A 72,089-nucleotide genomic window follows, 5' to 3' on the forward strand; every position below is an offset into this window, starting at 1 on the left:
CATGTGCATATGAGAAAGATGGTTAGAATTGTATGCCTGTATTGCAACTTGAGTTATAGGTGAAATGTGTTAAATAGAGAGCATATGATGTGGAAGGGGGGTGTATTGTTTTGTTTAATTAAAAAGTGGTTACGGAGTAAGATGTACATTGATAGTGTGGATGGTACAGTGACATTTGTGGGTGTGTGGGGGGGGGGGGCTGTGTGTGCATGTTGTTTAGGTGTGTGTGTGCAATAGTATAGTAGGGTGTTTCTGAGTCAGCGGCTCCCCACTGGCGGAGGTCACGACACAGGAAAACAGGAGGCTGGGTAGTGATAGGGGTGTGTGGGCATAAGGGGGACTAAAGAGGAGGGTGGGAGATACTGTGCAGCTTCTGCCAGTGGGTGAGGGTCCAGCGTGGCAGTACAGGAGTACAGGATGGTGGCCCTTAGTCAGTCTCTCCTCCTACTGGGTGGAGTTCGGGTGCATGAGAGCAGGAGGCTGGGCTATGAGGCATGAAAGGGGCATGTGGGCAAAACAGCGTCAGCGACTCCCCAGTGGTGGAAGTTACGGTTCAGGAGAGCAGGAAGCTGGGTAGTGATAGGGGTGTGTGAGTGTACAGGGGACTAAAGAGGGGCTTAGGAGTGCTGCCGTGGGTGGATGCCGTGAATTGCGGGAGGGGGGGTCGCGGGGGGGGGGTGTGGGTACCGCGAATTGTGGGAGGGGAGGGCGCGGGGGGTTGCAGTGAATCGCGGGAGGGTGAGTCGCGGGGGCGGGGGGTTGCCGCAATGACAGGAGGGGGGGTCAGGGGTGGGGAATCGCGGTTGGGGGGTCGTGGGGGGCACCGTGGACAGCGGGAGGGGGGGCCCGGGGGGTTGGCGCGAATCGTGGGAGGGGGGGTCGCGGGGTGCCACAATCGCAGGAGGGGGGTGTCACGGGGTGGGGCCGCGAATCGCGGGAGTCACCGGGGGTGCCGCGAATTGCGGGGGTGTGCTGCAAATCGCGGGAGGGGGGTCGCGGGGGGTGCCGCGAATCGCCACAAGAAAAATCAAACACACATGTAAATGTTGACATAAGTGTGGCACTTCATCGGTGTCCATGTCGACACATGAGAATGAATATGAAAACATAAAAAAAAAGAAAAATACATCTTCAAAAACTCATGTCAACCTTTTTCATTGTCGACCATAGCCGTGCCAGTTTTTTGCATGTGTCATTTAATCCTGGGGTTGCCGTGAATCGCGCGCGGGGGTGGGGGGGAGGAGGTGAGGGGTGTCCGCGAAGCACGGGAGGAGGGGTCGTGGGTGGATGCCGTGAATTGCGGGAGGGAGGGTCGCGGGGGGTGTGTGTGGGTGCCGCGAATTGTGGGAGGGGGGGGGCGCGGGGGGTTGCAGTGAATTGCGGGAGGGTGGGTCACGGGGCGGGGGGTTGCCGCAATGACAGGAGGGGGGGTCAGGGGTGGGGAATCGCGGTAGGGGGGTCGTGGGGGGCACCGTGAACCGCGGGAGGGGGGGCCCGGGGATTTGGCCGCGAATCGTGGGAGGGGGGGTGCGGGGTGCCGCGAATCGCAGGAGGGGGGTGTCACGGGGTGGGGCCGCGAATCGCGGGAGTCACCGGGGGTGCCGCAAATTGCGGGGGTGTGCTGCAAATCACGGGAGGGGGGTCGCGGGGGGTGCCGCGAATTGCCACAAGAAAAAAACAACACAGAAAGGTGTCAATGTTGACATAAGTGTGGCACTTCATTGGTGTCCATGTCGACACATGAGAATGAATATGAAAACATTGAAAAAGTGAAAAATAAATCTTGTCAACCTTTTTCATTGTCGACCATAGCCATGTCAGTGTTTTGCATGTGCCATTTAATCGTGGGGTTGCCGTGAATGGGGGGGGGAGGTGCATACCTCCCAACATGACCCTCTCCAGGAGGGACACATTGCTCTGTTTCTGGACTTTCTTCTTAATTTATGGATTACCATCACCTGTGCTTAAACACCTTTATTATCAATTACCCTGTTTAAAACAGGTGATGACAATCATAAATTAAGTCCACAACCCAGCGTTACAGCTCCAGACACACTTTGAGTGACAGATGTAGCCAAATATATAAGAGATTTAACAGCAGTGTAGACCCCTGGGCATAGCAATGTATTGGGGCCCCTACCGATCCTCCAGCCGTAGGGGTGGGGGAAGCTTTGATGTCCCGCGGGTGGTAGGGGGTATTGTATCAACCGCTCAGCATGTAGGGCCTGGATCAGTAATCTCCACTAATTACCCCTTTACTGCACAGATGGTGGGAGATGGGGTGGGAGAAGGGGGCATTGGGCTGAATGAAGGGGCCCTGATACATAACCTCCAGGGTGGTAGAGGATGTTTGATACGCAGAGGAGGGGTGTATAGTGGAGTGGGCTTATTATTCATAATTTTCTGGTGGGAGGACATCTTGTTTGACTGAAGATATCTCCAGTTCTTGGAAATAGATTTCTTAGCTTTTTCATGGAATTAAAAACTAGAGAATTCCACCTACCAAATGGTATTGGGGACTAGGGGATCAATGTTCAGGAGGCAGAGCAATCTGCCAATGAGTATATAAAACTACATACCAGGGGCGAAATGTAATAGGGTGCGATTTTTTAGACTAAAAAAAAATCGCACCAAATCGCACCTTTAAAAATCGCGTTTTTTGCCGCGAATTCGCATATGTAATGAGATGCGAATTAGCGGCAAAAAATGCGATTTGCCGCGATTTGCCGCGATTTTTAGTCATGAAAATGTGCGCATTTTCAGTCATGAAAATGTGCGCATTTTTATAAATGCGCTTTTGTGCAAAAAAAAAGTAAAAAAAAAAAACGGCGTGGGGTCCCCCCTCCTAAGCATAACCAGCCCCGGGCTCATTGAGCCGGACCTGGTTCCAAAAATACGGGGGAACAAAAAGCATAGGGGTCCCCCGTATTTCTGAAACCAGCCCCGGACTCTTGGACCGGTCCTGGTTCCAAAAATACGGGGGACAAAAAATCTGGGGTCCCCCGTATTTTGAAACCAGCACCGGGCTCCAACAGCCCGCGGTGTCATGCCACAGCCGGGGGACACTTTATAAAAAACACACACACAGAGAAGTACAAGTTTATTACACACACACACCTCAATTTTACACCAGCGCTACTTACCATTCCTGGATCCAGCGCTGGTCTGGCTGCTTTACAGCCGGCTCCCCCCGAACTGACAGGCAGCGGGGAGAAGCGGCTGTCTCCGTCGCTTCTAACAGCCTCTGTAGCGCTGTCCGAGTGCTACAGAGGCTGAGAGCGTGATTGGCTGAGCTACAGTATGCGTCTCCATGGAGACGCATAGCTCAGCCAATCAGGACTGAGCTATGCGTCTCCATGGAGACGCATACTGTAGCTCAGCCAATCACGCTCTCAGCCTCTGTAGCACTCGGACAGCGCTACAGAGGCTGTTAGAAGCGACGGAGACAGCCGCTTCTCCCCGCTGCCTGTCAGTGCGGGGGGAGCCGGCTGTAAAGCAGCCAGACCAGCGCTGGATCCAGGAATGGTAAGTAACGCTGTGTAAAATTGAGGTGTGTGTGTGTAATAAACTTGTACTTCTCTGTGTGTGTGTTTTTTATAAACATTCTTTTTACAGGTGGACTACAAGTCCCAGCGGGCCCATTAATGCCCTGCATGCTGGGACTTGTGGTTCTCCAAGTCCCAGCATGCGGGGGAGGTCTGCTGGCACTTGTAGTTCGCCGGTAAAAAGCAATGTAATGATATGTATGATGAATTTAACCCTATCAGGCCGGCGTCCACTGGCCACGGACGCCGGTGACAGCCCCGGGCTTCAGCCCTGGACGGGTGAAGCCTGGGGGGGGGGGGACCCCCTTTATTGGGGGGTCCCCACTCCTCCAGGTACCCCGTCCAAGGCTGACCAGCCACGGTGCTCATGTTTTGGCCGGGGGACCTTGTATAAAAAGTGTCCCCCGGCTGTGGCATAACACCGCGGGCTGTTGGAGCCCGGTGCTGGTTTCAAAATACGGGGGACCCCCAGATTTTTTGTCCCCCGTATTTTTGGAACCAGGACCGGTCCAAGAGTCCGGGGCTGGTTTCAGAAATACGGGGGACCCCTATGCTTTTTGTCCCCCCGTATTTTTGGAACCAGGTCCGGCTCAATGAGCCCGGGGCTGGTTATGCTTAGGAGGGGGGACCCCACGCCATTTTTTTTTTATAAAAACACTTTTACACATTTTTATTAACAGAACCATGCACAGATCTCAATGATCTGTGCATGGTTCTGTCAAAATCGCCTGTCAGAACCTGGTCTATTTTTTTTGCGATTTTTGGTAACATTGACCAAAAATCGCACCCTATTACATTTGCGAGTTGTATACTTTATAATGGGAAAACATCTGGATGCGAATTGAAATGTGACTAAAAATCGCACTTAGAAAAGTGCGATTTCGCGGTAAAAAGTGCGATTTTTTACCGCGATTTTCAACCTATTAAATGTGCGATTTTCGGAAAATGTGTGATTTCGGCCGTTTTTGACCAAAAATCGCACATGTCTAACAAATCACACCCTATTACATTTCGCCCCTGGTGTGTGGAGCTGGAGCAGTAACCAGCTGCTGGAAGGCTGATTTCTCTGGTTCTGGGAATAGTAGAGACAAGCTGCTAGTGTCCATCAAAGGGGGAGAGTCCCAGCTTTTGGAATATATCCTTTAAAAAACTTTAAGTCAGACAGAACCTGAAATATCTGACTGAGAAAAGCAATTAACAGGCTTAGATGGGGACCACTCCTTGAAGTCAGATATCTCCGGTTCCACAGGGCTGATTTTAAAAATTCTTTACCCATGGAAAGAGGGGATCCTCAGCTTTCAGACTAGGGCCCTTAGCTTCCTGGGGGGTTTCTGGGTACTCAGACCCCCCCCCCCCTGCGTGCGCTACTGCAGGGGCACAGGGGACAGCCTTGGGCTTCAGTCAGGTCCAGGGGTGCGCAGGGGTCCTATATCTGCAACAAGGACCGGCTCAATGAGCCCAGGGCTGGATATTGTTGGTTCCACAATTATTTATTAATTTATTTATTACATTATTTTACACAGAGAAGCATCACCCGGACTGATATGACGGATATGACGGACGTGACGGACATGACGGACGTGACGGACATGACGGACATGACGGACGTGGCGGATATGAGGGATATGACGGATATGACGGACATGACGGATCTGCGCAGGATTCAGACCAATACGCCCGGAAAATAAGTATTTTCCAGGTGTAATTTCTGCTGAATTTCCGGCCATATTCAGCACATGACCTGATAGTAAATTTGGATTCCCGATTGGATTGTATGGTGAAATACATTTGGGATCTGTCGATGGTGTATTTGTAAACAGAAATATGAATTAATATAACGGCCGCAAAAACAGAAAACACAAACGTATTTCAGGCTTAGTAAATTAGCAAAAGATCATTTGCGGCCGCTATTTGACCCATTGAATGAGTACAACCAAGTGTCTTCACTGCAGAACATTGCATCCCTTGTGTGTGGGATTGTCTTATAGGTAAATTCAACTTTATCACAGGCATACGTGCAGACTATCTCTCTCTGCTGTAACATCCACATGCTTTTGAACTCTACTGGGTACATTTGCAACCAAGTGTCTTCACTGCAGAACATTGCATCTCTTGTGTGTGGGATTGTCTTTTAGGTAAAAGCCAGCAAATATCTGATCTGTGTAAATAACAACAGTACCTTGCCTGTGTGTAGTGAGGCATGTATTTTTTTTATTCTAAATAAGATATAGTATCCTGGAATGCAAGAACTGTTTTTGTAAGCCACTTTTATTGCTCTGTATAGCAGTGGGTGGGGACTGAGGGTGTAGATTCTTCCAATTATTGGAAATTGGGAAGAAGGCATTGTTAGAGTATATTAGTTCTCATTGCATAAGGCTGTGGCCGGATAGGCTGTGGCCATAGTTTAGCTGTGGCCCTGTATTGAAGTGGGCCGTTTTAAAGTGGGAAAACAGAGTCATAACTATGAGCGTTATACCTGCGTTACACCGAAGGAAAACTAAAGGCAAACTACTACAAATCAACAAAAACACACATGGACTGCATTGATACCTCAAGAGTATGTAATTCATCTCCAATATGCTCTCTTTATTTCTGTGTTATGCAACTTCTTGTATGATTTGAAAAGTTCTGATTTAATGAATTGTTTGTAATTGTTATTACTTGTTTGGTGAAGTTGTTCAGTGAAGCATAGTTTAGTGTTGCATTCTGCCTGATGTCTACTCAAACACAGTGCAAATTATCTCCTTCACAGTGCAAATTATATCCTTTGACCATTTGGCCATTAGTGTTCAGGTATAGCCTGACCTGAACAGACTCACTATATTCTTAGAATTAGTGACCTGCAGCTTTTCTGAACAGTAAAAAACATAAAAACAGACATTGAACAACATCATCATACAGGTAATTTCAACTTTAGACTTCGATTTTGTACTGTATGAACATGGTTCGGAATAACAGATGCACAGGCAAAATTTTTAAAACTATGTGTGCAAACGCTAGAAGCCTAGGAGACAAAATTCCTGATCTAATCGCAATAATGACAAGGGATGACCTAGACATTGTGGCTATCACAGAGACATGGTGTAATGAGAACCATGGCTGGGACATAGCTATACCAGGATACAATTTATTTAGGAAGGACAGAATGGGAAGAAACGTAGGAGGGGTAGCAATGTATGTAAAGAAAAGCATAAATGCTACTTCAATACAAAACATTGAAGAAAAAAATTATGCCCTTTGGGTGACCATAGAAATGGGGGAGAAGAACATTATTCGTACTGGGGTCATCTATAGGCCACCAGGCCAGGGGCAGGATTTGGACAGGAGCCTATTGCTTGATGTCACTAAAATGGCTTTAAAGGGAGAAGTCATAATCATGGGAGACTTTAATCTACCTGATGTGAATTGGGAGGAGTCTTTTGCAAGATCATCTACAAGTGTCAAATTTCTAAATTTCCTACAGGGAGCCTCTCTCAAGCAATTGGTGAGGGAGCCTACTCGCAAAGACTCAATATTAGATTTAATACTCACAAATGGTGACAGGATATCAGACATATATGTGGGTGAGAACCTGGGATCCAGTAGTATGGTTTAGTATCAAGGCAGGGTCCAACTCCAGTCACACAAAAACTAAGGTGTTGGATTTTAGGAAGGCTGACTTTGCAAAAATGGGGAGATGTTTAATCGACTCATTAGCGGATTGGAGGAACTTGAAAGGAGTGCAGGAGAGGTGGAAAAAAATAAAAAGTGCAATACTAAAGGCAACGGACCTTTGTATCAAAAGGGTTTAGAAAAGTACCAGGAAAAGGAAGCCAGTGTGGTTTACTAAAGAGGTATCAACTAGTGTAAAAGCAAAAAAGATGGCCTTTAGGACATACAAGCAGACTCAAAATAATAATGACAAAGAAGTGTATCTTGCCAGACGCAAAGAGGCTAAGAAAGTGATCAGGCGTGCCAAGGCACAAGCTGAGGAGAAAATGGCTCAGTCGGTAGACAAAGGAAACAAAACTTTTTTTAAGTATATAAGTGAAAGGAGAAAATCAAATGGAGGAATAATAAGACTGCGGACAGACACTGAGAATTTGGTGGAGGGAGACAAGGCAATTGCAGATCATCTAAATAATTACTTTTGCTCTGTATTCACTATAGAAGGAGAAGGGAAGGGACCACAGTTAAGTTGCAAGGACCTTCATAAAAATAAGGTAGATGGAAGTACATTTACTAGGGAGAAAGTCCTAACAGAACTTTCAAGACTGAAAGTGGATAAATCAATGGGGCCAGACGGAGTGCATCCAAGGATACTAAAAGAACTAAAAGATGTGTTGGTAGCACCATTAACAGATTTATTCAACCAGTCACTAGATACAGGTGCAGTTCCAGAGGACTGGAGAAAAGCAAATGTAGTTCCACTGCACAAAAGCGGAAGCAAAGAAGAAGCAAGTAACTACAGACCAGTGAGCCTTACATCAGTAGTAGGGAAATTAATGGAAACACTATTAAAAGAAAGAATAGTGGAATATCTTAAATTAAAAAACTTACAGGATCCAAAACAGCATGGTTTTACTGCAGGGAGATCATCCCAAACAAGTCTCATTGACTTTTTTGACTCCGTGACCAAAATACTAGATGAAGGGGGGGCTGTAGATGTGGCATATCTAGACTTTAGTAAGGCATTTGACACTGTCCCACATCGCAGGCTGCTAAATACACTTGAAAGTGTGGGATTGGATTATAAAACAATTAAATGGATAAGAACCTGGTTGCAGGATAGGAAACAGACAGTTGTAGTAAATGGAGTGCATTCTATGGAGGGACATGTTACCAATGGAGTACCCCAGGGATCTGTACTTGGACCAGTGCTCTTTAATATCTTTGTTAGTGACATTGCAGATGGTATTGAAGGTATTTGCAGATGACACAAAGATATGCAACAGAGTAGACACACCATGAGGGGTAAATCAAATGACTGATGATCTAAGTAAACTTGAGAATTGGTCAAGAGAATGGCAACTACAGTTTAATGCTAAAAAATGCAAAATTATGCACTTGGGACTCAAAAACCCAAAGGCTCAATATAGTATCAAGGGTACTATAATGGTAACTACTGAGGAGGAAAGGGATCTAGGAGTCACTATTTCAAGTGACTTAAAGGCAGGGAGGCAATGTAACAAAGCAATGAGGAAGGCTAGTCAGATGCTTGGTTGCATAGGGAGAGGAATCAGTAGCAGAAAAAAAGACGTAATAATGCCACTTTATAGGTCATTGGTACGACCTCATCTGGAATACTGTGTCCAGTTCTGGAGACCATATCTTCAGAAGGATATAAATACATTGGAGAGTGTACAAAGAAGGGCAACTAAAATGGTTCATGGCCTACATCACAAAACTTACCTGGATAGACTAAAATATCTAAACATGTATAGTTTGGAGCAGAGAAGGGAAAGGGGGGACATGATAGAAATCTTCAAATATATCAAGGGTTTTAACATAGTACAGGAGGGAAATTTTCTTCAAAGGAAAAGAAGTAATAAAACACGAGGACATGCACTGACACTGGGGGGAGGTAGGTTCAGGGGAAATGTTAGAAATAATTACTTCACAGAAAGGGTAGTGGATAAGTGGAATAGCCTCCCATCAGAGGTGGTAGAGGCTAAGACAGTAGTACAATGTAAACATGCTTGGGATAGGCATATTGATATCCTTACAAAGAAATAAGGATTAAAAAGGGTTGAGTTTACCTGAAGGGTAAAAAAAGGGGCAGACTAGATGGGCCAAATGTTTCTTAACTGCCGTCACATTCTATGTTTCTATGTTTTTATGAATACCTGCATTTATACACATTCAATCTTAGTAAATGCCCCCCCTCCCCCCAAAAAAAATATACAAGTCTGTCTTGGAATCTGCACATGCCCAGGTGACCTCCCTGCTGTATATTGTATAACACGTACGATACAGGAAGCTGGTGTGAAGGGAAGGTTTCATGTCACTATACTACACCACCTCCTGTGTATAGTATGAGACTCCCCTCTCTCTGCCTCACAGCTACATAGGAGTCTCAGCCATATCCAATATGTGTCCGGGATGGGTCCTGTCTCTCCTGTGTCTTCTCGCTGTCCACGGTAAGTCGGACGGCTTTTTTCTACTTGTACACCGCCTCAGCTCCCAACGTCTATGTAAGATCTGTCCATGGGACGTGGGCCAGGATTCTCTATGCGAAAAATGTGGTAAAAACCCTGTAATCTGGTTTTAAATGCATTTTGATATGCACAGAATCTCATGTACCAAACAGAGATAAATATGAAACAACATTAAGAACCCACAGACAATGACTACTAAAGGGCATTGGGTAAAACTGGATTCCAATGTTAGCCACTGTGGATATAGTAGAGCTTTTCGCTGTCCGTCCCCGTCTGGAGGGTGTCCCTCTGAGGTGTGGATGTAGTAGAGCTCTTCGCTGCCCATCCCTGTCTGGAGAGTGTCCCTCCGAGGTGTGGATGTAGTAGAGCTCTTCACTGTCCGTTCCCGTCTGGAGGGTGTCCCTCCGAGGTGTGGATACAGTAGAGCTCTTCGCTGTCCATCTCCATCTGGAGGGTGTCCCTCCGAGGTGTGAATACAGTAGAGCTCTTCGCTGTCCGTCCCCGTCTGAGGGTGTCCCTCTGAGGTGTGGATACAGTAGAGCTCTTCGCTGTACATCCCTGTCTGGAGAGTGTCCCTCCGAGGTGTGGATGTAGTAGAGCTCTTCGCTGCCCATCCCTGTCTGGAGGGTGTCCCTCCGAGGTGTGGATGTAGTAGAGCTCTTCGCTGTCCATCCCCGTCTGGAGAGTGTCCCTCCGAGGTGTGGATGTAGTAGAGCTCTTCGCTGTCCGTCTCCATCTGGAGGATGTCCCTCTGAGGTGTGGATATAGTAGAGCTCTTTGCTGTCTGTCCCCGTCTGGAGGGTGTCCCTCCAAAGTGTGGATGAAATAGGGGTTACCAAGGTGAGGGGAAGAGAGAGACTCCAGCCTCACCGTATGGTCCTGACCAGTAAGTTATGATGTGTCAACCCTTTTTTCAATATCAACCCTGTGATTGTTGACCTTTTTGTGTTGGTCTATGGACTGTCGACACAGACATTGTCAACCAGCTAAAATGTGTGTACTGTGGGCATAAGCTTGGCATCTATCTGATTGGCAGACAGGGCCGGCGCCACCACTAGGCAAATCTAGGCATTTGCCTAGGGCGCCGGCCACTGGAGGGCGGCATTTCGCCCCCCCCCCCCCCCCGTGCCGCGGGGGCACCTGTCCTGCGGCTGTGTATATCAAGCTTGCGACGGCGGCAGCGGGGGGTCCCTGCAGTCAAGAAATAATGAGCGCTATCCGCCTGGCTACGCGGAAGCGCTTCTGTTGTGGAAACACTGGCCGCACGCTGATTGGCTGAGATTCAGCCAATCAGCGTGCGCCGTGCGGCCAGTGTTTTCACAACAGAAGCGCTTCCGCGTAGCCAGGCGGATAGCGCTCGTTATTTCTTGACTGCAGGGACCCCCCGCTGCCGCCGCCGCCGCAAGCTTTATATACACAGCCGCAGGACAGGTACACCCCCCCCGGCACCGGGGCGCCCCCACCCCGACTCGCCTGGGACGCTCCGGTGCCTTGCACCGGCCCTGTTGGCAGATAATGTATGGATCGGGCAGATAATTGCATATATACCCGGTTTACGAGGAATCTGTTCTAAAGGTAAAATGTAGGGGTAATTCAGACCTGCTTGATAGGCTGCTTATATTTGAAGCCTACAAACAAGTTAACGCCACCCCGCTGAACGCACACACACCCCCCCCCCCACTAGCCGGATCCCCTCGCTACGCTGTGTACACTTGCACAGAGGAGAAATCAATTCTGGTTGCTCAGCATCAAGTAACGTTTCTCTGTTCGCGGTCCAGGACTTGCTTTTCTGCTGGGGGCGGGGTCTGACATCATGTGACATCATCCGCCATCCCTGAGCAGGCAGGGGAATGCCAGCAGACCCTAGGGCCCGCCAATAAAATGCTGGGGGTCCACCCTGAAACACCCCCTGTTTGTCAATCAGGCAGCAAATGTCCCAGCCAATGAAAATATCAGCGAAGGTGCTCGCTGCACATGTGCATTGTCCCCCACCCTCAGGGACCAGGCTGAATTGGGTCCTGTGCAAGCCGATCTGAATCGGTCCCTTAGTGCGCAATGATAAATAAAATGCTAACTCTTGTCTCAATTGTGAAAAAGTGTTCTTGCGAATTGTTACATGTGTTTTGGTAGAATCTATGGCATTATATACAGCCATGCTGATATGGTTAGTGATATATGGAGAAGTACTGTATACTCATGGTTATGATTCATTTATAGCCAAATAAAGAAGTGAAACTCAAATAAAATAAAGAAATGAGATGTGATTTGCAAAACATGTGTCAAAATTGGTCCTCTGCCTTCATCTGTGCTCTACTGTGCTTCTCTGCATTCCCCTGTGCTCATATGTGCCCCTCTGCATTCCTCTGTGCTTCTCTGCATTCCCCTGTGCTCCTCTGCCTTCATTTGTGCTCCTATGTGCTCCTCTGCATTCCTCTGTGTGTCTCTGCATTGCACTGTGCTCATATGTGCTCCTCTGCATTGCTCTGCATACCTCTGTGCTTCTCTGCATTTCCCTGTGCTCCTCTGCCTTCATCTGTGCTCTTCTGTGCTTCTCTGCATTCACCTGTGCTCATATGTGCTCCTCTGCATTGGTCTGCATACCTCTGTGCTTCTCTGCATTCCCCTGTGCTCTTCTGTGCTTCTCTGCATTCCCCTGTGCTTATATGTGCTCCTCTGCATTCCTATGTGCTTCTCTGCATCCCCTTTGCTCCTCTGCCTTCATCTGTGCTGGTGTGCATTCCCTTGTGCTCATTTGTGCTCCTCTACATTCATCTGTGCTCCTCTGCCTTCATCTGTGCTCACGTGTGCTCCTCTGCATTCCTTAGTGCTCCTCTGCCTTCAACTGTGGCTCCTCTGCATTCGCCTGTGCTCATTTGTGCTCCTCTCATTCCTCTGTACTCCTCTGCCTTCATATGTGATACTACATGATTCTGTGCATTCTCCTGTGCTTATATGTGCTCCTCTGCATTCATCTGTGCTTCTCTGTGCTTCTCTGCATCCCCCTGTGCTCCTCTGCCTTCATCTGTGCTGGTGTGCATTCCCCTGTGCTTATCTGTGCTCCTCTACATTCTTCTGTGCTCCTGTGCCTTCATCTGTGCTCACATGTGCTCCTTTGCATTACCCTGTACTCCTCTGCCTTCATATGTGCTACTACATGGTTCTGTGTATTCTCCTGTGCTCATATGTGCTCCTCTGCATTCATCTGTGCTCCTCTGTGCTTCTCTGCATTCCCCTGTGCTCCTCTGCCTTCATCTGTGCTTCTCTGCATTCCCCTGTGCTCATATGTGCTCATCTGCATTCCTCAATGCTTCTCTGCATTCCCCAGTGCTTCTCTGCCTTAATCTGTGCTACTCTGTGCTTATCTGCATTCCATTGTGCTCATATGTGCTCATCTGCATTCCTCTGTGCTCCCCTGCCTTCATCTGTGCTTCTCTGCATTTCCCTGTGCTCCTCTGACTTCATATATGCTCCTCTGTGGTTCTCTGCATTCCCCTGTGCTTATCTGTGCTCCTCTGCATTCCTATGTGCTCCTCTGCCTTCTTTCCCTTGTGTACTCCTCTGCATTGATCTACATTCCACTGTGCTCCTCTGCAATTATCTGTGATCCTCTGTGCTTCACTGCATTCCCGTGCTCATCTGGGCAACTCTGTGCTCCTCTGCCTTCATCTGTGCTTCTCTGCATTCCCCTGTGCTTCTCTGTATTCCCCTGTGCTTCTCTGCATTCCCATGTGCTTCTCTGCATTCCTCTATGCTCCTCTGCATTCCACTGTACTCCTCTGCACACCTCTGTATTCCTCTGCATTCTTCTGTGCTCCTCTGCATTCTTCTGTGCTCCTCTGTACTCTGCTCCTCTGCATTCCTCTGTACTCCTCTGTGCTCCTCTGCATTCTGCATTCCTCTGTACTCCTCTGCATTCTTCTGTGCTCCTCTGTACTCTGCTCCTCTGCATTCCTCTGTACTCCTCTGTGCTCCTCTGCATTCTTCTGTGCTCCTCTGTACTCTGCTCCTCTGCATTCCTCTGTGCTCCTCTGCCTTTCTCTGTGCACCTCTACATTCCTCTGTGCTCCTCTGCATTCTTCTGTGCTCCTCTGTACTCTGCTCCTCTGCATTCCTCTGTACTCCTCTGTGCTCCTCTGCCTTTCTCTGTGCACCTCTACATTCCTCTGTGCACCTCTACATTCCTCTGTGCTCCTCTGCATTCCTCTGTGCTCCTCTGCATTCTTCTGTGCTCCTCTGTACTCTGCTCCTCTGCATTCCTCTGTACTCCTCTGTGCTCCTCTGCCTTTCTCTGTGCACCTCTACATTCCTCTGTGCTCCTCTGCATTCCTCTGTGCTCCTCTGCATTCCTCTGTGCTCCTCTGCATTCTTCTGTGCTCCTCTGTACTCCTCTGTGCTCCTCTGTATTCTTCTGTGCTCCTTTGCAATACTCTGTGTTCAAGTGGCCACAGGCCACGGGTAGCTGACATCCGCATTAAATGCTGGGCATTAACATGGGTGCAGCCCATCGCCACTGCCCCATGCCGCCCGCCCGCACTGCTAGGGTTGAACAGGATGGCGAACTAGCAGTTGCTGTGCTCGCTCGCACCAAGCGACTACACATGCGCATAAATGTATATGGTCATGTTCAGTCGCTCCCCATCGCTCCTCTGCATGAACACGCTGGGGAGTGGATGGACCTGAATAATATCCATAGTGCATTGATGTGAATTAGTCAGTGGAGCCTTTATTGAGGAGACTGGTGATATTGTGGTACCCAGGATAAGTCCACACAACGGTACATGAGACTCTTCTCTAGATTCCTAGTGTTACCGGACACCAGGACTTCAGCGTAGAGGAAGCTGATGAGATTTATGGAAGTGGAGTAAACGCTAAGTGATGCGTGTCAGGAACTTCCCAATAGTGACTTCCTTCTGTCAGTCTGATGTTACACGGAGCACTGGTAACACCCTGCTCAGTGGGTGAGATGCAATGCACTCACGGGGGTCACTGGTGTTAGTCGCCCCACCAATGTAACACCCTGCTCAGTGGGTGAGATGTAATGCACTCACCGGGGTCACTGGTGTTAGTCGCCCCACCATTGTAACACCCTGCTCAGTGGGTGAGATATAATGCACTCACCGGGGTCACTGCTGTTAGTCGCCCCACCAATGTAACACCCTGCTCAGTGGGTGAGATATAATGCACTCACCGGGGTCACTGCTGTTAGTCGCCCCACCAATGTAACACAATGCTCAGCGGGTGAGATGTAATGCACTCACCGGGGTCACTGGTGTTAGTCGCCCCACCAATGTAACACCCTGCTCAGTGGGTGAGATATAATACACTCACCGGGGTCACTGGTGTTAGTCGCCCCACCATTGTAACACCCTGCTCAGTGGGTGAGATGTAATGCACTCACCGGGGTCACTGGTGTTAGTCGCCCCACCATTGTAACACCCTGCTCAGTGGGTGAGATGTAATGCAGTCACCGGGGTCACTGGTGTTAGTCGCCCCACCATTGTAACACCCTGCTCAGTGGGTGAGATGTAATGCAGTCACCGGGGTCACTGCTGTTAGTCGCCCCACCATTGTAACACCCTGCTCAGTGGGTGAGATGTAATGCACTCACCGGGGTCACTGGTGTTAGTCGCCCCACCATTGTAACACCCTGCTCAGTGGGTGAGATGTAATGCAGTCACCGGGGTCACTGCTGTTAGTCGCCCCACCATTATAACACCCTGCTCAGTGGGTGAGATGTAATGCAGTCACCGGGGTCACTGGTGTTAGTCGCCCCACCAATGTAACACCCTGCTCAGTGGGTGAGATGTAATGCACTTACCGGGGTCACTGGTGTTAGTCGCCCCACCAATGTAACACCGGTACTCTTTACCTAGCACGGCGCCCGCGATTGTAATCGCGGGCGTCGGGGGTAAAAAATCGCGGGCATCGCGGGTAAATAAAAACGGGTGCGACGCGATGCCCGCGATGCCCGCGATTTTCCCATAGGGATCAATGTTAAAAGTCAGATTGGTCGCGATTTTAGCGTTAATTGGCTCAATGCCCGCGATTTTTACATAGGAAACAATGTTAAATGGGCCACAGAGCCCTAATAGTCCCCCTGAAGAGTGAAATGGCCCCCACAATTTTTAACGCCAACGATCAACGTGAACCCGAAGCGTGGCGAGCGCAGCGAGCCCGCGAGGGGCGGCGGTACGCGTCCTCCGACCTTTTCATACCCCCACTATCCACGTCGGCGTGGAGTTGAGAATAGAATAGTGTGGCGAGCGCAGCGAGCCACCGAGCCCGAAGCGTGGCGAGCGCAGCGCGCCCCGCGAGGGGACGCGGATACCTTCACAGTTATACGCGTCCCCTCACGGGCTTCACAGGTGTCCGTGGCGACGCGGACACCTGTGAAGCCCGCGAGGGGACGCGTTTACCTGTGAAGGTATCCGCGTCCCCTCGCGGGGCTCGCTGCGCTCGCCACGCTTCGGGCTCGGTGGCTCGCCACACTATTCTATTCTCAACTCCACGCCGACGTGGATAGTGGGGGTATGAAAAGGTCGGAGGACGCGTACCGCCGCCCCTCGCTGGCTCGCTGCGCTCGCCACGCTTCGGGTTCACGTTGATCGTGGGGTGGCGTTAAAAATTGTGGGGGCCATTTCACACTTCAGGGGGACTATTAGGGCTCTGTGGCCCATTTAACATTGTTTCCTATGTAAAAATCGCGGGCATTGAGCCAATTAACGCTAAAATCGCGACCAATCTGACTTTTAACATTGATCCCTATGGGAAAATCGCGGGCATCGCATCGCACCCGTTTTTTAGTGCATGCGATGGTCGCGATGGGCGCCGTGCTAGGTAAAGAGTACCGTAACACCCTGCTCAGTGGGTGAGATGTAATAAACTCACCGGGGTCACTGGTGTTAGTCGCCCCACCAATGTAACACTCTGGTCAGTTAGTCGCCCCACCAATGTAACACTCTGGTCAGCGGGTGAGATGTAATGCACTCAACAGGGTCACTGGTGTTAGTCGCCCCACCAATATAACACTCTGGTCAGCGGGTGAGATGTAATGCAGTCACCGGGGTCACTGGTGTTAGTCGCCCCACCAATGTAACACCCTGCTCAGTGGGTGAGATGTAATGCACTCACCAGGGTCGCTGGTGTTAGTCGCCCCACCAATGTAACACCCTGCTCAGTGGGTGAGATGTAATGCACTCACCGGGGTCGCTGGTGTTAGTCGCCCCACCAATGTAACACTCTGGTCAGCGGGTGAGATGTAATGCAGTCACCGGGGTCACTGGTGTTAGTCGCCCCACCAATGTAACACTCTGGTCAGCGGGTGAGATGTAATGCACTCAACGGGGTCACTGGTGTTAGTCGCCCCACCAATGTAACACTCTGGTCAGCGGGTGAGATGTAATGCACTCAACGGGGTCACTGGTGTTAGTCGCCCCACCAATATAACACTCTGGTCAGCGGGTGAGATGTAATGCACTCACCGGGGTCACTGGTGTTAGTCGCCCCACCAATGTAACACCCTGCTCAGCGGGTGAGATGTAATGCACTCACCAGGGTCGCTGGTGTTAGTCGCCCCACCAATGTAACACCCTGCTCAGTGGGTGAGATGTAATGCACTCACCGGGGTCGCTGGTGTTAGTCGCCCCACCAATGTAACACTCTGGTCAGCGGGTGAGATGTAATGCAGTCACCGGGGTCACTGGTGTTAGTCGCCCCACCAATGTAACACTCTGGTCAGTGGGTGAGATGTAATGCCCTCACCGGTGTCGCTGGTGTTAGTCGCCCCACCAATGTAACACCCTGCTCAGTGGGTGAGATGTAATGCACTCACCGGGGTCACTGGTGTTAGCCCCACCGCACAGGTGCTTCATTTTCCTTGGAGAGTTAGTGGAAGGAATAAAGGCTCACACGAGTGTTGTCCTTTTAAGGCCTCGCTTTGAGGTCATTTATTTTGTGTAAGAGGTCGGGTGAAAAGGAAGAAACACAGAGGCACATCACAGGCACATATCCACAATTCGCAGTGCAACATACTGTAGGTAAATATCAACAGTCTCCTTTATAACTGTACTGTGCAGTGTAACTTAAATGCTCAAATCCCAGGTGAATAGTCACGTGGTACTGACATTTGGGATATACATGCATGTTATCTTTGTGTAATGAAGGAGTGTATTCCTCAAAAGTTTAGATTAGTAATTTTGGACCTAGTGCAGTAAAGTCATTAAAATTCAGCACACTTGTTACATAGATGACTCATGAGTGTCCAGAATGTTCACAAGTATGATATGGCAAGAGCTCACCACTGCCACTGGATCCTCTCACTGCCACTGGGTCCTCTCACTGCCACTGGTCCTTCTCACTGCCACTGGGTCCTCTCACTGCCACTGGGTCCTCTCACTGCCACTGGTCCTTCTCACTGCCGCTGGGTCCTCTCACTGCCAGTGGATCCTCTCACTGCCACTGGATCCTCTCACTGCCACTGGGTCCTCTCACTGCCACTGGGTCCTCTCACTGCCACTGGTCCTTCTCACTGCCGCTGGGTCCTCTCACTGCCAGTGGATCCTCTCACTGCCACTGGATCCTCTCACTGCCACTGGGTCCTCTCACTGCCGCTGGGTCCTCTCACTGCCACTGGATCCTCTCACAGCCACTGGATCCTCTCACTGCCACTGGGTCCTCTCACTGCCACTGGGTCCTCTCACTGCCACAGTATCCTCTCACTGCCACTGGGTCCTCTCACTGCCACTGGTCCTTCTCACTGCCGCTGGGTCCTCTCACTGCCACTGGATCCTCTCACTGCCACTGGGTCCTCTCACTGCCACTGGGTCCTCTCACTGCCACTGGGTCCTCTCACTGGCACTGGATCCTCTCACTGCCACTGGATCCTGTCACTGCTAGGCTGACAGTGACTGTAAATACTCTATTGGGAAACGTGACTGTATGCTGGATATACACTGATGAAACACATGGTTGCGTGTTGTAGCAATGTTTAGAATATGGAAGGCTTATGCACCCTGTCACTAATAATGCAGAATAGTGGTAGAGTCAGGTGCTGACGTTGCATATGCAGAATAGTTCATATGCAGGACACTTCAGATGCAGAATAGTTCAGATGCTGAATAGTTCAGATGCAGAATAGTTCATATGCAGAGTACTTTAAATGCATAACACTTCAGTTGTAGGATACTTGCCAGGACCTCTGTTGGCCTTCTGCTGCTGGTACTCCTACTGGGTTCTCTCTCTCTCTCTGCCCAGGGCCACTCCCGATGCCTCAGCTCCAGGGACGCAGGCCCACTCTCCCTCTGACCTTTGCAGCTGCACTCTTGATGGTAGGGCTGACAGGCTGTCCTCACTGACCAGCGCTCTCTGCATGCTGCCAGTCTGTGCCCCCCATACACTTCAGGGCACGCTGCTTAATCTTCACCCAAGTCAGGCTGCTTTCCCCTGCCTTCAGCAGTGCCGAATTTCCCATTAGGCATGTGAGGCACGTGCCTAGGGGCGGCACATGTTTGGGGGCGGCACTTGGATGCATGTGATGGTACTATTGTGAGATGGGTGTAGGTGCCTGCTGCCGTGCAGGTGTCGTCGGACCACTTACCTGGCGCCGCACCCTCTCACCTTCAGGCAGTGCCAAATCACGGTCCTGGAATTCTCTGGCACCCGGACACGAACACCTAGTAGGAAGGAAGAGAGATAGGCAGGAACACACACACGGACAAACAAGATGACACTCACCGTCCTCACTCTTGTACTGCGTCCGCACTCTTGTACTCTAACTCTCGGTTCTCCTCCCTGTAAGGAGACAAACACCAGACCCGTGCAGAGCCTAACGAACCTAAACGTGGCACGACTACATAACTACAACACAAAGCCCTAGAACTGACTAAGTGTGTGTGGTACAACACAACTACGAAAATCTAAACAACTTTGCTCTGCATGGACAACAACATACAATACAGTACAAGACCTTACCAACCAACTGCTCCTTTAACCTCTGCCTGTATTCGGATGTACTCCCTTCCTGACTAGAGCTGGCCAGCGTATGCTCACTCTAAAACGGTACCAGTTAGCTACCTGGGGAACCACAAGGGGACTGCCGCGGAGCACGTCTACCTGTTAACCCCAACCACCCACCTGAAACCTCAATATGGGGTCTAGGGCCCTTTTACTAACCACTTACACCAGCGCCTTCACTGCACTCCTAACTGGCGGCTCAGGCCTAGTGCCTGTCTGTCCACAGGCCTAGTGCCTGACTGGGGGCACAGGCCTAGAAGCCTGATTCAATTAGCCCCCCGAGCTATGGGGGCCTCGGGCCTTACGCCCGGTGCTGTGCCACGGGCCTAGTGCCCGGCTAATTTGGGAAAAAGGGAATCCCTGGGGGCCAGGAGGGCCCAGTGAAGTACCAAGGGCCAGGAGGGCCCAACAATCAATTACCCACGGGCCAAGTGGGCCCGACTGTACCACCCACAGGCCGAGGGGGCCTGGTTATGCTCACGGGCCTAATGCCCGAACACCCGGTGGTCCAGTGGAGGAGGGTAAGTGGCACTGGGGCCACTTACCTGATGCTGCGAGGGGCCGCCATCTTCTTTCTTCTACCGCTGGCCTGTCCTGGCCAGCGGCGTCGCCTCTTCCTCTCTGCAGCCAGATGACGCCGGAGATCTTCTTGCTTGATCCCGGCGTCCTCCTGTGTCTGCAGCGGCCGACGGGGTCCTTCTCCTCTTCGCCGCCATCTTCTTGGTCCAGCGCCGTCTTCTTTCTTCACCCAGGGCACTCCTGTGCTCCGCCGACGTGGGCTCTCCCTCCTTCTTCGCCTCCCGGCGGCGTCTGACGTCAGACGCCGGGGGCGGGCTTGGGGACGGCGCGGCGAGCGCTGATTGGCTCGCCGCGGCCGTCTACCATTGGCCGCCGATTCGGGAGCCATGATTGGCTCCCGAACGGCGCCGGATCCAAAGCCTAACTCTGTCCACCGCCGCTTCGCCGCCCGCACTGTCAGCGCTGGGATCGGTGTCTTGATCCCAGCGCTGTCTGGAACCTGATCCCACTGGGGACTCCGCTCCCTCTCCCCCTCACACTGTTGCTCCGGCGCTGGGAGCAGGAGAGCGCTCCCAGCACCGGGGCACATCTTTACACTATCAACCTGAAATGTACCAGTAACTGCAAAATGCTTCCACTGTACTGCACCAGGTTCCATCTTGAATAGAGTGTAAATAGATAGGACATGCAGATACTACCCCTGTAAGTTGTCCTACTCAGCAAATCATCAAATGAGGGCTTATAACTAATCAATAAAAAATATTACAATTAGGCAGGGGTGCGGCCATTATTTTTGTGCCTACGGGCGCCCTCACCCCTAAATCCGCCCCTGGCCTTCAGGGCTCTGCCAGCTTCAGCATTCACCAGCCAACTCCACACTTCTCACTCTGCTTTCTCCAGCCTTCAGGGCTCTGCCAGCTTCAGCATTCACCAGCCAACACCACACTTCTCACTCTGCTGTCTCAGACTCCCAGGGAGAGATTCCATCCAGGATTTCCCACCTTTTTCTGCAAACTACTGAGTTCTGTACATTGTTGCTTTTTGCAAACTGACCTCCCTGCTGTGAGCTGGGCTGTTAACCCTTGTTGTGCTATATCAGCTCAGTTCTGTGCAACTCAAGTAACACTTTTTAACATACCCTCCAACATTTGAGGGGCAGAAATCGGTACATATTTAGGAAGGGGGCGTGGCCACAGGTAAATTAGGCATGGCCACGGGTAAAGTGGGCGTGGTCACGCCCCCTTTCCGAATGTGTACTGGGCAGTTTTTTCCCCCCATATTATTTTTTCTTGTGGCCCGAGACAGTGTTAGGTAACACAGTGGCCCAGTGAGGGGTGTGACTGTCACATGGTGGCTTGGTGGGCTGCTGGCATATTAAATCAGCATATTTAATATACTTATTTTTTAAATAAGTATATTAAATATACTGATTTAATATGCCAGCAGCCCACTACTAAGCCACCATGTGACATGAGCTCTGCAGAAACAGGTGCAACACGATGCTGGAGTGATAATTACAGTGCAGCCTACACCTACTTGCTGCAGACTCTGGAGGATGATCGATCAGCTGTGGCAGGCAGCAGCTCCGGACCGCAGGGGCGGATTGGACCACCGGGAAACCGGGCCATTTCCCGGTGGGCCGGCCCCTAATAGTCACTAAAAGGCCGCTCACCCCATTGGCGGGGCCGCAGACCGCCATCTCTGCGGTTAACGGGCGGCCGTGGCCGCAGCACTGTGCCCCAAACAAATATGGCTGCGGGCAGCCTCGGCTATTACAGAAATAAAAATGGCCGCGGGAGTGCTGGTGCGCATGTGCGACCGCACGCAGCTGCTCCCGCGGTTCTGTGTGTGGCAAGCACTCACTGTGAGGATGGTTGCGCAGGGAGGCTCTCTCCCTGCTGTACATCCCCGGCCGCTTCTGTCCTCAGACTCTGTAGCTGCCGGCTGCCAGCACACTGTCACACTACATTAGAGGCAGCAGCGCCGGCAGCACAGAGCTCTCTCCCTGGCTTCCTTCCAACCCACTTTCATATGTCATCAGTCATGACAGCAGGGACTGGAAAGGGGGCGGAGCAACACAGAGTTGAGGGGCGGGGCTACACGGGTGGAAGGGGGCGGAGCTACACGGGAGCACACATCTAATGAAAGGAAGAAGTAGGTGAAGTGCCAGCCAGCTTGATTTTAAGGTAACTAAAGTGTGAGAGAGAGGTTCATACTGTGAGGCATATGTATAATGGACATCACGGTGTGGGGCATATGTATAATGGGCATCACGGCGTGTGGCATATGTATAATGGACATCTCTGTGTGTGGCATATGTATAATGGACATCACGGTGTGGGCATATGTATAATGGACATCACGGTGTGGGCATATGTATAATGGGCATCAGGGTGTGCGGCATATGTATAATGGACATCACGGTGTGGGCATATGTATAATGGACATCACGGTGTGGGCATATGTATAATGGGCATCAGGGTGTGCGTCATATGTATAATGGGCATCACGGCGTGTGGCATATGTATAATGGAGCATCACGGTGTGGCATATGTATAATGGGCATCACAGTGTGCGGCATATGTATAATGGGCATCACGGCGTGTGGCATATGTATAATGGAGTATCACGGTGTGTGGCATATGTATAATGGACATCACGGTGTGGGCATATGTATAATGGGCATCACGGTGTGGGCATATGTATAATGGGCATCAGGGTGTGCGTCATATGTATAATGGGCATCACGGCGTGTGGCATATGTATAATGGAGCATCACGGTGTGGCATATGTATAATGGGCATCACAGTGTGCGGCATATGTATAATGGGCATCACGGCGTGTGGCATATGTATAATGGAGTATCACGGTGTGTGGCATATGTATAATGGACATCTCTGTGTGGGGCATATGTATAATGGACATCACGGTGTGGGGCATATGTATAATGGACATCACGGTGTGGGCATATGTATAATGGGCATCAGGGCGTGCGGCATATGTATAATGGGCATCACGGCGTGTGGCATATGTATAATGGAGCATCACGGTGTGGCATATGTATAATGGGCATCACAGTGTGCGGCATATGTATAATGGGCATCACGGCGTGTGGCATATGTATAATGGAGTATCACGGTGTGTGGCATATGTATAATGGACATCACGGTGTGAGGCATATGTATAATGGGCATCACGTGTGTGTGGCATATGTATAATGGGCATCACGGTGTGCGGCACAAGTATAATGGGCATCACGGTGTGCGGCATATGTATAATGGCATCAGGGTGTGCGGCATATGTATAATGGGCATCACGGTGTGCGACATATGTATAATGGCATCAGGGTGTGCGACATATGTATAATGGCATCAGGGTGTGCGGCATATGTATAATGGCATCAGGGTGTGCGGCATATGTATAATGGCATCAGGGTGTGCGGCATATGTATAATGGCATCAGGGTGTGCGGCATATGTATAATGGCATCAGGGTGTGTGGCATATGTATAATGGCATCAGGGTGTGTGGCATATGTATAATGGCATCAGGGTGTGCAGCATATGTATAATGGCATCAGGGTGTGCGGCATATATATAATGAGCATCACGGTGTGGGGCATATGTATAATGGGCATTACGATGTGCGGCATATGTATAATGGAGCATCACGGTGTGGGGCATATGTATAATGGCATCAGGGTGTGCGGCATATGTATAATGAGCATCACGGTGTGGGGCATATGTATAATGGGCATTACGATGTGCGGCATATGTATAATGAGCATCACGGTGTGCGGCATATGTATAATGGAGCATCACGATGTGCGGCATATGTATAATGGAGCATCACGGTGTGGGGCATATGTATAATGGAGCATCACGGTGTGGGGCATATGTATAATGGAGCATAACGGTGTGTGGCATATGTATAATGGGCATCACGGTGTGCGGCATATGTATAATGGGCATCAAGGTGTGGGGCATATGTATAATGGCATCACGGTGTGCGGCATATGTATAATGGAGCATCACGGTGTGCGGCATATGTATAATGGAGTATCACGGTGTGTGACATATGTATAATGGGCATCACGGTGTGCGGCACAAGTATAATGGGCATCACGGTGTGCAGCATATGTATAATGGCATCAGGGTGTGCGGCATATGTATAATGGGCATCACGGTGTGAGGCATATGTATAATGGCATCAGGGTGTGCGGCATATGTATAATGGGCATCACGGTGTGCGGCATATGTATAATGGGCATCACGATGTGCGGCATATGTATAATGGGCATCACGGTGTGTGACATATGTATAATGGCATCACGGTGTGTGGCATATGTATAATGGAGCATCACGGTGTGCGGCATATGTATAATGGAGTATCATGGTGTGTGGCACATGTATAATGGGCATCACGGTGTGCGGCACAAGTATAATGGGCATCACGGTGTGCGGCATATGTATAATGGCATCAGGGTGTGCGGCATATGTATAATGGGCATCACGGTGTGAGGCATATGTGTAATGGGCATCACGGTGTGTGGCATATGTATAATGGGCATCACGGTGTGTGGCATATGTATAATGGGCATCACGGTGTGGGACATATGTATAATGGGCATCACGGTGTGTGGCATATGTATAATGGAGCATCACGGTGTGTGGCATATGTATAATGGAGCATCACGGTGTGGGGCATATGTATAATGGAGCATCACGGTGTGGGGCATATGTATAATGGAGCATCACGGTGTGTGGCATATGTATAATGGGCATCACGGTGTGCGGCATATGTATAATGGGCATCAAGGTGTGGGGCATATGTATAATGGCATCAGGATGTGTGGCATATGTATAATGGGCATCACGGTGTGCGGCATATGTATAATGGGCATCAAGGTGTGGGGCATATGTATAATGGGCATCAAGGTGTGGGGCATATGTATAATGGGCATCACGGTGTGCGGCATATGTATAATGGAGCATCACGGTGTGCGGCATATGTATAATGGAGTATCACGGTGTGTGACATATGTATAATGGGCATCACGGTGTGCGGCACAAGTATAATGGGCATCACGGTGTGCAGCATATGTATAATGGCATCAGGGTGTGCGGCATATGTATAATGGGCATCACGGTGTGAGGCATATGTATAATGGCATCAGGGTGTGCGGCATATGTATAATGGGCATCACGGTGTGCGGCATATGTATAATGGGCATCACGGTGTGCGGCATATGTATAATGGGCATCACGGTGTGTGACATATGTATAATGGCATCACGGTGTGTGGCATATGTATAATGGAGCATCACGGTGTGCGGCATATGTATAATGGAGTATCATGGTGTGTGGCACATGTATAATGGGCATCACGGTGTGCGGCACAAGTATAATGGGCATCACGGTGTGCAGCATATGTATAATGGCATCAGGGTGTGTGGCATATGTATAATGGGCATCACGGTGTGTGGCATATGTATAATGGGCATCACGGTGTGAGGCATATGTATAATGGCATCACGGTGTGTGGCATATGTATAATGGGCATCACGGTGTGCGGCATATGTATAATGGCATCAGGGTGTGCGGCATATGTATAATGGGCATCACGGTGTGAGGCATATGTATAATGGGCATCACGGTGTGAGGCATATGTATAATGGGCATCACGGTGTGCGGCATATGTATAATGGGCATCACGGTGTGCGGCATATGTATAATGGGCATCACGGTGTGCGGCATATGTATAATGCCATCAGGGTGTGCGGCATATGTATAATGGCATCAGGGTGTGCGGCATATCTATAATGGGCATCAGGGTGTGCGGCATATGTATAATGGGCATCACGGTGTGCGGCATATGTATAATGGCATCAGGATGTGTGGCATATGTATAATGGGCATCACGGTGTATGGCATATCTATAATGGGCATCACTGTCTCCTCCACCACTTTGTGACTCCCCTCCCTGCATCCCCTGCCACTCTGCATCCCCCCTCCTACCCTGCATCCTGTGCCACCATGCCCCCTCACACTCTGCGTCCTGTGCCACCCTGTGTAAGTCCTCACTCCCTTCGTTCTCAGCCACTCTGCATCTCCCCTCCCAGCATTCTACGGCACCCTCCATCCCCCCCTCCCTCCCTGCATCCTCTTCCACCCTGCCACTCTACTGTGTTGGGAGACCCCCTGTCACCCCCCCCCCCCCATCTCTATCTCCCCAGCCCCACAGGCTGTAGAATAAACGCTGTACGCATGCGCCTATTCTGCAGCCTGAGGGGCTGGGGACATAGCCAGCAGCTAAGAGAGCCACTAGCCATGCCCTCCCAGCGGCAAAAATTGGGCGTGGCCTTGTTGGAATAGGCCACACCCCCATATTGATAGGCCACACCCCCTAAAAATTCGGACGCGCCTCCGGCGCGCAACAACACCCCCCCCCCCCCGCCTCTTAGGGCTGCTTCAAGATTTTTCCCGGGCTGGTTTTAATTCCCAATCCGCCCCTGCCGGACCGGGACGGTGACCCGGCTGCTTCGTCCTCCTGGAGAGATCCCCCCTCATGTTCACCCCGGCTGGCCACCGCACCCTCTCTGGCCTCACATGATTCGCGGCCTAACTTCTCATGCGCAGACCTTGAGGTCAGAGTTTCTCATCCTTCCCCTGCGTGCGCAGGGTGCGGTGCTGGCGGCATGTGACGTCATGCAATGGCCGCCGCAATGCACTCATGGGAACGGAGAGAGGGGAGAGCTGGCGAACCACACAGGGCAGCAAACATCGGGGCCAAGGAACTGCTGAGCCGAGCGGCAGCCAGGAGGAGGAGGAATGCACTTTTTCACGGGGCACTGGAAAAGCGGTACATTCGGTACAAAATGATTTTGCCGGTACAGACTGTTAAAAAACGGTACTGTACCGGTAAAATCGGTACAGTTGGAGGGTATGCTTTTTAATACACAGTCATGTTGGAGCCTGTAGTGTCACAGATACTTTGTGCCTGCAGGCCTTTACAGTGTTTCCATTACTTTATGCTGCTGGCACTTGTAGTGCCCCAGCTTGTGGGGTGCCACACACTTCTCTCCGGCCATATGCTGCGGTGAGGGAGAGGACACAATATCAGTCAGGACAACATCTGCAGTATACAAAGTATATCAGGGTTGCCGACCCTCCCGGAATTTCCGGGAGTCTCCCGAAAATCGGGTACCCCCTCCCGGCCCCCCGGAAGGGTGGGCAACCCTCCCGGATTCAGGGGGGACCCCCGCCGACCCCCGGATCGCGGCATTAAAATGCCGCAATCCTCAGGTCTCAGAGGAGGGGGCGGAGCTAAAACGGCACAATCGCGTCATTTTAGCCCCGCCCCCTCCACGGAGATATGTGAATTTGATGCTTTAACAGCATGGGGCGGGGCTTAGTGATGTCACTCGTAAGCCCCGCCCCCTGAGCGGCTTCTGAAACTCTCCTCTCCGAGCTTCTCCCGGAGACGAGAATCTTAAAGTCGGCAACCCTGAAGTATATACAACCTGGACATTATACAAGTATTTTATACTAACAGACACCAGTTACTGTAACTATTATAAGGTATTGTCAACTATGGAAAAACCTGAGGTGAGAATGGGAACCTGCCGGGACCGAGGGCCTGATTCAGAACTGAACGATTTCTCCCCTGTTTTATAAGTCATCCTGGACTGACTTATCCAGTGCCCACTATCCAAACTGGCAATAATGCACCTTTGTCCGCATGGGTACGCCCACAAAGCGATGAGCAATACTTTCTATTTAAAAAGCCACGTGATGGTACGGATTTCACTGTTTATTCAGGTTAATAATACGTAGGAGCAAAACATAAATAAAAACACCCAAATTCAGTGATTTTTAGCTGTTTTTTTTTTCTATTTTTAATACAGATCCAAAACCTAAAAGGGTAGTTTTGCCAAAACCAATCAAGAACCCATACACGACAGGAGATACAGATCCAAAACCAAAACAGGAAAAGTGCCCGGTGCACCCACTCATTACTAACTCTGCACCCACTCCGCACCCACTCATTACTAACTCTGCACCCACTATGTTGTGAGTGAAGCAGACGTGAGGCGGTTACTGAGCTGGGGTATAATGCATACCTCCCAACTTGTGGCCGGAGGAAATAGGGACACTCGTGCGCCGAAGCCGCGCGAGCGTCCGAAAAGGGGGCGGGGCGTATGCAAATGAGGGCGCGGCTTATACTAATTAGCCGCGACCTCATTTTCATACGAGAATAGACGCTGTGCGCATGCGCACCAGCGTCTATTCTACTAGATTGGGGGGTCTCCCAACTGCCACCCCCCACAGCGGGACAATGCCTCATACGAGAATAGACGCTGTGCGCATGCGCACCAGCGTCTATTCTACTAGATTGGGGGGTCTCCCAACTGCCACCCCCCACAGCGGGACAATGCCTGCCGCGGGTGGGACAGCGGGACAGTACCCGAAAATCGGGACTGTCCCTCTAAAATCGTGACAGTTGGGAGGTATGCAATGGCCTGGGCTAAGCCTCTCATGGCTTCCTGCCTCTGTTGCTTCTACAGTCACCACAGTCATTATTAGTTATATGCCGCGGAAACTTTGTGGTGCCCCACAGACAAAACAATACAAGCAAATGTAACGGGGGATTCAGACTGGTTCTGTCAGTTCCTTATTTGACCCTGTTTTGATATTCAGGGCAGCCGAGAGGGGGGGGAGAGGGTACAAATTACCCGGGCCCAGGAATGCTGGAGGGGCCCCGCAGGGGCCCTGGTGTGACCCCTCCCTTCCCCCTCCGTCCCTCCTGGGTAGCAACAGCAGCAGACACTTTTACAACATGTGCTGTGCTGACAGCAGGCTCAGCATGAGTGTCTCACTGACAGCGTCAGAGGTCATGCTGAGCCTGCTGTCAGCACAGCAGGTGTGTGCTGCTGCTGAGATTACAGTTTTTAGAGTTTTCTTTCACCCTCCTCTAAACATTTTGGGGGTGTGGCCTAAGTGCGTGAGGTGCCCACACCCCCACACTTAGGCCACGCCCCCAAAATGTTACCGGGGCCCGGCATTCCTCTTGGCTGCCCTGTTGATATTAGGGGGTCTGTGCATGCACATTTATGTGCAAACCCCCTGTGGAAACTCCTTCGGTGATAATGTGACACTCCAGCGTGACCCACTACAGATGTTCACCTTACCGGACCTTCGTCACCTTCTGTTATACAATGATTCTCTCAGAGAGGTTAGCGTCAGCGCGTCAGCGCGTCAGCAGGATTTGCGTCTTCTTCATGAATAAACAACAATGATGCTTATCAATATCAGGCAATAAGGGTTTGTACAAGCTTTATCCTCTGGTAGGCCGAACATAGAACACGTACAAATAGTAGGTAAATACACCTACAAGTACTAATGTCACAAATGCCATAAAATGTCATTTGTCACCTCTTCTCAATGTCAGTGTTATTAATGCCGTTGGGCAATGTCAGGCAACGCCCCGGATAATGAGGCACTAAATAACTCAGCAGAACAATAACGCTGGGACCGATTAGCCGATTAGGAATACTGTAAATAATGCACTTTCTTGTGAACAATTCTGAACCCTGTGATAGGAAATGATCCCACTGTAATGGCAGCTATAGGTGTTAGCGATGTTCACTAGATTCTCAGAGCGGGTAAGAATTATGTCCTTTCTGGTACCGCTGGATAACACTAGTAAGGGAGGTAGCTGATCGCATATTAAGGCCCTGATTCTGCTTGCTTCGGACCCCGGCGTGTTTAGTCCGGGGAATGATCTTTCTCCCTGCACACATGTGCGGGGCTTCTGTGTTTGTTTAGGGCTACATAGTACACCATGTCCCCTCATAATGGGCAATGGGTAATTATTATATACTGTATTATAAGACGCATGTGTTGTGCCCCCTCCCCCCATTCCTATTTGCAGCAAGGAGTTAATAATGTGTATAACACTAGGACACTTCTCTGAGCTGCTCCCTCCTTCCCTCTGTCTGGGAGCAGCAGCAGTAAGGTAATGTCAGGGGGCCGGGCTGTGACCTGTGGGACAGTATTGCTAGACCCCTACACTCTGCTGTCAGCCTGGAATGCTGCTGCTTGGTGTGAGGAGCCAGCTGTAATGTCACCCTTCCTGCCTCCCTGTGACAGCCCCAGACAGGCACGCACTTACACAGCTCCTCAGTAGCAGACAGGCACACACTTACACAGCTCCTCAGTAGCAGACAGGCACGCACTTACACAGCTCCTCAGTAGCAGACAGGCACGCACTTACACAGCTCCTCAGTAGCAGACAGGCATGCACTTACACAGCTCCTCAGCAGCAGACATGCACTTACACAGCTCCTCAGCAGCAGACATGCACTTACACAGCTCCTCAGCGGCAGACAGGCACGCTCTTACACAGCTCCTCAGCAGCAGACAGGCACGCACTTACACAGCTCCTCAGTAGCAGACAGGCACGCACTTACACAGCTCCTCAGTAGCAGACAGGCACGCACTTACACAGCTCCTCAGCAGTAGACAGGCACGCACTTACACAGCTCCTCAGTATCAGACAGGCACACACTTACGCAGCTCCTCAGCAGCAGACAGGCACGCACTTACACAGCTCCTCAGCAGCAGACAGGCACGCACTTACACAGCTCCTCAGCAGCAGACAGGCACGCACTTACACAGCTCCTCAGCAGCAGACAGGCATGCACTTACACAGCTCCTCAGCGGCAGACAGGCATGCACTAACACAGCTCCTCAGCCCCAGATAGGCATGCACTTACACAGCTCCTCAGCAGCAGACAGGCACGCACTTACACAGCTCCTCAGCAGCAGACAGGCACGCACTTACACAGCTCCTCAGCAGCAGACAGGCACGTACTTACACAGCTCCTCAGCAGCAGACAGGCACGCACTTACACAGCTCCTCAGCCCCAGACAGGCACGCACTTACACAGCTCCTCAGCCCCAGACAGGCACGCACGTACACAGCTCCTCAGCGGCAGACAGGCACGCACTTACACAGCTCCTCAGCGGCAGACAGGCACGCACTAACACTGCTCCTCAGCACCAGACAGGCACGCACTAACACAGCTCCTCAGCCCCAGACAGGCATGCACTTACACAGCTCCTCAGCAGCAGACAGGCACGCACTTACACAGCTCCTCAGCAGCAGACAGGCACGCACTAACACTGCTCCTCAGCACCAGACAGGCACGCACTTACACAGCTTCTCAGCAGCAGACAGGCACGCACTTACACAGCTCCTCAGCAGCAGACAGGCACGCACTAACACTGCTCCTCAGCACCAGACAGGCACGCACTTACACAGCTCCTCAGCACCAGACAGGCACGCACTTACACAGCTCCTCAGCACCAGACAGGCACGCACTTACACAGCTCCTCAGCCCCAGATAGGCACGCACGTACACAGCTCCTCAGCGGCAGACAGGCATGCACTTACACAGCTCCTCAGCAGTAGACAGGCACGCACTTACACAGCTCCTCAGTATCAGACAGGCACACACTTACGCAGCTCCTCAGCAGCAGACAGGCACGCACTTACACAGCTCCTCAGCAGCAGACAGGCACGCACTTACACAGCTCCTCAGCAGCAGACAGGCACGCACTTACACAGCTCCTCAGCAGCAGACAGGCATGCACTTACACAGCTCCTCAGCGGCAGACAGGCATGCACTAACACAGCTCCTCAGCCCCAGATAGGCATGCACTTACACAGCTCCTCAGCAGCAGACAGGCACGCACTTACACAGCTCCTCAGCAGCAGACAGGCACGCACTTACACAGCTCCTCAGCAGCAGACAGGCACGTACTTACACAGCTCCTCAGCAGCAGACAGGCACGCACTTACACAGCTCCTCAGCCCCAGACAGGCACGCATGTACACAGCTCCTCAGCGGCAGACAGGCACGCACTTACACAGCTCCTCAGCGGCAGACAGGCACGCACTAACACTGCTCCTCAGCACCAGACAGGCACGCACTAACACAGCTCCTCAGCCCCAGACAGGCATGCACTTACACAGCTCCTCAGCAGCAGACAGGCACGCACTTACACAGCTCCTCAGCAGCAGACAGGCATGCACTAACACTGCTCCTCAGCACCAGACAGGCACGCACTTACACAGCTCCTCAGCAGCAGACAGGCACGCACTTACACAGCTCCTCAGCAGCAGACAGGCACGCACTAACACTGCTCCTCAGCACCAGACAGGCACGCACTTACACAGCTCCTCAGCACCAGACAGGCACGCACTTACACAGCTCCTCAGCACCAGACAGGCACGCACTTACACAGCTCCTCAGCCCCAGATAGGCATGCACTTACACAGCTCCTCAGCAGCAGACAGGCACGCACTTACACAGCTCCTCAGCCCCAGACAGGCCCGCACTTACACAGCTCCTCAGCACCAGACAGGCACGCACTTACACAGCTCCTCAGCACCAGACAGGCACGCACTTACACAGCTCCTCAGCCCCAGATAGGCACGCACTTACACAGCTCCTCAGCAGCAGACAGGCACGCACTAACACTGCTCCTCAGCACCAGACTGGCACGCACTTACACAGCTCCTCAGCCCCAGACAGGCACACACTTACACAGCTCCTCAGCCCCAGACAGGCCCGCACTTACACAGCTCCTCAGTGGCAGGGAGCTGCACTAGTCCAGCGTTCTTTACACTTCATGTAATCACATAGCCAATACTGATGAAATAGTTCAAAAATTATCCTGTTCATGTGTCAACTATCGCCATAGCAACTTTATTCTCGTGTCGCCCTTTTCTTCATGTTAATCCAGTTTTTGTCAATGTTCACCTAATGCATTACGACCTTTTGTCGATGTCGATTTTGTGCATTGACCTTTTGGCGACGACCTATTACTGTTGACATGTAAATCATTGACCTATCACCCGGTTCCCCTTCTGTCTATGTAGGCATTACGCAAACAGTACAAAACCATGTAACTCATTGACGTACTTCACCCATCTGGAGCCCGTCACAAATGATGCGTCAATTAATGAAGTCAGCATAGAACTGAAGGGGGTCAGAGTATGGGAGCTCCCATGCATATTATTTTGGGGGCCTTGTCCACCACTCATTTATTTTTCATTTTGCAAATTTACGCTAACGAAAACCACAAGCCGACTCTTGCACATTTTATCTGGTGAAATTGTGGTAGGAAAAAAGCTCAGAACTGACGGACATCTATTCAAAATAACAGGAAATCCGTTGTTTGGTAAATCCCGTAGTTTGCCCCAAAGCTGGAGGCGATGCCCATCGGTTTGATGGTAACGTTTCTCCCGGTTCTCAGCTCCATTAATAGCTTGTGTTGCTCCTGGAAACTCCATGTGCTCTTTAGATGACATTTGTGTGTTCTATTTCCAGGATCGGGTGGAGCTCTGAATATTTTTGCTGCCCAAACCCAAGTGACCGGATATGAACATGGCTCCACCATGCTGGCGGTGTCCTATGAAATACATACGGAAATCCAGTGGCTCCAGATTAGGTGGGAGCTTGTCAGCCATCAAAAACTTGTCCAGTTGGTTATTTGCACCATAGAACCATTGAATTCGTTCAATAACTTCAGCATTTATCCTCCGAATGGCTTTGAGAAACGGATGACTGTTATTCCCTATAACGGGTCTCTCATAATCCAACACCTGAAGATGACGGATAGCGGAACATACCGAGTATCAGTGCTGGACTCCAGTCTCACCGTCTCCACCAACATCAACCTCACCGTTTCCTCCTTCATCAATGACCCAAAGATTTCTGTCAAGTCAGGAGGTAAGTCTCATTTACACTCAAGGGTCACGTCCCTTATCCTCATGTAATTCCTGGTACTTTCAACTTTGAATAGATAAAATAAATCTGGAATTTTTAAGCAACACCTTCGATTTTTGGTAACCATTTGGAAGCCACTTCTGAAGGAACCTGCTCTACTATTTTCTGGTAGGCTCATGGGGGGAGCATTGGCCTTGGAGAAGGGGTGCGATAACACCGCCTGTCCCCTCTCATCTTCCACCCACATATTTTACTAGTCATCCCCTAACCATCCATTCTGTAGATCCATCCTCGGATTCTTCCTAGACACATTGAAACTCATGTCGGGGCTCATGAAGAAATGCGCCACAATATTAACTGGAAACAGGCACACAAAGAAAGGACCAATCCCATGCAGACTTTCTTGTAAGGGCAAGAAGTTTGGGATGGAATGTGTAAGGATATGAGAGCCAGTGATGGTAGAATCAGGAAAATCAGTCTTCCCACAGCATTCAGGAAGTAGGAACAGGCCGAAGAGATGGAGGCTGGATGAAGATACTGCAGTCCAGACAGGAGATAATGATAGAGTGGACAGGAGTTGTGGAAGCATCGGGGGTGACTTCCTCCATTTCACATTCATTCTTTCGTCTTTTCAGCTTGGTCCACTTTTAAGTCTTTTTTCCATACAATTTTCCAACCCGTGATCTGTGTCACCTTCTACTCCCTCCCAGTGCTTAAAGTGGTCCTGGAGAGGTGATGGAACTCACTTTCCCCGCCTCTCTCTCCCCCCGCCCATATGTCACAACCAGTGTGGGTGCTAGGGTTTAGGGCCACCTGTAAGCTTTAGATTTATGGACTATTCCACAGGGGTTGGGATCCTTTGGTCTACAGCAAGTCAACAAGCGTTAGCTCAACATGGGTCAAGGTCGACATGGGTCAAGGTCAACATGGGTCAATGTCGACATGAGTCAAGGTCAACATGGGTCTAGGTCGACATCCGTTTAGGTGGACAGGTCAATAGGTCGACACAAGCAATAGGTCAACAGGGTCTAGGTCGACAGTCAAAAGGTCAATGTGGGGTTTTTCACTGTATTTTGACCCAAATGTCAACACAGTCGACATGGACACAGTTTCCAGTGCATCCCCTCGCATTGCTCGCTGCACTCGTCATGCTTCGGGCACGGAGCCTCACTGCGCTTGGCACACTATTTTATTCTCCCACCACGCCCTAGTGGATGGTAGTGAATGAAATATTGCCTGTTGGCACGTTGGCTCAAAAAACAGTGAAAACCCCCATGTCGACCTTTTGACTGTCGACCTAATGTCCTGTCGACCTAAGCCCATGTCGACCTAGACCCATGTGGACCTAGGACCATGTCGACCTAATGGTGTTGACCCAACGCTTGTCGACCAACTTGCTGTAGACCCAATGACCGTATCCCTTCCACACACCCATGACAAGAATAATGTGGGCCACATAATAGCACCCCTAATTCAAATTATGCCCCACAGTGCAAAATAACCCATCAATTTAAAAAAATATACCAAGGCACGCTGCAAAAATTTAGGGCATGACTTCGTGGGAAAGGGGATTAGGAACAATGTAATGCCCATTACATGTTATGCCACACACCAGTAATGCTCATTACATATTATGCCACATAGGTGCGGCTTACCTACATGCTCATTGCTAGGTTTTTTATTCAATGCCAGGGGAAACATGCTCGGTGCCAGGGGTTACATGCACAGTGCCAGGGGCTACATGAACGGTTCAAGGGGTTTCATGCTTGATGGCAGGGGTTAAATGTGTGAAGGAATTGCATTGGCGATAAGTGAATTGTGACATCCTCTACTCCACAGTAATTAATGTACATTTTAGCCCTATTGTTCCCTATGTATGTCTGTATTTCCCAGGACTTTATTCAAGTAAGCCCCAATTGCGTATTACTTAAATATTGTAACTGTGTATGTGGAGACAAATGGTCCGGCTAGAAGCGACCAAATGCTTAGATTAGAATCTGTTCAGTTTGTGTATAGTTTTTGGTTCAGGGATCAAAGGACCTCTTTATAGGCTGTTTAGTAACAGAGACAGATAGTGGCAGAGACATACACTTCCCCCCCAAATAACAAGAGGCTAAGGATGGATAACACCAGGGTCAGTCTCCAGAGAAGAGATCTGTTTACATGAAGGTGTGAAATCCCTCACATACACAAGCTTCAAAGCCAGATGAAGGGAGTGAGTTAATCAGCCCCTGGACAGGTAATAGGAGACCCTGTTATATTCATACAACTGCACCCAGCATAGGAAGGGTTAAGAATTCCTGAGGGAGGGGGAGAGGGGTGCCTTTGGGATGTAAGTTGGTGTTTGCAGGAAGAGAGGGGAGAGAATTGATGGACTGTCCTGGACTAAGAGGTTATGCTCTGTCTAGGTATCGTGTGGACTTATATGCTATCACTGCTGTGTGGATAAGTGATAGTTTGCCCTGTGGAACTGATCTGGGACTGTGACTATACAAGGACTGTCTGTTTGGGCCTGCTACCTGAATATCTTTCTACTCTGCAATTTACATTTGCCACTGTTTATTGTCTATTTGTGCGTGCTGTGGAAAATAAACCATTCTTCTGGTTTCATCTGCTCGGTGTCTGAGTGATTGAGGAACTCGTACCCTCACATTTGGCGGCAGCAGTGGGATCACTCAGACACCAACCTTCGAGCAACGAGTCATAAACACCTCAGGGAATGGATCCAGCACCACTATGCTACCGATACAGCAAAAAGGATCAACTGCAGGATCTGTGCCGTACGAGGCAGATTGAGTTTGAGGCATTGGACACCAGAGCAGCATTAATGGCAAAGCTGGCACAATGGGACCAAGAACACCCTGGACAGGAGGACGATGAGGACCCCGTCCTAGAGCGGAACGAGGTGCAGGGGGCCAACAGGACAAATGCTTCAGGGGCTGCGCTGCCTGTTGGAAATGCAGATCAGTTGCAGGACTTGCTGGCAGCTCTGGGACAAGGAGCCTCAGTTTTGGGAGCTGCATTGGGGTTGCAGTCCTCTATACCCACTACGGCAGCATCAGTAAGCCAGGTGGCCAGGCTGAAATATAATGACATCCCACCTTTTGATGATGCCGGTTCGGATATTGATACCCATTTGCAGATGTTTGAATCTGTTATGACTTTGCATGGAATTGAGGCAGCAGAGTGGCCTCGATTTCTGTTCCCCAGTCTGAGAGGAAGGGCTCTGGAAGCATTCCATGCCCTGAGCCCAGAGCAGGTGCTGGTATATGAGGAGGTACGAAGTGTCCTGCTTGCTAGATATGCGGTGACTGCTGAATCATACCGTGTGAAGTTTCGCACCATAACCCGAAAAGGCGATTCTTCATTTACAGAGTTTAATAACCTGTTGCGGAGGAACTGTGATAAGTGGCTGTCCGTGAAGCAGGCCCTTACTGTAAAAGATATTAAAAATGCTTTTATCTTGGAGCAGCTGCTGAACAAGATGCCTCTTGAGATCAGAGAATGGGTAGCAGATCGGACCCCTACCACCCCCGAGAAAGCGGCACAACTAGCGGACGAGTTCACAGCTAACAGGCCTCGGTGGAGAGGGGCCAACATCGAGGAAAAGACTAATCTCCGACGGGCCCAGCCAGATCGGGATCTACCGGCGGCCCCCCAACGCCCAGCTCCACAGCCCCCCAACCCCCGGCCTTGGGGACCCGAGCTACCAGGAGCCCGTCGCTGCTACAACTGTGACAAGGTGGGTCATGTCCGCCGAGATTGCCCCCGGGGAAGAGGACCATTTCCAGGTGCCCGACATGCCTTGCCTCGAGTAGCTGTGTGCCAGGAACCATCATTTGGGGGAGGGGGAGGGGAGTACTGTCCTGATGCGCCAGAGGCGGAGGAAGTAGTATACCAGGTGGAGGTGGTAGCAGCTATTGGAAAAGCCACCCCGGATAACATGAAGCCACATCTACAGCCTGTAAAAGTTAATGGGAAGGAACTGCAGGGGTTAAGAGATTCGGGTGCCTCCATCACCCTTATCCGCCCAGAATTAATCCCCCCCTGCCAACTACTGAAGCAACGGAAAATTAAGATCTCCATGGCAGGGGGGCAGATCACTGTCATCCCCATGGCCCGGGTACACTTGGATTGGGGTCAGGACTCTGGGGAAGTGAACGTGGGACTTCTGGAAGGGCTCCCCACCCATGTTATTCTAGGAAATGATTTGGGTGGTGGATTGGCCAGTTGTTTCGTGGGAGCTATCACCCGGAGCCAGTCACAGGCTGGAGAGATAGCACCTGAGGGCCCTCTCCCGCCAGCACCAGGAATTACTGCTACAGCCCCTGAGCCACCGCCGGTGAGTAACATGGTACCAGACTTGCTTGACTGTGACGTGAATCTGGGGGAGGTAGATAGAGTGGAATTTAGGGAAGCCCAACAAACAGATCCGTCCCTAGCTAGCCTCCGCAGGGCAGCAGGACGGAGTGATTGGGGAACTCAGGAGGATCGCATTCAGTGGGAGGAGGGGAGACTGTACAGGGTGCCAGCAAAAGCAGACCCATTAGAGCCCGAAGTCCCTAGGAAACAGTTAATTGTTCCCCAGCAGTACCGTGCGCGATTGCTAGCACTTGCCCATGACATCCCCTCAGCAGGCCATTTAGGGATTCGTAAAACCCGGGCCCGACTGCTGCGGCACTTCTTCTGGCCAGGAATAAACCAGGAGGTAAGACAGTATAGAGAGTCATGTGGGGTCTGTCAACGCCTCGGGGGACCCCCACGTCGTGTCCCCCTACAACCCATGCCTGTGATCAGTGAGCCATTCAGGAGAGTGGCCATGGACATTGTTGGGCCTTTTAAGAAACCGAGCAGAACAGGAAAGAAATACATACTGACTGTGGTTGACTATGCGACTAGGTACCCAGAGGCGGTGGCGCTGGCATCCATAGATGCTGAGCATATTGCCCAGGCTCTCATGGATATCTTTAGTCGTGTGGGATTTCCCGAAGAAGTGGTCACCGACCAAGGTGCGCAATTTCAAGGGGACTTACTGCAGACCATATGGGCCAAATTTGGGGTCCATCCCTTTCGCACTACTGCCTATCACCCCCAAACAAACGGATTGTGTGAGCGATTTAATGCGACCCTTAAGCAGTTGCTACGGGCATATGCTGAATCAGAGGGGGGAGACTGGGAGAAATCCTTGCAACAGCTTCTATTCGCATACCGCGAAGTAAGGCAAGATTCTACCGGGTTCTCCCCTTTTGAGTTACTATATGCCAGAAGGGTCCGGGGTCCTCTCGACTTAGTCAGGGAAAGCTGGGAAGGATCATTCCAGGAACCGGAGGTTCCGGTCTTAGAATATGTGGCCCAAATGAGGGAGAGACTGCAAAGGCTAATGCAGCTTGCGCATGACCATATGCTGGAGGCACAGGGAAGGCAGTGCAAGTATTACAACCAGCATGCACGTGAACGGGAGTTGGAAGTGGGTCAGAAAGTGATGGTACTGGTACCTGTACGAAAGCACAAGTTACAGGCGACCTGGGCAGGGCCATATACTGTAGTGGACCGACAGGGGCAGGTAGATTATATCATTGCCCTAGATCAAACCGGGAAGCGGGTGGGCACCTACCACATAAATAGATTAAAAAAATATGTCACCAGGGAAATAGGGGCTGTGGCAATCTGCTGCCCACCAATGGATGACCCAGAGACTGACCCCATCCCTGACATTCTGGCAGCAACCAAGAAGGATGTGGGGGTGGAGGCCGTGCCCATAGGCACACAGTTAACTGAAACCCAGACCCGACAAATGAGGGAGGTTTTGGAGCTAGTGGGGCCTCAGTTCACTAGCAGGCCAGGACGCACTCATGTAGCAGCCCATCATGTCGACACCGGAGCAACTCGGCCCATTAGGCAACCAGCATATCGGCTGAATCCCGAGGTGCTCAATATGATGAAAAAAGAGGTAGACGAAATGCTGGCGCTTGGGGTCATTGTGCCATCAAATAGTCCCTGGGCCTCCAGCGTGGTCTTAGTGCCCAAGAAGGATGGGAGTACACGCTTCTGCGTGGACTATAGGAAGCTGAATGAGGTGACAGTGACAGACGCATACCCCATGCCCCGGGTAGATGAGCTGTTAGACAGGTTGGGGATGGCTCGCTATGTGTCCACCCTGGACCTTAGCAAGGGGTACTGGCAGATACCCCTTACCAGAGAGGCACAGGAGAGGTCAGCGTTCAATACCCCATTTGGGCTTTTTGAATTTACTGACATGCCCTTCGGGATGAAGAATGCCCCTGCCACCTTCCAGCGTACAGTAGATCGCATACTGACAGGGTGTCAGGAGTTTGCCCAGGCCTACCTGGATGATATAGCAATTTTTAGTGAGACCTGGGAGGATCATCTGCAGCATGTAGCCCAGGTTTTAGCAGAGATTAGCCAGGCAGGGTTGACAATCAGACCGGATAAGTGTCAGATGGGGATGGCAGAGGTGCTGTACCTTGGCCACAGGGTTGGGGGAGGCCGTATTCGTCCAGAACCAGCAAAAATTGAGGCCATTCTGAAGTGGCCTCACCCCACTAACCAAAAACAGGTACGTGCCTTCCTGGGCACAGCGGGGTACTATCGTAAATTTGTTCCTCAGTACAGCACCATTGCCAAACCACTGACTGACCTAACGACCAAAAAGTACACCCGAAACATTGACTGGACCCCTGACTGCGAGCAGGCTTTCTCCCAGCTTAAGGACATCTTGTCCCGGTCCCCAGTGTTAGCCGCCCCTGACTTCCGCCGGCGGTTCATTGTGCAAACAGATGCTTCAGCTTGTGGAATAGGAGCTGTGCTAAGTCAAATAGGGGAGGATGGGTGTGAGCACCCAGTTGCCTTTATTTCCCGAAAACTAGTTGCCCGCGAGATAGCCTACGCCACCATTGAAAAGGAGTGCCTAGCCATCGTCTGGGCACTAAAGAAGTTGCAGCCCTATGTGTATGGGCGTGAGTTTTCAGTGGTAACAGATCATAACCCCCTTAGTTTTCTACAACGTACAGCTGGAGACAATGGACGGTTACTGAGGTGGAGCTTAGCCCTACAACTGTACAACTTCTCTATTTCTCACAAAAAGGGTAAAGATCATGGAAACGCGGATGGCCTATCCCGTCAGCAGGAACCAGACCCAGTGCCACCTAACACCAGGAGACCAGCCCTTGCCATTACCCAGGACACCAGGAACATGGACTAAAATGTGGGGGAGGAAATGTGAAGGAATTGCATTGGCGATAAGTGAATTGTGACATCCTCTACTCCACAGTAATTAATGTACATTTTAGCCCTATTGTTCCCTATGTATGTCTGTATTTCCCAGGACTTTATTCAAGTAAGCCCCAATTGCGTATTACTTAAATATTGTAACTGTGTATGTGGAGACAAATGGTCCGGCTAGAAGCGACCAAATGCTTAGATTAGAATCTGTTCAGTTTGTGTATAGTTTTTGGTTCAGGGATCAAAGGACCTCTTTATAGGCTGTTTAGTAACAGAGACAGATAGTGGCAGAGACATACACTTCCCCCCCAAATAACAAGAGGCTAAGGATGGATAACACCAGGGTCAGTCTCCAGAGAAGAGATCTGTTTACATGAAGGTGTGAAATCCCTCACATACACAAGCTTCAAAGCCAGATGAAGGGAGTGAGTTAATCAGCCCCTGGACAGGTAATAGGAGACCCTGTTATATTCATACAACTGCACCCAGCATAGGAAGGGTTAAGAATTCCTGAGGGAGGGGGAGAGGGGTGCCTTTGGGATGTAAGTTGGTGTTTGCAGGAAGAGAGGGGAGAGAATTGATGGACTGTCCTGGACTAAGAGGTTATGCTCTGTCTAGGTATCGTGTGGACTTATATGCTATCACTGCTGTGTGGATAAGTGATAGTTTGCCCTGTGGAACTGATCTGGGACTGTGACTATACAAGGACTGTCTGTTTGGGCCTGCTACCTGAATATCTTTCTACTCTGCAATTTACATTTGCCACTGTTTATTGTCTATTTGTGCGTGCTGTGGAAAATAAACCATTCTTCTGGTTTCATCTGCTCGGTGTCTGAGTGATTGAGGAACTCGTACCCTCACAAAATGCATGGTGCCAGGGATTTCATGCTTGATGACAGGGGTTACATGCTCAGTGCCAGGGATTTCATGCTTGATGGCAGGGGTTACATGCTCAGTGCCAGAAGTTTCATGCTCAGTGCCATGGGTTACATGCTCAGTGCCAGGGATTTCATGCTTGATGGCAGGGGTTACATCAGTGGTTCCCAACCCTGGTCCTCAAGTTCCCAGGTCACCCGGCAGGTGAACTCATTATTCAAACACATTTTAAAAGATCCACAGTTGGAGCTAATTATGTCACCTATGTGGAGACCTGGAAAACGTGCAATGTTGGGGTACTTGAGGACCAGGGTTGGGAGCCACTGGGTTACATGCTCAGAGCCAGGGGTTACATGCTCAGTGCCAGGGGTTACATGCTAAAAAAAGCTCATTTTGGCTTTCCACACCTGGGGGGTGCAAGCTGGAATGCTGGTGCCAGCCGGCAATAGTGCATGACAGGAGCTACAGCTGAAACGCTACATTGGGTGCCTGAGAGTGACAGCTGCTGGTGATAACAATTGAATTCCCCCTTAAAACCACTTTAATGCTGCTTACATGTTATGCCCACAGCAGTGCCAATTATACATAGCTCTACCCCCTACACAGATTACGCCTCACACAGCTCTCCCCATTTAATGTTATCCCTCCTGCAGCTCTTCCCCAATACAGTGCAATGCAGAAATACAGTACACATGCACCCCTAACAACTCCTCCTCGCACAGCACACATACCCCCTCACTCCCCCCTCACACAGTACACATACCCCCTGACTCCCCCCTCACACAGTACACATACCCCCTCACTCCCCCCTCACACAGTACACATACCCCCTCACTCCCCCCTCACACAGCACACATACCCCCTCACTCCACCCTCACACAGTACACATACCCCCTCACTCCCCCCTCACACAGCACACAAACCCCCTCACTCCCCCCTCACACAGCACACATACCCCCTCAATCCCCCTCACACAGTACACATGCACCCCTAACAACTCCTCCTCGCACAGCACACATACCCCCTCACACAGTACACATACCCCCTCACTCCCCCCTCACACAGCACACATACCCCCTCACTCCCCCCTCACACAGCACACATACCCCCTCACTCCCCCCTCACACAGTACACATACCTCCTCACTCCCCCCACACAGTACACATACCCCCTCACTCCCCCCTCACACAGCACACATACCCCCTCACTCCCCCCTCACACAGTACACATGCACCCCTGACAACTCCTCCTCGCACAGCACACATACCCCCTCACTCCCCCCTCACACAGTACACATACCCCCTCACTCCCCCCTCACACAGCAAACAAACCCCCTCACTCCCCCCTCACACAGCACACAAACCCCCTCACTCCCCCCTCACACAGCACACATACCCCCTCAATCCCCCCTCACACAGTACACATACACCCCTAACAACTCCTCCTCGCACAGCACACATACCCCCTCACACAGTACACATACCCCCTCACTCCCCCCTCACACAGCACACATACCCCCTCACTCCCCCCTCACACAGCACACATACCCCCTCACTCCCCCCTGACACAGCACACATACCCCCTCACTCCCAATACAGTGCAATGCAGCTCTTCCCCAATACAGTGCAATGCAGAAATACAGTACACATGCACCCCTAACAACTCCTCCTCGCACAGCACACATACCCCCTCACTCCCCCCTCACACAGTACACATACCCCCTCACTCCCCCCTCACACAGCACACAAATCCCCTCACTCCCCCCTCACACAGCACACATACCCCCTCAATCCCCCCTCACACAGTACACATACCCCCTCACTCCCCCCTCACACAGCACACATACCCCCTCACTCCCCCCTCACACAGCACACATACCCCCTCTCTCCCCCCTGACACAGCACACATACCCCCTCACTCCCCCCTCACACAGTACACATACCTCCTCACTCCCCCCTCACACAGTACACATACCCCCTCACTCCCCCCTCACACAGCACACATACCCCCTCACTCCCCCCTCACACAGTACACATGCACTCCTGACAACTCCTCCTCGCACAGCACACATACCCCCTCACTCCCCCCTCACACAGTACACATACCCCCTCACTCCCCCCTCACACTGCACACATACCCCCTCACTCCCCCCTCACACAGTACACATGCACCCCTGACAACTCCTCCTCGCACAGCACACATACCCCCTCACTCCCCCCTCACACAGTACACATACCCCCTCACTCCCCCCTCACACAGTACACATACCCCCTCACTCCCCCCTCACACAGCACACATACCCCCTACTCCCCCCTCACACAGTACACATTCACCCCTTACAAGCCCCACTCGCACAGCACACATACCTCTTCACTCCCCCCTCACACAGTACACATACCCCCTCACTCCCCCCTCACACAGTACACAGGCACCCCTAACAACTCCACCTCGCACAGCACACATACCCCCTTACTCCCCCCTCACACAGTACACCTGCACCCCTAACAACTCCTCCTCGCACAGCACACATACCCCCTCACTCCCCCCTCACACAGTACACATACCTCCTCACTCCCCCTTCACACAGTACACATACCCCCTCACTCCCCCCTCACACAGTACACAGGCACCCCTAACAACTCCTACTCGCACAGCACACATACCCCCTCACTCCCCCCTCACACAGTACACATACCCCCTCACTCCCCCCTCACACAGCACACATACCCCCTCACTCCCCCCTCACACAGCACACATACCTCCTCACTCCCCCTTCACACAGTACACATACCCCCTCACTCCCCCCTCACACAGTACACAGGCACCCCTAACAACTCCTACTCGCACAGCACACATACCCCCTCACTCCCCCCTCACACAGTACACATACCCCCTCACTCTCCCCTCACACAGCACACATACCCCCTCACTCCCCCCTCACACAGTACACATACCCCCTCACTCCCCCTCACACAGTACACATACCCCCTCACACAGCACACATACCCCCTCACTCCCCCCTCACACAGTACACATACCCCCTCATTCCCCCCTCACACAGTACACATACCCCCTCACTCCCCCCTCACACAGTACACATACCCCCTCACTCCCCACTCACACAGCACACATACCCCCTCACTCCCCCCTCACACAGTACACATACCCCCTCACTCCCCCCTCACACAGTACACATACCCCCTCACTCCCCCTCACACAGTACACATACCCCCTCACTCCCCACTCACACAGTACACATACCCCCTCCCTCCCCCTCACACAGCACACATACCCCCTCACACAGCACACATACCCCCTCACTCCCCCCTCACACAGTACACATACCCCCTCACTCCCCCCTCACACAGTACACATACCCCCTCACTCCCCACTCACACAGCACACATACCCCCTCACACAGCACACATACCCCCTCACTCCCCCCTCACACAGTACACATACCCCCTCACTCCCCCCTCACACAGCACACATACCCCCTCACTCCCCCCTCACACAGTACACATACCCCCTCACTCCCCCTCACACAGTACACATACCCCCTCACACAGCACACATACCCCCTCACTCCCCCCTCACACAGTACACATACCCCCTCACTCCCCCCTCACACAGTACACATACCCCCTCACTCCCCCCTCACACAGTACACATACCCCCTCACTCCCCACTCACACAGCACACATACCCCCTCACTCCCCCCTCACACAGTACACATACCCCCTCACTCCCCCCTCACACAGTACACATACCCCCTCACTCCCCCCTCACACAGTACACATACCCCCTCACTCCCCACTCACACAGTACACATACCCCCTCCCTCCCCGTCACACAGCACACATACCCCCTCACACAGCACACATACCCCCTCACTCCCCCCTCACACAGTACACATACCCCCTCACTCCCCCCTCACACAGCACACATACCCCCTCACTCCCCACTCACACAGCACACATACCCCCTCACACAGCACACATACCCCCTCACTCCCCCCTCACACAGTACACATACCCCCTCCCTCCCCCTCACACAGCACACATACCACCTCACACAGCACACATACCCCCTCACTCCCCCCTTACACAGCACACATACCCCCTCACTCCCCCCTTACACAGTACACATACCCCCTCACTCCCCCCTCACACAGCACACATACCCCCTCACTCCCCACTCACACAGTACACATTCACAGTGGAAACTAAAGGGGTATTGGAAAAATATATAACATAGGCGCATGGGGATAGATGGTAGAAATGGCACTGTCCAGTGCTTGTAGTGAGATTATAAAAAATATATATATATGTCTACATATGGACTGTATTTTAAGAAAAAAGCAATCCTATGATTAAAAATGCATTTGAAAAAAGAATAAAAAAACTTCGAAAAAGTCCAGTATTTGTTTGGAAATCAGTCCGTCCCGTATGGTCACAGCAGGGTAGGCCAGGAAGGGTTAATCCGCACCTTCTATGCCTGTCCTTATGCTTCCTTCAGTGATCAGCGATGGTCCTGGCTTCCAGGCTGGAGATGAGTCTGTTCACGGGATAGAAAGATAACAGTCCTGCGGCTTCTTGTGGCTCCGATAAAATAATAGATGAAAGGTATAAGTGACCACAGCCACCTGCTCACCCCTATGCATTCCGATCCATGGAGGGATATTTTTCAAGGCTCCTTTCAAGGATTAAAGGGGGGACAAAGGGGGTCATTGTGGTTGGCAGGTTTAAAAAAAAAAAAAAAAAGGTTTAGTGCATGGGAGTGGGGTACAGCTGCAGCTTCACCTATCTGCCAATGTGACAATGATTAACGGTGCTGAGCATTACCATTGACCAAGTGTATGTTGCCTTTACAATGGGTTTTGACAGTGTAATATTCTCCCATGCAGTTTGCTTCCAGTAATGACAAGTGCCCTGGGCGCCCCCTCTACACATTTATCTGAACAGTATTTCCTATCCATATTCCAGCATTGTCTGTTATTACCTCCCGTTCATTACCAGATTTTTGTTCCAACCAGACAGATTGCCCAGATACATTTGCAGGTGTGTATCCAGCTTAAATCTCTCTGCACTTTACATCAGCCCCACCTGCAGTGCAGCATGGTTTTGTCCATTTGAACACAATCTTCGCAGGGGTGGACGGCTCTCCAAAGCACGACCAGGAATGGGCATCAGCACTCACCGCTCATCGCTGCCCCGCACACACTGGGCGGCTCTAACGGTAAAGTGAGCCGCTTTTAGCCCACAACCGCCCATTGTGTGCAATACTCAGACGTTTGATCTGCACCGAGCGTGGGGCTGGTGAAAGTATCAATGGTGGCATCTAAAGGCGCACAGCATGACTGCAGCATCTCTGGACACTCTCAGGGGTAACTCAGGGTTATAGTCACCAGTGTGACAGGGAATGAGTCCTGCCAGGAACCAGCAATACCGAAGCCCCTTCAGGCGTACATAGTCCTCCAGAGCCAGTGTCAAATGCAGGATTTTTAGAGGGGCGTTTCCAAATATAATCCAAAATCTCCCACTCAGCACACATTGGAGTAAGTACGGGAGTCTGGGGGAGCGGTAACAGTCATAAAAATGGATACTGTATGGAATACAGCATTAACGTATAACATTACAGATGGTCTATAGTACAGGCTGTTTCATACATTTACATAATAGAAGTGGTCAGGAAAAGGTTAAAGATATAATAAATATATAAATAAATACACAAACACAATAGAACCAGTACTGCACTTTCTAAGCTCACAATCTCACACTTTATGGTAAGGCTCCTGTCTCTTCCTCCTGGCAGCTGCTCTCTGGTCCACTGCATGTTTGAGGGCTCAGATCCACACATACAGTAAATGTGGTATAAGAAGCTGGTACACTGGGGATGTGCAGCCGCTCCGCTCTGTCCCTTACACTTGGTGGCAGCTCCGGTCTGTCCCTTACACTGCATGGTGTGGTGGCAGCTCCGCTCTGTCCCTTACACTGCATGGTGTGGTGGCAGCTCCGCTCTGTCCCTTACACTGCATGATGTGGTGGCAGCTCCGCTCTGTCCCTTACACTGCATGATGAGGTGGCAGCTCTGCTCTGTCCCTTTCACTGCATGATGTGGTGGCAGCTCCGCTCTGTCCCTTACACTGCATGATGTGGTGGCAGCTCCGGTCTGTCCCTTACACTGCATGATGTGGCGGCAGCTCCGCTCTGTCCCTTACACTGCATGATGTGGTGGCAGCTCCGGTCTGTCCCTTACACTGCATGATGTGGCGGCAGCTCCGCTCTGTCCCTTACACTGCATGATGTGGTGGCAGCTCCGCTCTGTCCCTTACACTGTATGATGTGGTGGCAGCTCCTCTCTGTCCCTTACACTGCATGATGTGGTGGCAGCTCCGCTCTGTCCCTTACACTGTATGATGTGGTGGCAGCTCCGCTCTGTCCCTTACACTGCATGATGTGGTGGCAGCTCCGCTCTGTCCCTTACACTGTATGATGCGGTGGCAGCTCTACTCTGTCCCTTACACTGCATGATGTGGTGGCAGCTCCGGTCTGTCCCTTACACTGCGTGATGTGGTGGCAGCTCCGCTCTGTCCCTTACACTGCATGATGAGGTGGCAGCTCTGCTCTGTCCCTTTCACTGCATGATGTGGTGGCAGCTCCGCTCTGTCCCTTACACTGCATGATGTGGTGGCAGCTCCGGTCTGTCCCTTACACTGCATGATGTGGCGGCAGCTCCGCTCTGTCCCTTACACTGCATGATGTGGTGGCAGCTCCGGTCTGTCCCTTACACTGCATGATGTGGCGGCAGCTCCGCTCTGTCCCTTACACTGCATGATGTGGTGGCAGCTCCGCTCTGTCCCTTACACTGTATGATGTGGTGGCAGCTCCTCTCTGTCCCTTACACTGCATGATGTGGTGGCAGCTCCTCTCTGTCCCTTACACTGCATGATGTGGTGGCAGCTCCCCTCTGTCCCTTACACTGCATGATGTGGCGGCAGCTCCGCTCTGTCCCTTACACTGCATGATGTGGTGGCAGTTCCGCTCTGTCCCTTACACTGCATGATGTGGTGGCAGCTCCGCTCTGTCCCTTACACTGCATGATGTGGTGGCAGCTCCGCTCTGTCCCTTACACTGCATGATGTGGTGGCAGCTCCGCTCTGTCCCTTACACTGCATGATGTGGTGGCAGCTCTGCTCTGTCCCTTACACTGCATGATGTGGTGGCAGCTCTGCTCTGTCCCTTACACTGCATGATGTGGTGGCAGCTCCGCTCTGTCCCTTACACTGCATGATGTGGTGGCAGCTCTGCTCTGTCCCTTACACTGCATGATGTGGTGGCAGCTCTGCTCTGTCCCTTACACTGCATGGTGTGGTGGCAGCTCTGCTCTGTCCCTTACACTGTATGATGTGGCTGCAGCTCTGCTCTGTCCCTTACACTGCATGAATGGTGGCAGCTCCGCTCTGTCCTTTACACTGTATGATGTGGTGGCAGCTCCGCTCTGTCCCTTACACTGCATGATGTGATGGCAGCTCCGCTCTGTCCCTTACACTGCATGATGTGGTGGCAGCTCCGCTCTTTCCCTTACACTGCATGATGTGGTGGCAGCTCCGCTCTGTCCCTTACACTGCATGATGTGGTGGCATTTCCGCTCTGTCCCTTACACTGTATGATGTGGTGGCAGCTCTGCTCTGTCCCTTACACTGCATGATGTGGTGGCAGCTCCTCTCTGTCCCTTACACTGCATGATGTGGTGGCAGCTCCTCTCTGTCCCTTACACTGCATGATGTGGTGGCAGCTCCGCTCTGTCCCTTACACTGCATGATGTGGCGGCAGCTCCGCTCTGTCCCTTACACTGCATGATGTGGTGGCAGTTCCGCTCTGTCCCTTACACTGCATGATGTGGTGGCAGCTCCGCTCTGTCCCTTACACTGCATGATGTGGTGGCAGCTCCGCTCTGTCCCTTACACTGCATGATGTGGTGGCAGCTCCACTCTGTCCCTTACACTGCATGATGTGGTGGCAGCTCTGCTCTGTCCCTTACACTGCATGATGTGGTGGCAGCTACGCTCTGTCCCTTACACTGCATGATGTGGTGGCAGCTCCGCTCTGTCCCTTACACTGCATGGTGTGGTGGCAGCTCTGCTCTGTCCCTTACACTGTATGATGTGGCTGCAGCTCTGCTCTGTCCCTTACACTGCATGATGTGGTGGCAGCTCCGCTCTGTCCTTTACACTGTATGATGTGGTGGCAGCTCCGCTCTGTCCCTTACACTGCATGATGTGATGGCAGCTCCGCTCTGTCCCTTACACTGCATGATGTGGTGGCAGCTCCGCTCTTTCCCTTACACTGCATGATGTGGTGGCAGCTCCGCTCTGTCCCTTACACTGCATGATGTGGTGGCATTTCCGCTCTGTCCCTTACACTGCATGATGTGGTGGCAGCTCCGCTCTGTCCCTTACACTGTATGATGTGGTGGCAGCTCCGCTCTGTCCCTTACACTGCATGATGTGGTGGCAGCTCCGCTCTGTCCCTTACACTGCATGATGTGGTGCCAGCTCTGCTCTGTCCCTTACACTGCATGATGTGGTGGCAGCTCCGCTCTGTCCCTTACACTGCATGATGTGGTGGCAGCTCTACTGATCATATTATATACCAGTCTGATTGTTGTCACAATTTAAGACACTTGCCAAGAGGAGGGGGGTTTCTGTGCAACCAGAAACCCCCCCCCCCCCCCCCCCCCCCCTGCTGCAGAACCCACAAGACCAGAACTGGCCTTCGTGGACGGGTCCCGTCCTCTTTTCCCATCCATCCCCAGGGACCTTTACTTAGCTACTGAAGCAAAATTGGTTCCTGCTGTCTCCCTGGGTCTTCTAAAGTCTGCTGTAGGCATTTTGCAGGTCAACGCAAAATATGTAATGGATCCCATTTCCTGTGTAATATAAATTATATATAACTGGATATTTTGCAGCGCACAGCAGCAGAGTCTGTCGCGGCGTAGGAGAGGGACCCTTGGGGATCCTGCTCTGTAGTCTGAGGGCTGATAAGAGCTGTCACAGGTAGACGTAGGGCTCACAAGTCATCCAGCACACCTGCTGGCTGTTTCATGTGAGACGTCTCCCAGCTCCTCAGGGCACAGCGGGGAACCACACACAGCAAGAGAGAGGGGGGGGGGGCACAGGGAGAAGTGGCGGGGGGCACAGGGAGAAGTGGCGGGGGGCACAGGGAGAAGTGGCGGGGGGCACAGGGAGAAGTGGTCCCCCTCCTACATAATAAAGTCACACGGCTGCTTTTATTCTTTATTCTGTGTATTGCACAGACAGAGGCTTTATAACTGTGAGGCTATTAACCCTTCAGGAATCTGCCATCAGCGTTACTCTCCCCTCTCAGGGGTATTGCTCGTACAGCCGCCCGCTCCCCCTCGGTTGCCAAATTAGCATAAACATCCATTCGCAGATTTGGGTGCGGGGACCAAGTCATTCGATGGTCACGACACTTGTGCAAAAACAGGACGGGCAGCTGACATTCGGTGATGTCCGCCCCCAGCAGCCACGTCACTGCCTCATTCCCATGGACACACCCAACCGCCGCCGCACCACACCCTCCACCCGCACTGGTGGGTGCAAATGGGACGGTAAACTTGCAGTTCGCCATGCCCGTTCGCACCTGCAGAAATGCGCATGCGCAGATGCCACACATCGCTCCCCCTGTGAACGAACCTGAATAAGGTCCCATGTGTATGTCTCTATATTATTAGCTGTCTTTGTCCCTCGTATCATCTCTGGTCCTCCCCAATGATAACAATGCAGCAATTTTGCTTCAGTGTTTAACCCTTTGAGTGACAGCAGCTCTGTCAGAGATGTTCAAAATATCTCTGTGGGAGTGGTAGAAGAACCTGGGCCCTGATTCTGGTAAGCTGCGAAGCCCAGAGGTTCTGCCTCACCACCCCGCTAGATAAGTGGTCAGGAAAAGGTAGAATATACCATAATAAATTAATACACAAATGTAATAGAACCAGTACTGGACCGGCCAGTGTGATCAGCTGTGTTTGCCCAATGGTCTCAGCCAGTGTGATCCGCTGTGTGCGTCCAATGGTTCCAGCCAGTGTGATCAGCTGTGTGCATCCAATGGTTCCAGCCAGTGTGATCAGCTGTGTGCATCCAATGGTCTCAGCCAGTGTGATCCGCTGTGTGCATCCAATGGTTCCAGCCAGTGTGATCAGCTGTGTGCGTCCAATGGTCTCAGCCAGTATGATCAGCTCTGTGCATCCAATGGTTCCAGCCAGTGTGATCAGCTGTGTGCGTCCAATGGTCTCAGCCAGTATGATCAGCTCTGTGCATCCAATGGTTCCCGCCAGTATGATCAGCTGTGTGTCCCCTGATGGATCCAACCACTGTGATCAACTATATGTATTTCCAATGGATCCAGCCAGTGTGATCTGCTGTGTATGTGCAATGGATCCGGCCAGTGTGATCTGCTGTGTATGTGCAATGGATCCGGCCAGTGTGATCTGCTGTGTGTCCCCAATGGACCCGGTCAGTGTGATCCCCGGGGTCACTGCTCCAGTGAGGGGTGCCGGTCTCTGGGGCTTCCTGCTAAGCTGTGACCCCAGCGTGGTAAATTGCATGAAGCCCCAGAGACCGCTAGAGCGGCAGGGGCTAATGCACGGGGGGGGGGGGGGGGGGGGGTGCGGGGGGTAGTTTTTGCTATGGTTATCTGAACCAGTATTCCAGGTTCTAGTGTACTGTATACTTGATTGGGAAAGTCTGGATATTGGGTTCCGTTGAGTACTGTTATGAGCCACTGCTGTGAGTCAATCCTGTTTATATTTTCATGTCATGTTTCTGTGAGCATTCTGGGTTCTCATGTTCTTGTTTGGAATTTTGCGGTAGCCACCTGTGGTGGCTTTGTGCAACTGCAACATAATCCTGTGTGTTGCTCTGTGCACAAGTCTGTTGCATAATTAGCTCATTACTTTAGGTCTGGGCAGCTCAACTGCAGTTAATCTGTGCTTCAGGAGGCTTGAGCCTTTCCAGCAATCCTGATTGGTTCTTGCTCCCTTGGTATTCTTATCAGACCCTGTCTTGTCAAAGTCTGCAACCCGATTCCTGTTGTTCAGCCTGTGTCTGGTCAGAGGGCAGTCTGAGCCCATTCCCTGTCTGTTACCTAAGCTAAGTATTGGGAGAGGTTCTTCCTCTATTTCCAGTCTGATAATATTATGCTTAATTTATCATCCATTGTTGCACCCGTAGTAGCTTTGGCATTTACCTTATTCCATCCTGTGCATTGTTGCACTTACAGGTATTTTACGTTATTATTTGAGCCGCTGTTGTCTTATATATATTCTGTCTGTGCAATGACTTGGTTGCATTTATTATTATTATATTTATGTTTTGGAATGAGGTCGCTTGTATCTGTTTGTTAGCGATGGGGTCGCATCTGTTTATATTGTGCATTTATTATTGTGGCGATGTTGCTTGTTCCTTACTGGTATACCTAGCTCCTGAGTTTCATGTTACTTCTTAGTCAGCATTCCTCTTGTCTTTCCTGGTCTCCACTGGTATCTTGTTCCCCACATAAGACCTGGCTGCACCAGAGTTGGGGTGAACCTAATTCGCCTTTTCAAACATGGCTGTTAGAGGTGAAACCTAGCACTGCAGGTACTAGCTGGAGATGACTGGTGCCAATAGAGTCAGGGTTAGAACAGGAGCACCCGCAGACAGTACCATTTCAGCCCCAGCTGCACACTCTCTCTCTCTGGATCCTTGCATCATTCATCGAACACTCAGGTTTCAGAGAGATTTTCATAACAGGGGGTTAGAGGGTATAAATCAGTGGAGGGATGGGGTATGCAGGGGGGGGGGGGTTGTCATGACGGGGTAGGTGCTGGCGTTTGTGTTTTTAGTGGGGAATGCGCATTAATGCTTTTTATTGTGAAGCTATAATAATTGATACATGTGTGCGATGTATCTGCACCTACACGGCCTCCCTCTCCTCTGTACCTGCACCTACCCAGCCTCTCTTTCCTCTGTACCTGCACCTACCCGGCCTCTCTCTCTGCTGTACCTGCACCTACCCGGCCTCTCTTTGCACCTACCCGGCCTCTCTGAATGGTGATTATCTGTGTCTTTTTGCAGGACATGTAGTGGAGCAGGAGACGCAGGAGAAGGATGAGAAGGAGAAACCAGTAGCAGGCGGTCACTGCATCTGTCCCAGTAACAACAGCAGTATCGATGTTTCCACCTCAGCCTGGATCTTCCTCAGCAGTCGCCTTTCCTCCATCTTCGTCATTCTTCTCATGCTCTTCAGGCTCCAGGTGAAGAACCGTAAGCAGCAGAGACACTGGATGGTGGAGATGTTACCACCTCACAGATACCACTGATGAGGCCTCATATCTCCAACACTGGCCATGGCGGATGGTGTCACATGGGAAGAGAATCACGATGTCATGAAGTCTATGGATTATATCTAATCTACAAAGTTGTGTATCCTCAAGATGTCTCATCACCGGTGACCTCATGGCGAGACCGCAGTCAGAATACATCTACTGCCTCTGTAGTCCTGTGCTCTGATCCCTGCTCCATGGGGCGTATAATGTGCCCTGTACCAGGCACCAACACAATGTAACAAGGGGACACATACTAACCCACAGAATTCTCGGGTCCAGGCCACAGAATGTCTACTGCTGAGAGATAAAGTACCGGCCAATCAGCTCCCAACTGACATGTTACAGCTGATTGTGAAAAATGACAGCTAAGAGCTGATTGGCTGCTACATTATCTCTCTCCAATGCCTCTTAAAAATGTTATTTAAGATTTTACCATTTTGTAACTTATATTTTCCAGTTATTGGAGCAGAACTATGAGGGTTATGGTATCAGACAGTGATGGCTAACCTTGACACTACACATCCCAGCATGCCCTGCTACAGTTTTACTATTTGGCCAAGCTAAAACTGATGCAGGGCATGCTGGGATGTGTAGTTCAACAACAGCTGGAGTGTCAAGGTTAGCCATCACTGGTATAAGGGGTCGACAATGTCTAGGTTCACCACTAATGGTTGACAGTGACTAAGTAGACACCTGAAAATGGTCGACATAAGATTGTTCGACATTGACAGAAGGTCGACACAAGCTTGGTGTCGATGTGGACATGGTCGACACTGAAAATAACGACACCAGTTTTTCATGTTTTTTGTGTGTATGTCGACATAGTAATGACAGCAGGGTAATGCCACAAATGGGGGGAGACTTTTTATCTAAATTCCCCCCGGCCAAAGCATTAACCCTCTGACTGGTCATCCTGGGCAGGGATCCTGGGGAAGTGGGGATCTCCCAATAAAGGGGTCCCCCCTTCAGAACTTACCTGGCCAGGCTGAAGCCTGGGGCTGTCCCCTGTGGCCCTGGGACGGTGGACACCCGGCTGATTAAATTTGTGAAAAAATAGAAATAAACTATTGGTTTCTGCTGTGGAACTATGAGTCCCAGCAAACCTGCACCGCCTACTGGGACTTGGAGAACCGCAAGTCCCAGCATGCGGCCCATTAATGGGCTTGCTGGGACTCTTAGTTCCACAGCAGAACCAATAGCTAAATATATACACACTGACTCAGAGCCCATTCACACAGATACTTACCTGCCTTGACACGTAGGTAGGTCTCCGTCCATTTAAGGGTCCTGAAGAAATGTAATATAGGTACCTGTGGAAGGAAATCATACTCACAGGGGTCCTCCGGCGTAGATCGCATCCTCTTGGTTCCATATAGCATCCATGGTCTTGGCAAAACAACAAAACGAGTGTCCCGACACCAGAACGAACTGACGAGAAGCCGGAGGATGTGTGTTTACATCGTGTGGCTCCTCCTCCCGAATACCGCCAATGGTCGTCTAGCGGCCAATCAGGAGTCACGTGGCTGCTAGGCGGCCAATAGCGGTATTTGGGAGGAGGAGCCTCAGGATGTACACAAACACATCCTGCAGCTTTCTTCTTAGTTCGTGGGTGTCGCGTTGGCCGATCTGCTAAAACCTTGGATGCTACATGTAACGAAGAGGATGCGATCTATCCCGGAAGACCCCTGTGACTATGGCTTCCTTCCACAGGTACCTATATTGGATTTCCTCAGGACCAGCGGATGGAGACCTACCTATGTGTCAAGGCAGGTAAGTATCTGTATGACTGGGCTCTGAGTGTAATAAAATGTTATTTTGCTGTTGTCAGTGAAGCATTTATTTAGCTATTGGTTCTGCTGTGGAACTAAGAGTACTAGAAAGAAGAAGAAAAGGATTCCCAATTCGGGGCACTCATTCAACTAATGTATAGTTTTTCTGTTGAGAGTATCCACTGACAAATTGAGGATTAAAATATACCTTTTATTTGAATAGTTTTAAAATTGCTGCAAGCCAGCGAAGTATGGACAAACAAATATTATGTGCAAATTCAGAAAAAAGAATACAGTGATTAAAATATTGCACATTTTAGTTCTACCAGCTATACCCCTACTGTATTTTTCAACACACCCTGTACGTTACCTTGTCATTTGTTTTTTGTTTGCTATGTACGGCGCTGCGGACACTTTGCGGCGCCTTATAAATAAACGTACTACTACTACTACTGTGTTGGTGTTGATTAATCTGTGTATGTAGCCACGTGGTTATGTTTCCCAGTATTACTGTATTTGCAAATAAGTTGCTAAATATTTGGGATAATGTTACTGGGAGAATTCTTGAAGATACTGTGATACAATATGTCCACAGTTAGATGCAATAGTGTGGTGTCAGGGCGGTGTTATTAATTGCACTTTAAAGTATACACACTATCCGATTTATTGTTTCCACATACAGAACAAATATAAGTGTAAAATGACTGTCGGAGTAACTGTATTTATTATTGAATGTTGCTGTTAATAGACATTTAGTGCATAATCAACTAACGTGGTGTCACAGCAGCGGTGTTAACAATTGCACCTTTTTTTTCATTCCAGGGTACACATTATCCAATAAGTTGGCTCCACGTGTTGTGGAAATAATTCACTATATTTAGCAATTATTAGTTGTTGCTGCAATTTGACATCTAGCGGATAGATAGCTTCATATATTAGTACATTCTCATGGTGTCAGGCTGTGGTACTACTCATTGAGTCTTTATTCACTCAGGGGTACACACTATCCAATCGGTTGTCCCCACGTGCAATCAGAGTGAAGTCAGTAAGGGGCACTTATGTCAGAAATAACAGTATTATAACTGCTATGCGCTATGGTGTCGTATTGGTATAAATTAGCACAGTTGCATGGCTGTCTTCATATACTATTGCAGTGTTAGTACATTGGTCAATTTATCAGCTCTGCATACAGTATCAGCAATTCCAATGAGAATCACTTCTATAGAAATGACAGTAATCTGCAGCTATTAAGTTGCTACTTGACATCTAGCGCATAAATAGATTCACACATAAAACAGTCTCATAATGTCAGGTAGTGGTACTAATCATTGAATCTTTATTCACTAGGGGTACACACTATCCAATCGGATGCTTGCTGCATGTCACAGGCGGTTGTATGATTGGTGCACCTGCCATGTGACCTGGAAAACTGTCGGGGATCCTGGAGGACCAAGTTTTGGAACTGCTGTGTTGGACCGAGTGGAGTGGAAGTGCGCGGTATATGTGTCCCGCTGGCTGTGTACTGTCCCAGGGGTTCCTGCTAACACCTGTAGGATCACTGTTGTCTGCGGGCACGGGGCAGATGATCGCTGATGTCTGTGGGCACGGGGCAGATGATCGCTGTTGTCTGCGGGCACGGGGCAGATGATCGCTGATGTCTGTGGGCACGGGGCAGATGATCGCTGATGTCTATGGGCACGGGGCAGATGATCGCTGATGTCTGTGGGCACGGGGCAGATGATCGCTGATGTCTGTGGGCACGGGGCAGATGATCGCTGATGTCTGTGGGCTCGGGGGAGATGATCGCTGATGTCTGTGGGCACGGGGCAGATGATCGCTGATGTCTGTGGGCACGGGGCAGATGATCGCTGATGTCTGTGGGCACGGGGCAGATGATCACTGATGTCTATGGGCACGGGGCAGATGATTGCTGATGTCTGTGGGCACGGGGCAGATGATTGCTGATGTCTATGGGCACGGGGCAGATGATTGCTGATGTCTGTGGGCACGGGGCAGATGATCGCTGATGTCTGTGGGCACGGGGCAGATGATTGCTGATGTCTATGGGCACGGGGCAGATGATTGCTGATGTCTGTGGGCACGGGGCAGATGATCACTGATGTCTGTGGGCACGGGGCAGATGATCGCTGATGTCTGTGGGCACGGGTCAGATGATTGCTGATGTCTGTGGGCACGGGTCAGATGATCGCTGATGTCTGTGGGCACGGGTCAGATGATTGCTGATGTCTGTGGGCACGGGTCAGATGATTGCTGATGTGTGTGGGCACGGGTCAGATGATTGCTGATGTCTGTGGGCACAGGGCAGATGATTGCTGATGTCTGTGGGCACAGGGCAGATGATTGCTGATGTCTGTGGGCACGGGGCAGATGATTGCTGATGTCTATGGGCACGGGGCAGATGATTGCTGATGTCTGTGGGCACGGGGCAGATGATCACTGTTGTCTATGGGCACGGGGCAGATGATCGCTGGTGTCTGTGGGCACGGGGCAGATGATCACTGATGTCTGTGGGCACAGGTCAGATGATCGCTGATGTCTGTGGGCAGCGCCTGTAGGGATTGCTGATGTCTGTGGGCACGGGGCAGATGATTGCTGATGTCTGTGGGCACGGGGCAGATGATCACTGATGTCTGTGGGCAGCGCCTGTAGGGATTGCTGATGTCTGTGGGCACGGGGCAGATGATCGCTGATGTCTGTGGGCACGGGGCAGATGATTGCTGATGTCTGTGGGCACGGGGCAGATGATCACTGATGTCTGTGGGCACGGGGCAGATGATCACTGATGTCTGTGGGCACGGGGCAGATGATCACTGATGTCTGTAGGCACGGGGCAGATGATTGCTGATGTCTATGGGCACGGGGCAGATGATCACTGATGTCTGTGGGCAGCGCCTGTAGGGATTGCTGATGTCTGTGGGCACGGGTCAGATGATTGCTGATGTCTGTGGGCACGGGTCAGATGATTGCTGATGTCTGTGGGCAGCGCCTGTAGGGATTGCTGATGTCTGTGGGCACGGGGCAGATGATCGCTGATGTCTGTGGGCAGCGCCTGTAGGGCATGCTGATCAGGCGAGGTACGAGGAGACGCTGAAGACACTGCTGGCGGAACCGGAAGTAACGTAACCTCGTTCATCTCCATGACAATGGAGACTTCTTCCGCCATCAGGAGACTTCTTCTTCCACTATTACTAATATTATTTTCACCAGTGTGCAGACTACCCCCAGGGGTCCTAGAGGCATAATGGCCGCGATGTTGGTCTCATTAGGAAATGTACCTTTTATAATACTTCTTATAGTTATACATTAAAAATATTAAAATTAGAATTTGATAGAATCCTAAAAAGTAAACAAAATGCAGGTTACAATTTCCATTTAGCAAATATGGCATGATGGCACTTGTAGTGCACCGATGTCCACAATGAGGCGGCATCGTTCTTGATGAGATTAGAGGTCTCGGACCAGCAGCAATGAACTGTTGGTGGATGAGATGGAAGTGGGAGAGGTAGAGGAGGTCCAGGGATCCGGGGGAATCTGAGCCGGATACAGCATGGAGACAAATCATCATCCTCACCCTCCTCATCATTCTGGCATCGGATCTCGCTTGTTTTGGTTTCAATGTAAGTCCCTCCCAGCCCAAGTTCACAATATGCAGCACAGCAATGGGTGACAGGGAAAGCAGGGGCAAGCAGAGGGCGACAGGGTATCATTTTGTGTGACAGGAAGAGTGTGGCAAGGAAACAGTGGCCCCTTAGAACTCAGATTATAGGGATCACGCATGCGCACGGTCCCTCCAATGGCTTGCTATCACAGGCTGTATGCTTGCTGATTGACAGGCGCCCGGCATTTGTGGGTGGCATCCCGGCATTATCTGGGAGTGTCGCCAAGCACTGCAGGCTGGCCCACTGTTGGGATGGAGGGCCACTGATATCAGCTACAGCCCCGATCTCCCCTCGGCCATCGCAATGCTGAGTAAGTCACATATGTGGCGCTGCACACGGGGAGGGGGAATCCTTCCGATGGTGAGTGATTCCGAATGGATTTCCCCCTCTTCACACAGCTGAATTGGACCATAGTGCTACACCAACCCTTAATAAATGGATGCGTTTCACCGTGGGGACATTTGGTGTAAGAGACGCGTTTTACCGAGGGGTCATTTGGTGTAAGAGATGCATTTTACAGAGGGGACATTTGGTGTAAAAGACGCGTTTCACCGTGGGGACATTTGGTGTAAGAGACGCGTTTCACCGTGGGGACATTTGTTGTTAGAGATGCGTTTTACCGAGGGGACATTTGGTGTAAGAGATGCGTTTTACCGTGGGGACATTTGGTGTAAGAAACGCATTTGACACAGGGGACATTTGGTGTAAGAGACGCGTTTCACCGTGGGGACATTTAGTGTTAGAGACTTGTTTCGCCGTGGGGACATTTGGTGTAAGAGATGCGTTTCACCGTGGGGACATTTAGTGTTAGAGACGCACTTCGCAATGGGGACATTTGGTGTAAGAGACACGTTTCGCCTTGGGGACATTTGGTGTTAGAGACACGTTTCACCGTGGGGACATTTAGTGTTAGAGACGCACTTCGCCGTGGGGACATTTGGTGTTAGAGACGCGTTTCACCGTGGGGACATTTGGTGTTAGAGACACGTTTCACCGTGGGGACATTTAGTGTTAGAGACACGTTTTGCCGTGGGGACATTTGGTGTAAGAGACGCGTTTCACCGTGGGGACATTTGGTGTTAGAGACACGTTTCACCGTGGGGACATTTAGTGTTAGAGACGCACTTCGCCGTGGGGACATTTCGTGTTAGAGACGCACTTCGCCGTGGGGACATTTAGTGTTAGAGACACGTTTCGCTGTGGGGACATTAGGTGTTAGAGACGCGTTTCACCGTGGGGACATTTGGTGTTAGAGACACGTTTCACCGTGGGGACATTTAGTGTTAGAGACACGTTTTGCCGTGGGGACATTTGGTGTAAGAGACGCGTTTCACCGTGGGGACATTTGGTGTTAGAGACACGTTTTACCGTGGGGACATTTAGTGTTAGAGACGCACTTCGCCGTGGGGACATTTAGTGTTAGAGACACGTTTCGCTGTGGGGACATTTGGTGTAAGAGAAGCTGCTGTAGAATAATATCTTGCAGCATAATTACAGAGCATCTTTTGTAGTTGCTCATTGGTCTGTTGCCCGGGTATTTGAGATATCATCCACAGTCCACTTGAACCCGAGAGATACGATGTTCGCGGATAATGGCCCCTTATTGAGGATTGTTCCAGGCCCAGCTTAGAGCTTTGTGTAGTGTGTTATAGTCATTTCCTCCAGCTTCTTTCCTGTAAGTGTTTTGTGGAGGTTTTGGTTTTATTTTCTGTTACTGTCATCACCACAAAAACCCTCAGAGTATCACGCTCACTCTTATACTTTCACACTCGCTGGGTGCCTGCTTCCTTCTGGTCACATAGCACCATCAATATATCTGTATACTCTGTGCTTATATACAGAAACAATAGTGGTGCCAAATATCACTGATAACGTTTCTGTCATTATTGCAATCCCAAAATCAATGAGCGAGGGCTTTATATGCAGTAGTGCCAGGATCTAAAACACCACTAGAAAAAACATTGCCCTACAAAATGTCAGCCATACATAAGATTGGAAATGTTGGGTTTATACACAGTAGTGTTAAATGTCAGTCATAAACAAGATCGGAAATGTTGGGTTTATACACAGTAGTGCTAAATGTCAGTCATAAACAAGATCGGAAATGTTGGGTTTATACACAGTAGTGCTAAATGAAAATTTAAATATAAAGAACATGACCGGTCATAAAATAGTTAAATCACATGGAAAGCATCAAATTCAATAGTACCGGCAGACACACCATGATACCGTGTAACAAAGAGGTGGATATTCCATATATATATAATAACGAGATTATGTGGAGAGTCCTTGAATTTAGAGGATTACATTATACATTAATGAACAATGCGGACAATTCTGGGTCACACGTAGTGATCCGAATTCATTCAGACCCTGCCCCGATGTTCAGTGCATTTCTGTGCATGTGGAAACCTGACTGAACGGCTGCAGCTAAATGCTCACTTGTCAGGCAGTCCGTAGACATGATGGAGGGCCGGGTGCGGACAGAGGCAGTGGTGGTGCTGGGCCATAGGAACACCCAGCGTTAAATGTCAGGTGTTTCCATGGGTACACAGGCGGGGGACAGACATCACATGACATCAGCCGGACGCCCTGTCTGCGTCCTGGGCCCCCACAAATAAAAGTCAGTTCAGACCTATTTGTGAAGCCAGGAGAAATCATTCCGTGAGTGGTGGATGTTTAGCGACTCTTTGGCACTCGGTAAGCTGCGATTTTTGAGGCAGATTCAGTCACAAGGTGCATACAAATGGAAGGTGTGCACCCCGATATTTTTTGGGGTTTTGTGTTTTGGTTTTGTATCTCCTCCGTGTTTTGGATCTGCATTGGTTTTGCCAAAACCACCCTTGCATGCTTTGCTTTTGGTTTTGGATCTGTATTCTTTTTTTTTTTTATCATAAAAACCACAAAAAAAATCATAGACTTTGACATTGCAGGGAGGGGCTTTATATGGTGGGCGGCACTGCGGGGAGGGGCTTCATATGGTGGGCGGCACTGCAGGGAGGGGCTTTATATGGTGGGCGGCATTGCAGGGAGGGGCTGTATATGGTGGGTGGCATTGCAGGGAGGGGCTTTATATGGCGGGCGGCACTGCAGGGAGGGGCTTTATATGGTGGGCGGCATTGCAGGGAGGGGCTATTTATATGGTGGGCGGCACTGCAGGGAGGGGCTATTTATATGGTGGGTGGCATTGCAGGGAGGGGCTGTATATGGTGGGCGGCACTGCAGGGAGGGGCTATTTATATGGTGGGTGGCATTGCAGGGAGGGGCTTTATATGGTGGGCGGCACTGCAGGGAGGGGCTTCATATGGTGGGCGGCACTGCAGGGAGGGGCTTTATATGGTGGGTGGCATTGCAGGGAGGGGCTTTATATGATGGGTGGCATTGCAGGGAGGGGCTTTATATGGCGGGCGGCATTGCAGGGAGGGGCTTTATATGGTGGGCGGCATTGCAGGGAGGGGCTGTATATGGTGGGTGGCATTGCAGGGAGGGGCTTTATATGGTGGGCGGCATTGCAGGGAGGGGCTGTATATGGTGGGTGGCATTGCAGGGAGGGGCTGTATATGGTGGGCGGCACTGCAGGGAGGGGCTGTATATGGCGGGCGGCATTGCAGGGAGGGGCTTTATATGGTGGGCGGCACTGCAGGGAGGGGCTTTATATGGTGGGCGGCATTGCAGGGAGGGGCTTTATATGGTGGGCGGCATTGCAGGGAGGGGCTTTATATGGTGGTGGCATTGCAGGGAGGGGCTTTATATGGCGGGCGGCACTGCAGGGAGGGGCTTTATATGGTGGGCGGCACTGCAGGGAGGGGCTTTATATGGTGGGCGGCACTGCAGGGAGGGGCTTTATATGGTGGGCGGCATTGCAGGGAGGGGCTTTATATGGCGGGCGGCATTGCAGGGAGGGGCTTTATATGGTGGCGGCATTGCAGGGAGGGGCTTTATATGGTGGGCGGCATTGCAGGGTGGGGCTTTATATGGTGGGCGGCATTGCAGGGTGGGGCTTTATATGGTGGGCGGCATTGCAGGGAGGGGCTTTATATGGCGGGCGGCACTGCAGGGAGGGGCCTTATATGGTGGCGGCATTGCAGGGAGGGGCTATTTATATGGTGGGCGGCACTGCAGGGAGGGGCTTCATATGGTGGGCGGCACTGCAGGGAGGGGCTTTATATGGTGGTGGCATTGCAGGGAGGGGCTTTATATGGTGGCGGCATTGCAGGGAGGGGCTTTATATGGTTGGCGGCACTGCAGGGAGGGGCTTCATATGGTGGGCGGCACTGCAGGGAGGGGCTTTATATGGTGGGCGGCACTGCGGGAGGGGCTTCATATGGTGGGCGGCACTGCAGGGAGGGGCTTTATATGGTGGGCGGCATTGCAGGGAGGGGCTTTATATGGTGGGTGGCATTGCAGGGAGGGGCTTTATATGGTGGGCGGCACTGCAGGGAGGGGCTTTATATGGTGGGCGGCACTGCAGGGAGGGGCTTTATATGGTGGGCGGCACTGCAGGGAGGGGCTTTATATGGTGGTCGGCACTGCAGGGAGGGGCTGTATATGGTGGGCGGCATTGCAGGGAGGGGCTGTATATGGTGGGCGGCATTGCAGGGAGGGGCTTTATATGGCGGGCAGCATTGCAGGGAGGGGCTTTATATGGTGGGCGGCATTGCAGGGAGGGGCTTTATATGGTGGGCGGCATTGCAGGGAGGGGCTTTATATGGTGGCGGCATTGCAGGGAGGGGCTATTTATATGGTGGGCGGCACTGCAGGGAGGGGCTTCATATGGTGGGCGGCACTGCAGGGAGGGGCTTTATATGGTGGTGGCATTGCAGGGAGGGGCTTTATATGGTGGCGGCATTGCAGGGAGGGGCTTTATATGGTGGGCGGCACTGCAGGGAGGGGCTTCATATGGTGGGCGGCACTGCAGGGAGGGGCTTTATATAGTGGGCGGCACTGCGGGAGGGGCTTCATATGGTGGGCGGCACTGCAGGGAGGGGCTTTATATGGTGGGCGGCATTGCAGGGAGGGGCTTTATATGGTGGGTGGCATTGCAGGGAGGGGCTTTATATGGTGGGCGGCACTGCAGGGAGGGGCTTTATATGGTGGGCGGCACTGCAGGGAGGGGCTTTATATGGTGGGCGGCACTGCAGGGAGGGGCTGTATATGGTGGGCGGCATTGCAGGGAGGGGCTGTATATGGTGGGCGGCATTGCAGGGAGGGGCTTTATATGGCGGGCGGCATTGCAGGGAGGGGCTTTATATGGTGGGCGGCACTGCAGGGAGGGGCTTTATCTGGTGGGCGGCATTGCAGGGAGGGGCTTTATATGGTGTGCGGCATTGCAGGGAGGGGCTTTATATGGCGGGCGGCATTGCAGGGAGGGGCTTCATATGGTGGTGGCACTGCAGGGAGGGGCTTTATATGGTGGGCGGCACTGCAGGGAGGGGCTGTATATGGTGGGCGGCATTGCAGGGAGGGGCTTTATATGGTGGGTGGCATTGCAGGGAGGGGCTTTATATGGCGGGCGGCACTGCAGGGAGGGGCTTTATATGGTGGGCGGCACTGCAGGGAGGGGCTGTATATGGTGGGCGGCACTGCAGGGAGGGGCTTCATATGGTGGTGGCACTGCAGGGAGGGGCTTTATATGGTGGGCGGCACTGCAGGGAGGGGCTTCATATGGTGGTGGCATTACAGGGAGGGGCTGTATATGGTGGGCGGCACTGCAGGGAGGGGCTTCATATGGTGGTGGCATTGCAGGGAGGGGCTGTATATGGTGGGCGGCACTGCAGGGAGGGGCTGTATATGGTGGTGGCATTACAGGGAGGGGCTGTATATGGTGGGCGGCACTGCAGGGAGGGGCTTCATATGGTGGTGGCATTGCAGGGAGGGGCTGTATATGGTGGGCGGCACTGCAGGGAGGGGCTGTATATGGTGGTGGCATTACAGGGAGGGGCTGTATATGGTGGGCGGCACTGCAGGGAGGGGCTTCATATGGTGGTGGCATTGCTCGTTGCTGCCCCCAGCATGTGAGAAGCAGCAGTTGCATTTGTCACCATTTTGGCTGCAGCTGCGGCTGAATCGGGCCATTGACCATAATAACATTGGTTCCCACAATGCAAATCCTAAATCTACCCAGAATCCTTCTTCTGTAATTACCCAGACTCCCGGCAACGCGCCTCAACGCAGCAACTGAAAACGTCGACCACTATTGGCAAAAGGTCGACATGGTCAGAAGGTCGAAATACACTATCAACTATCAACATTTCCAAAAGGTCGACACAAGCAATAGGTAGACATGACAATGGCGTCACATAAAAAGATCGGCTTGAGTTTTTATTATAAATATAATATATGAACGGTAAGATCGACAGAGAAATAAAATGTGAAAAACTTATGTCACCCATTACCACGGCGACCGTTTGCTTGTGTCGATATTTTGGCTATGTCGACCTAGCGCCTGACTATCTTTTTTCCATGTTGACCCTTTCAAGTGGTCGACATATTGACTGTCAACCTTGTTACTGTAGGCCAGTATACATATATCTCCTCCTGACGGAACATCATCTACAGAGCCGTCAGCCAATCAGCGTCCTCCGCCAAGGGACCAGGCTGCTCATTGGCTGTCATTGCCCCACTGCTGCATGATTTATGCAGTGACGTGAAGTCGGGGGGACTCGGGGAGCAACTGAAATTGAAATGTCGACGGCATAACATCGCAGCCAGTGGCTGAAACACGCCCCGGTAACGGTAGCGTGAGACTGTGACCCAGGCCCAAAGATGGTACCTTGCCCCATGGATGCAAAGTGGGACATTGTGCACCTGTCAGCTGCTCATCAGCGGAAATCTACAAGTGCACAGAAGTATAAAGACACTTCCCCTCTCACGCCTGATAGTGATAGTGCTGTGTGCATCTCACCCACTGATGTATGAGATAATGCCTTGCCTAGTAGTAAGATGTAATGTAATGTCCCCCTCTAGTGGTGAGATCTCATATTGCTGTGTGCATCTCCCCCACTGATGTCTGAGATAATGCCTATAAACAGGCTGTACAGGAGTAAGATGTAATGCAATGTCCCCCTCTAGTGGTGAGATCTCATATTGCTGTGTGCATCTCACTCACCTATAAACAGGCTGTACCAGAGTAAGATGTAATGCAATGTCTCCCTCACTAACCTACCCTCTCACCTCTGGTCCTCATGGCTGTTAATCTCTCAACTTCACTTTCTCCAACTGCTCCTCCCCCCTCCCATCCCATACCTATCCTGACCACTCGGCCCCGCACCCCCACCCTCCCAATGACCCCCCCTCGCTTCTGCAATCCCAAAAACCTTATCCACATAAATACACAACCCACCCCCCCTCTTTCCTGTGCACTATGGAATGCCAGATCCATCTGCAACAAACTCCCTGCCATCCATGACCTATTCATCTCTAGAGCATTCCACCTCCTTGCTATCACCGAGACCTGGCTCTCCACCTCTGATTCTGTCTCTCCGGCTGCTCTCTCCCACGGTGGCTTCTCTTTCTCTCACACTCCCAGGCCGGACGGTCGCCAAGGTGGCGGTGTGGGTTTTCTCCTCTCAGCCTCATGCACCCACAGTGTCATTCACCCTGAACCCTCTCTCCTTTTCTCCTCCTTTGAGTCTCACTCTATCCGTCTATACTACCCCTACCACCTCCGTGTCGCTGCAATCTACCGCCCCCCTGGCCCTATCTCCCAATTTCTTGACAACTTCGCCGCCTGGCTTCCACACTTCCTCTCCTCCGACCTGCCATCTCTCATTCTTGGTGACTTTAACATCCCCTTGGATAACCCCGCTGATCCTGGCACCTCCAAACTCCTCTCTCTCTGCTCCTCTCTTGGCCTATCTCAGTGGACTACCTCTCCCACCCACATCCAAGGACACTCCCTCGATCTCGTCTTCTCTTGCTCTTGTTCCCTTACTGACTACACTATCTCAGCTTTTCCTCTTTCTGACCATCACCTCATCTCCTTCTCCCTCACTGCTTCCCCCTCTCCCACCCCCCCTCCAAAGCGCATTGTCTCACGGCATAACGTCAACACACTTGATCTTGCTGCCTTCTCAAACACGCTGTGTCCTCTTCTCGCCCCAATCGCCCTCATGTCCTGCCCGAACCTCGCTGCCTCCCTCTATAATGACACCCTATCTTCGGCATTGGACTCTGCCTGCCCTCCCTCCTCTATCCCCCTTCGATGTTCCAACCCCCAACCGTGGCACTCACCTATCACCCGATTCCTTAAAAAGTGTTCTCGCACTGCTGAGCGCTTCTGGAAGAAATCACGCTCCCTTGCGGATTATCTCCATTTCAAATTCATTCTTTCCTCCTTCAGCTCTGCCCTTGCTCTGGCCAAGGAATCCTACTTTAAGTCCCTCATCCTTTCCCAATCATCCAATCCCCGCAGGCTCTTCGCCACCTTCAACTCCTTGCTCTCCCCCCCCTCCTCCAGCTCTTCCATCCTCCATCGTAGCCGCTGATTTTGCTACCTACTTTTCAACCAAAATCTCCTCTCTCAGGACTGCCATCACTGCTGCCATGACCTCACCCTCCCCCTCCTCCCCTCCTACATCTCCACTCCCCTCCTTCCAACCCCTGTCCTCATTTTACCCCACCACTGCTGCTGAAGTCCACTCTATCCTTCAATCCGCTTCTCCCTCCACCTGCCCGCTCGATCCTATCCCCTCCAATATTATCCGTCGTCTCAGTCCATCAGTCTGCTCTCACCTGGCTCACCTCTTTAATCTTTCCCTATCCTCTGGGATCTTCCCTTCCTCCTTCAAACACGCTCTTGTTTCCCCAATTCTCAAAAAAACAAATCTGGACCCCAACTCTCCATCCAACTACAGGCCCATCTCCCTCCTCCCTTTTGCCTCCAAACTCCTAGAACGTCTGACCTATAATCGTCTCCTAAGCCACCTTACTGCTAACTCCATTCTAGACCCCCTCCAATCCGGGTTCCGCCCTTTACATTCCACTGAAACTGCCCTGACCAAAGTCACTAACGATCTACTATCGGCTAAATCCAAAGGCCTCTTCTCTATCCTCATCCAGCTTGATCTGTCGGCTGCCTTTGCACTGTTGACCACCCTCTCCTGCTCAACACCTTTGACATCACTGGCACGGTCTTCTCCTGGTTCACCTCATACCTCTCCCATCGCTCCTTCTCTGTCTCCACTGTCTCCACTCCGAGCTCCTCCTCTCCTACTACCCCGCAGCCAGTCAGTGTTCCCCAAGGGTCAGTCCTTGGCCCTCTCCTCTTCTCCCTCTACATCACCTCTCTGGGCACCCTCATCAGCTCCTATGGTTTTCATTGTACCTTTATGCTGATGATACCCTAATCTATCTCTCCTCCCCCGACTTATCCCCATCACTTCTGTCCAAGGTCTCCGAATGCCTCACGGCCATCTCAGCCTGGATGACCCAACGCTTCCTGAAACTAAACATGGCTAAAACTGAACTTCTAATCTTCCATCCCCCGAACATCCCCTCTTCTCCCACTATCTCCATCAGCATTGGTGAAACCGAGATCACGTCCACCGACCAAACGCGCTGCCTCGGTGTCATCATTGACTCCTCTCTTTCACCCCCCACATTCGTGCTCTCTCACAGTCTTGCTGCTTTCACCTACGCAATATCTCACGCATCAGACCATTCCTCTCCACTGACGCGACCAAAATTCTCATTCACTCTCTTGTCATCTCCCGCCTTGACTACTGCAACATCCTTCTCTCTGGGCTACCTCTCACCCGCCTCGCACCTCTCCAATCCATTCTTAACGCTGCTGCTAGGCTCATCTTCCTCTCCCGCCGCTCTACCTCCACCTCCCCCCTCTGTTTATCTCTTCACTGGCTCCCTATTCCTTTCCGAGTTCTCTTTAAACTCCTCACCACCACCTACAAGGCTCTCTCCTCCTCCACAGCTCCCTACCTCTCTTCACTGATCTCTATCCACACTCCCTCCCGTCCTCTTCGCTCCATCGCTGACCGCCGACTGACCTCCCACCTAATCACCTCCTCCCACTCCCGTGTCCAAGATTTCTCTCGCGCTGCCCCCCTGCACTGGAACAACCTCCCGCCACCCATCAGGCTACCTGATTCCCTTACCTCCTTCAAGCGCTCCCTCAAAACCCACTTTTTTCGACTAGCCTATCCCTCCTCCTAACCTCTTTTGATCCTCCTATCCTGCCTCCGTTCCCCTCCGTTCCTACTTATCCTATTGTATTTCGTTCGTCCACCCACCTATTTTTAGTATGTTAACTCTTATGAGCAGGGCCCTCCTTCCTCACGTACTCACCCTACCTCATTACCTCACCTGTGCTCCTGTCCTGTTCTTCCCTTCCTCTACTTCATCTTCAGGCTCCTTGACAATTTTGACACCTACTTCTGAACTGATGCTGATTTTAGTTCTACCAGCTGTACCCCTATTTATACTGTATCTTTCAACACACCCTGTACGTTACCTTGTAATTTTTTTTTTTTTGTTTGTTTGCTATGTACGGCGCTGCGGACATTTGCGGCGCCTTATAAATAAACGTACTACTACTACTACTAGTGGTGAGATCTCATATTGCTGTGTGTATCTCCCCCACTGATATCTGAGATATTGCCTTGCCTAGTAGTAAGATGTAATGCAATGTCCCCCTCTAGTGGTGAGATCTCATATTACTGTGTGCATCTCACCCACTGATGTCTGAGATAATGCCTATAAACAGGCTGTAAAGGAGTAAGATGTAATGCAATGTCTCCCTCTAGTGGTGAGATCTCATATTACTGTGTGCATCTCACCCTCTGATGTCTGAGATAATGCCTATAAACAGGCTGTACTGGAGTAAGATGTAATGCAATGTCTCCCTCTAGTGGTGAGATCTCATATTGCTGTGTGCATCTCACCCGCTGATGTCTGAGATAATGCGTATAAACAGGCTGTACAGGAGTAAGATGTAATGCAATGTCTCCCTCTAGTGGTGAGATCTCATAGTGCTGTGTGCATCTCACCCACTGATGTCTGAGATAATGCCTATAAACAGGCTGTACAGGAGTAAGATGTAATGCAATGTCTCCCTCTAGTGGTGAGATCTCATAGTGCTGTGTGCATCTCACCCTCTGATGTCTGAGATAATGCCTATAAACAGGCTGTACTGGAGTAAGATGTAATGCAATGTCTCCCTCTAGTGGTGAGATTTCATATTGCTGTGTGCATCTCACCCGCTGATGTCTGAGATAATGCCTATAAACAGGCTGTACCAGAGTAAGATGTAATGCAATGTCTCCCTCTAGTGGTGAGATCTCATATTACTGTGTGCATCTCACCCACTGATGTCTGAGATAATGCCTATAAACAGGCTGTACAGGAGTAAGATGTAATGCAATGTCTCCCTCTAGTGGTGAGATCTCATAGTGCTGTGTGCATCTCACCCTCTGATGTCTGAGATAATGCCTATAAACAGGCTGTACTGGAGTAAGATGTAATGCAATGTCTCCCTCTAGTGGTGAGATCTCATATTGCTGTGTGCATCTCACTCGCTGATGTCTGAGATAATGCCTATAAACAGGCTTTACCGGAGTAAGATGTAATGCAATGTCTCCCTCTAGTGGTGAGATCTCATATTACTGTGTGCATCTCACCCACTGATGTCTGAGATAATGCCTATAAACAGGCTGTACAGAAGTAAGATGTAATGCAATGTCCCCCTCTAGTGGTGAGATCTCATATTACTGTGTGCATCTCACCCACTGATGTCTGAGATAATGCCTATAAACAGGCTGTACAGGAGTAAGATGTAATGCAATGTCTCCCTCTAGTGGTGAGATCTCATATTACTGTGTGCATCTCACCCACTGATGTCTGAGATAATGCCTATAAACAGGCTGTACAGGAGTAAGATGTAATGCAATGTCTCCCTCTAGTGGTGAGATCTCATAGTGCTGTGTGCATCTCACCCACTGATGTCTGAGATAATGCCTATAGACAGGCTGTACAGGAGTAAGATGTAATGCAATGTCTCCCTCTAGTGGTGAAATCTCATAGTGCTGTGTGCATCTCACCCTCTGATGTCTGAGATAATGCCTATAAACAGGCTGTACTGGAGCAAGATGTAATGCAATGTCTCCCTCTAGTG

General features: G+C 51.1%; 1 protein-coding gene across 1 annotated transcript; it reads left to right on the forward strand.

Moving 5' to 3' along the window:
• The first annotated feature begins 9,603 nt into the window (after window positions 1-9,603).
• On the forward strand, window positions 9,604-55,739 carry LOC146025361 (HEPACAM family member 2-like). Its single transcript, XM_083155514.1, has 3 exons — window positions 9,604-9,664; window positions 33,610-34,011; window positions 54,263-55,739. Exons 1-3 carry the CDS (start codon window positions 9,616-9,618, stop codon window positions 54,505-54,507), a joined length of 696 nt encoding a protein of 231 aa, XP_083011640.1. The 5' UTR covers window positions 9,604-9,615; the 3' UTR covers window positions 54,508-55,739.
• The last annotated feature ends 16,350 nt before the right edge of the window (window positions 55,740-72,089 follow it).

Source organism: Crinia signifera, chromosome 1, assembly GCF_055691185.1.
Source record: "Crinia signifera chromosome 1, ASM5569118v1, whole genome shotgun sequence".
Taxonomy (NCBI): Eukaryota; Metazoa; Chordata; class Amphibia; order Anura; family Myobatrachidae; genus Crinia; species Crinia signifera.

Bases quoted from the DNA above. Each gene is read 5' to 3' on its own strand.
- LOC146025361 (XM_083155514.1), top strand. From the start codon at position 9,616: ATGTGTCCGGGATGGGTCCTGTCTCTCCTGTGTCTTCTCGCTGTCCAC. The intron at 9,665-33,609 runs GTAAGTCGGACG...TTCTATTTCCAG, and splicing joins GTGTCTTCTCGCTGTCCACG to GATCGGGTGGAGCTCTGAAT. The intron at 34,012-54,262 runs GTAAGTCTCATT...GTCTTTTTGCAG, and splicing joins GATTTCTGTCAAGTCAGGAG to GACATGTAGTGGAGCAGGAG.